The sequence below is a fragment of the Lolium rigidum genome, chromosome 6 (genome assembly GCF_022539505.1).
Source record: "Lolium rigidum isolate FL_2022 chromosome 6, APGP_CSIRO_Lrig_0.1, whole genome shotgun sequence".
Taxonomy (NCBI): Eukaryota; Viridiplantae; Streptophyta; class Magnoliopsida; order Poales; family Poaceae; genus Lolium; species Lolium rigidum.
In genome coordinates this window covers 346,651,142-346,721,511 of record NC_061513.1, presented here as the reverse complement: position 1 = coordinate 346,721,511, position 70,370 = coordinate 346,651,142, and the positions used below count along the sequence as shown (strand labels likewise).

Below are 70,370 nucleotides of genomic sequence, written 5' to 3'. Positions count from 1 at the left end.
GAGGAAGCCACGATACGCGAAACCTTCCGAGCCGCCACCATCGCGAAGCCAAGATCCGGGGGACAGGAGTCTCTGTTCCGGCACCCTGCCGGACGGGGAAGTGCCCCGGAAGGCTCCTCCATCGACACCGCTGCCATCTCCACCGCCATCTTCATCAACGCCGTCTGCTCCCATGAGGAGGGAGTAGTTCTCCATCGAGGCTCGGGGCTGTACCGGTAGCTATGTGGTTAATCTCTCTCCTATGTACTTCAATACAATGATCTCATGAGCTGCTTTACATGATTGAGATTCATATGAGTTTTGTATCACTACTATCTATGTGCTACTCTAGCAAAGCTATTAAAGTAGTTCTATTCCTCCTGCACGTGTGTAAAGGTGACGAGTGTGTGCACCGTGTTAGTACTTGGTTTATGCTATGATCATGATCTCTTGTAGATTGCGAAGTTAACTATTGCTATGATAATATTGATGTGATCTATTCCTCCTACATATGCATGAAGGTGACGAGTGTGCATGCTATGCTAGTACTTGGTTTAGTCTTTTGATCTATCTTACACTAAAGGTTACTAAAATATGAGCATTATTGTGGAGCTTGTTAACTCCGGCATTGAGGGTTCGTGTAATCCTACGCAATGTGTTCATCATCCAACAAAAGTGTAGAGTATGCATTTATCTATTCTGTTATGTGATCAATGTTGAGAGTGTCCACTAGTGAAAGTCTAATCCCTAGGCCTTGTTCTTAAATACTGCTATCGCTGCTTGTTACTGTTTTACTGAGTTACTACTGCATGTTTACTTCCCGCAATATTACTACCATCAACTGCCTGGCAACTAAGCACTTTTCCTCCCTCGTCAACTACGCGCCAAGCACTTTTCCGGCGCCATACTACTGCTCATATTCATTCATACCACTTGTATTTCACTATCTCTTCGCCGAACTAGTGCACCTATTAGGTGTGTTGGGGACACAAGAGACTTCTTGCTTTGTGGTTGCGGGGTTGCATGAGAGGGATATCTTTGACCTCTTCCTCCCCGAGTTCGATAAACCTTGGGTAATCCACTTAAGGGAAACTTGCTGCTGTTCTACAAACCTCTCGCTCTTGGAGGCCCAACACTGTCTACAAGAATAGAAGCACCCGTAGACATCAAGCACTTTTACGGCGCCGTTGCCGGGGAGGAAAGGTAAAAGGCACTCATACTTCGGTTCCAGGTAACAGTACTTTTCCGGCGCCATTGTGTGTGTGCTCGAAGCTATTTCCTTTAGACTCTGCAATTACGACATTTGGTTTCTTGTTTACACTAGTTAGGCATAATGGAAAACAACAAAAATATGAGAGATTTTTATGAACTTTATCTTGAATTAGGACATGATGTGTTTGAAGAAAGAATTAAGAAACCCATGGAACTTTATATGCATGCTAATGGGAATGTTATTACTATGAATGCTTTGAACACCATTGTTTCTAATGCTATGGAAAATTCTAAGCTTGGGGAAGCTGGCTTTGATGAGCATGATATTTTTAGTCCCCCAAGCATTGAGGAGAAAATTTACTTTGATGATACTTTGCCTCCCATTTATGATGATTATAATGATAGTAGTCTTTTGTTACCACCTGTTATGGAGGATAAATTTGATTATGATTACAATATACCTCCTATATTTGATAGCTACTTTGTTGAATTTGCTCCCACTACAATTAATAAGAATGACTATGCTTTTGTTGGGAGTAGTAATAATTTTATGCATGAGACTCATGATAAGAATGCTTTATGTGATAGTTATATTGTTGAGTTTGCTCATGTTGCTACTGAAAGTTATTATGAGAGAGGAAAATATGGTTGTAAAAATTTTCATGTTACTAAAACACCTCTCTATGTGCTGAAATTTTTGAAGCTACACTTGTTTTATCTTTCTATGCTTGTCACTTTGTTCTTCATGAATTTATTTGTGTACAAGATTTCTTTTCATAGGAAGCATGTTAGACTTAAATGTGTTTTGAATTTGCCTCTTGATGCTCTCTTTTGCTTCAACCACTATTTCTTGCGAGTGCATCATTAAAACTGCTGAGCCCATCTTAATGGCTATAAAGAAAGAACTTCTTGGGAGATAACCCATGTGTTTATTTTACTACAGAAATTTTTGTTTTGTTGAGTCTTGGAAGTTGTTTACTACTGTAGCAACCTCTCCTTATCATGTTTTTGTGCCAAGTAAAGTTTCTATGTTAAAGTTGAAGTTATATTTGGGATCGCTGCGCAGAAACAGCATTGCTGTCTGTCACGAATCTGGGCACAGGCATCTGTAGAAAATTCGAAAAAATCTGCCAATTTACGAGCGTGATCCTCAGATATGTACGCAACTTTCATTAGTTTTGAGTTTTTCCGTTTGAGCAAGTCTGGTGCCATCTTTAAATTCGTCTTTACGGACTGTTCTGTTTTTGACAGATTCTGCCTTTTATTTCGCATTGCCGCTTTTGTTAAGTTGAATGAGTTTCTTTGTTCCATTAACTTTCAGAAGTTTTGTGCAATGTCCAGAAGTGTTAAGAATGATTGTGTCACCTCTGAACATGTGAATTTTGATTATGCACTAACCCTCTAATGAGTTTGCTTGAAGTTTGGTGTGGCAGAAGTTTTCAAGGGTCAATAGAAGAGGGTGATATAATGTGATCGAGAAGAGTGAAAGGTCTAAGCTTGGGGATGCCCCGGTGGTTCATCCCTGCATATTTTAAGAAGACTCAAGCATCTAAGCTTGGGGATGCCCAAGGCATCCCCTTCTTCATCGACAACTTATCGGGTTTCTTCTAGTGAAACTATATTTTTATTCGATCACATCCTATGTATTTTACTTGGAGCGTCTGTGTGCTTTTATTTTTGTTTTTGTTTTGTTATCTTAGTTCTCTGAATAAGTTTATCCTTGTGTGGGAGAGAGACACGCTCCGCTGGTTCGTATGAACACATGTGTTCTTAGCTCATAATATTCATGGCGAAGTTTCCACTTCGTTAAATTGTTATATGGTTGGAATTGAAAAATGCTACATGTAGTAATTGGTAAAATGTCTTGGATAATGTGATACTTGGCAATTGTTGTGCTCATGTTTAAACTCTTGCATCATATACTTTGCACCCACTAATGAAGAAATACATAGAGCTTGCTAAAATTTGGTTTGCATATTTGGTCTCTCTAAGGTCTAGATAATATCTAGTATTGAGTTTGAACAACAAGGAAGACGGTGTAAAGTCTTATAATGTTTACAATATGTCTTTTATGTGAGTTTTGCTGCACCGGTTCATCCTTGTGTTTGTTTCAAATAAACCTTGCTAGCCTAAACCTTGTATCGAGAGGGAATACTTCTCATGCATCCAAATCCTTGAGCCAACCACTATGCCATTTGTGTCCACCATACCTACCTACTACATGGTATTTCTCCGCCATTCCAAAGTAAATTGCTTGAGTGCTACCTTTAAACAATTCAAAATTTATCACCTCTTATTTGTGTCAATGTTTTATAGCTCATGAGGAAGTATGTGGTGTTTATCTTTCAATCTTGTTGGGCAACTTTCACCAATGGACTAGTGGCTTCATCCGCTTATCCAATAACTTTGCAAAAAGAGCTGGCAATGGGATTCCCAGTCCCAAATTAATTAACAAAAATAGACACTCCTCCATGGTATGTGATTGTTGGACGGCACCCGAAGGATTCGGTTAGCCATGGCTTGAGAAAGCAAAGGTGGGGAGGAGTGTCATCTAAATAAAACTAAAATAAAAAGGCACTCCTTCATGGTATGAGATTGTTGGCGGGCACCCGAGGATTCGGTTAGCCATGGTTTGTGAAAGAAAGGTTGGAAGGAGTGCCACCCAAAAATAAAATAAAATGGGAGCCGCTCTTTGAAGGTTTGTCCGGCAAGGTAGTTAGAGTACCCATTACCATTCGTTGACAACAACAAACACCTCTCAAAACTTTATTTTTATGCTCTCTATATGTTTTCAAATCAAAGCTCTAGCACAAATATAGCAATCGATGCTTTCCTCTTTGAAGGACCATTCTTTTACTTTTATTGTTGAGTCAGTTTACCTATCTCCCTCCACCTAAGAAGCAAACACTTGTGTGAACTGTGCATTGATTCCTACATACTTGCATATTGCACTTGTTATATTACTTTATGTTGACAATATCCATGAGATATACATGTTATAAGTTGAAAGCAACCGCTGAAACTTAATCTTCCTATGTGTTGCTTCAATACCTTTACTTTGATTTATTGCTTTATGAGTTAACTCTTATGCAAGACTTATTGATGCTTGTCTTGAAGTACTATTCATGAAAAGTCTTTGCTTTATGATTCATTTGTTTACTCATGTCATTACCATTGTTTTGATCGCTGCATTCATTACATATGTTTACAATAGTATGATCAAGATTATGATGGCATGTCACTTCAGAAATTATCTTTGTTATCGTTTTACCTGCTCGGGACGAGCGAGAACTAAGCTTGGGGATGCTGATACGTCTCCAACGTATCGATAATTTCTTATGTTCCATGCTACTTTATTGATGATACCTACATGTTTTATACACATTATATGTCGTATTTACGCATTTTCTGGAACTAACCTATTAACAAGATGCCGAAGTGCCGGTTCTCGTTTTCTCGCTGTTTTTGGTTTCGAAATCCTAGTAACGAAATATTCTCGGAATTGGACGAAATCAACGCCCGGGTTCCTATTTTGCCCGGAAGCATCCAGAACACCCGAGAGCCGCCGGAGGGGGCCCCGTGGCCCCAGATGATAGGGTGGCGCGGCCAGGGCTGGGCCCGCGCCACCCTATGGTGTGGTCGCCCCTTTGACCCTCCTGCGCCGCCTCTTCGCCTATATAAAGCCCCTGCATCGAAAACCCTTAGAGAGGAAGCCACGATACGCGAAACCTTCCAGAGCCGCCACCATCGCGAAGCCAAGATCTGGGGGACAGGAGTCTCTGTTCCGGCACCCTGCCGGACGGGGAAGTGCCCCCGGAAGGCTCCTCCATCGACACCGCTGCCATCTCCACCGCCATCTTCATCAACGCTGTCTGCTCCCATGAGGAGGGAGTAGTTCTCCATCGAGGCTCGGGGCTGTACCGGTAGCTATGTGGTTAATCTCTCTCCTATGTACTTCAATACAATGATCTCATGAGTCTGCTTTACATGATTGAGATTCATATGAGTTTTGTATCACTACTATCTATGTGCTACTCTAGCAAAGCTATTAAAGTAGTTCTATTCCTCCCGCACGTGTGTAAAGGTGACGAGTGTGTGCACCGTGTTAGTACTTGGTTTATGCTATGATCATGATCTCTTGTAGATTGCGAAGTTAACTATTGCTATGATAATATTGATGTGATCTATTCCTCCTACATATGCATGAAGGTGACGAGTGTGCATGCTATGCTAGTACTTGGTTTAGTCTTTTGATCTATCTTACACTAAAGGTTACTAAAATATGAGCATTATTGTGGAGCTTGTTAACTCCGGCATTGAGGGTTCGTGTAATCCTACGCAATGTGTTCATCATCCAACAAAAGTGTAGAGTATGCATTTATCTATTCTGTTATGTGATCAATGTTGAGAGTGTCCACTAGTGAAAGTCTAATCCCTAGGCCTTGTTCTTAAATACTGCTATCGCTGCTTGTTACTGTTTTACTGAGTTACTACTGCATGTTTACTTCCCGCAATATTACTACCATCAACTGCCTGGCAACTAAGCACTTTTCCTCCCTCGTCAACTACGCGCCAAGCACTTTTCTGGCGCCATACTACTGCTCATATTCATTCATACCACTTGTATTTCACTATCTCTTCGCCGAACTAGTGCACCTATTAGGTGTGTTGGGGACACAAGAGACTTCTTGCTTTGTGGTTGCAGGGTTGCATGAGAGGGATATCTTTGACCTCTTCCTCCCTGAGTTCGATAAACCTTGGGTAATCCACTTAAGGGAAACTTGCTGCTGTTCTACAAACCTCTGCTCTTGGAGGCCCAACACTGTCTACAAGAATAGAAGCACCCGTAGACATCATTGCGCCGCACTATACTTCGCCGCCATCAACCTTCGACGTGCTTCTTGACTCTTACTGGTTCGATAAACCTTGGTTTCTTACTGAGGGAAACTTGCTGTTGTACGCATCACACCTTCCACTTGGGGTTCCCAACGAGCGTGTGCTTTACGCATCATCATTACGTTGGGGCAAAGTTCTGTGATTGTGTTGTGCAGGTTCCACGTTGGCGCCGGAATCCCTGGTGTTGCGCCGCATTACACTCCTCCGCCATCAACCTTCAACGTGCTTCTTGACTCCTACTGGTTCGATTAAACCTTGGTTTCTTACTGAGGGAAACTTGCTACTGTGCGCATCACACCTTCCTCTTGGGGTTCCCAACGGACGTGTCAACTACACGCATCAAGAAAATTTCTGGCGCCGTTGCCGGGGAGATCAAGACACGCTGCAAGGGGAGTCGCCACTTCCAATCTCTTTACTTTGTTTTTGTCTTGCTTTATTTTATTTACTACTTTGTTTGCTGCACTAAAACAAAACACAAAAAAATTAGTTGCTAGCTTTACTTTATTTACTGTTTTGTTCTCTATATCAAAAACACACAAAAATTAGTTACTTGCATTTACTTTATTTACCTCTTGTTTATTTCATCATGTTTCCTCCCAAGTACACTCTAAAAGACATACCGGTAGGCCGAGGGTCTATAATTGGAAGAGATAATATAGAAGATTTTTTCACTCATGTTAGTACCGCTGAAGATTTTGAAGATAGACACTTGGTAGAACTTGCTCCTACTTATGAAATTGCTCGTTGCTTCTTTAGTTCGCATGTTGGAAACTAAATTTGTTAATCTCAATCCTATAATCCAACACATGTTTCTCACACTCGGTGATATGGAAGAAGGGGAAAAGAAAGATTTTGTTTTAGAAACCCTTCTTAAAGAATTTGGTGGTGTAGCAAGAGAGGCTAGAAAGGTCTTTATTAAATACAATATGCTTGGCTCTTATACCAATTTTGTTAGTATCCTTGAAAAGATGGACATGGAGAGAGTAAGGTACACTAATGATATTAATGATGGTGGGGAGATTAAGACAACAATACCTTGTAAGCTCCTAGGAATGAGCGACGCTCTAGAAACTAATTATGGTTGGCTTGTCCTCGAAAATTTGTTTGACGAGGATAGCAAACCTAAGAATAATGAAAAGGGAGCCTCTGAAACTCACATAGATAAGATAAAATGCATAGTTGAGAAAACTCCCAACACCCCTGGTAATGATGTTGATGCTTCGTCTCTTGATAATACTTGATTCACACTTTCTGCGCCTAGCTGAAAGGCGTTAAAGAAAAGCGCTTATGGGAGACAACCCATTATTTTACTTCTGCACTTTGTTTTATATTTGAGTCTTGGAAGTTGTTTACTACTATAGCAACCTCTCCTTATCTTTATTTTATTGCATTGTTGTGCCAAGTAAAGTCTTTGATAGTAAAGTCAATACTAGATTTGGATTACTGCGCAGGAACAGATTTCTTGCTGTCACGAATCTGGGCAGAATTCTCTGTAGGTAACTCAGAATAATCTGCAAATTTACGTGCGTGATCCTCAGATATGTACTCAACTTTCATTCAATTTGGGCATTTTCATCTGAGCAAGTCTGGTGCCACTTTAAAATTCTTCTTTACGGACTGTTCTGTTTTGACAGATTCTGCCTTTTATTTCGCATTGCCTGTTTTGCTATGTTCGATAGATTTCTTTGTTCCATTAACTTTCAGTAGCTTTGTGCAATGTCCAGAAGTATTAAGAATGATTATGTCACCTCTGAATATATGAATTATGCACTCGACCCTCTAATGAGTTTGTTTCGAGTTTGGTGTGGAGGAAGTTTTCAAGGGTCAAGAGAGGAGGATGATACAATATGATCAAGAAGAGTGAAAAGCCAAAGCTTGGGGATGCCCCGTGGTTCATCCCTGCATATTTTAAGAAGACTCAAGCGTCTAAGCTTGGGGATGCCCAAGGCATCCCCTTCTTCATCGACAACATTATCAGGTTCCTCTAGTGAAACTATATTTTTATTCAGTCACATCTTATGTGCTTTACTTGGAGCGTCTGTTTGTTTTTGTTTTTGTTTTGTTTGAATAAATCGGATCCTAGCATTCTTTGTTTGGGAGAGAGACACGCTCCGCTGTTGCGTATGAACACATGTGTTCTTAGCTTTATCTTTAATGTTCATTGCGAAATTTGAACTATTTCATTCATTGATATATGGTTGGAAACGGAAAATGCCGCATGTGGTAAATGGTATAATGTCTTGAATAATGTGATACTTGGCAATTGTTGTGCTCATATAGATCTTGTTTAAGCTCTTGCATCATGTACCTTGTACCCATTAATGAATAACTACATAGAGCATGTTAAAATTTGGTTTGCATGATTGGTCTCTCTAAGTCTAGATATTTTCTGGTTGAGGTGTTTGAACAACAAGGAGACGATGTAAAGTCTTATAATGCTTACAATATGTTTATATGTGAGTCTTGCTGCACCATTTCATACTTGAGTTTGCTTCATACAACCTTGCTAGCCTAGCCTTGTATCGAGAGGAATTCTTCTCATGCATCCAAATCCTTGAGCCAATAACCATGTCATTTGTGTCCACCATACCTACCTACCACATGGTATTTCTCCGCCATTCCAAAGTACATTACTTGAGTGCTACCTTTAAAATTTCTATTCTTTACTTTTACAATATATAGCTCATGGGACAAAATAGCTTAAAAACTATCGTGGTGAAGAATATGTACTTATGTGTCTTATTTCTTAGTAAGTTGCTTGTTGAGCGGTAACCATGTTTTACGGGGACGCCATCAACTCTTTTACCTTTGTTGAATATCATGTGAGTTGCTATGCATGTTCGTCTTGTCTGAAGTAAGGGCGGTTTTCACTGTCAAATGGTTTGAGTATGCATACTGTTAGAGAAGAACATTGGGCCGCTAACTAAAGCCATGATTCATGGTGGAAGTTTCAGTGTGGATAGCTAATCCTCAATCTCTTATGAGAATATTATCTGTTGTTAAATGCTTAAGCATTAAAAGAGGAGTCCATTATCTCGTTGTCTATGTTGTCCCGGTATGGGTGTCTAAGTTGAGAATGATCAAAAGCGAGAAATCCAATGCGAACCTTCTCCTTAGACCCTTGTACGAGCGGCATAGAGGTACCCCTTTGTGACACTTGGTTGAAACATATGTTATGCAATGATAATCCGTGTTAACCCAAGCTAATTAGGACAAGGTGTGAGCACTATTAGTATACTATGCATGAGGCTTGCAACTTATAGGATATCTTATACATAACACATATGCTTTATTACTACCGTTGACAAAATTGTTTCTTGTTTTCAAAATGAAAAGCTCTAGCACAAATATAGTAATCAATGCTTCTGCGAAGGGCCTATCTTTTACTTTATTGTTGAGTCAGTTTACCTATTCTTTCTATCCCAGAAGCAAACACTTGTGTAAACTGTGTGCATTGATTCTTACATGTTTACCTATTGCACTTGTTATATTACTTTGTGTTGACAATTATCCATGAGATATACATGTTAAAGTTGAAAGCAACCGCTGAAACTTATATCTTCCTTTGTGTTGCTTCAACGCCTTTACTAAGAATTTATTGCTTTATGAGTTAACTGTTATGCAAGTCTTATTGATGCTTGTCTTGAAAGAATTATTCATGAAAAGTCTTTGCTATATGATTCATTTGTTTACTCATTATCTTCATCATTGCTTAGAATCGCTGCATTCATCTCATATGCTTTACAATATTATGATCAAGATTATGATAGCATGTCACTTCAGAAATTATCTTTGTTATCGTTTACCTACTCGAGGGCGAGTAGGAACTAAGCTTGGGGATGCTTGATACGTCCCAAACGTATCTATAATTTCTTATGTTCCATGCTACTTTTATGATGATACTCACATGTTTTATACACATTATATGTCATATTTATGCATTTTCCGGCACTAACCTATTGACGAGATGCCGAAGAGCCGCTTGTTGTTTTCTGCTGTTTTTGGTTTCAGAAATCCTAGTAAGGAAATATTCTCGGAATTGGACGAAATCAACGCCCAGGGGCCTATTTTTCCACGAAGCTTCCAGAAGACCGGAGGGGAGACGAAGTGGGGCCATGGGGCGCCGCCACACTAGGGCGGCGTGGCCTAGAGGGGGCCCGCGCGGCCCTAGCGTGTGGGGCCCCCGTGACTCTCCCGACTCCGCCCTTCCGCCTACTTAAAGCCTCCATCGCGAAACCCCCAATACCGAGAGCCACGATACGGAAAACCTTCCAGAGACGCCGCCGCCGCCAATCCCATCTCGGGGGATTCAGGAGATCGCCCCCGGCACCCTGCCGGAGAGGGGAATCATCTCCCGGAGGTCTCTTCATCGCCATGATCGCCTCCGGATCGATGTGTGAGTAGTTCACCCCTGGACTATGGGTCCATAGCAGTAGCTAGATGGTCGTCTTCTCCTCATTTTGCTATCATGTTCGATCTTGTGAGCTGCCTATCATGATCAAGATCGTCTATTTGTAATCCTTCATGTTGTGTTTGTTGGGATCCGATGAATATTGAATACTATGTCAAGTTGATTATCAATCTATCATATATGTTATTTATGTTCTTGCATGCTCTCCGTTGCTAGTAGAGGCTCCGGCCAAGTTGATACTTGTGACTCCAAGAGGGAGTATTTATGCTCGATAGTGGGTTCATGCCTCCATTAAATCCGGGACGAGTGACGTAAAGTTCTAAGGTTGTGGATGTGCTTGTTGCCACTATGGATAAAACATCGATGCTTTGTCTAAGGATATTTGTGTTGATTACATTACACACCATACTTAATGCAATTGTCCGTTGTTTACAACTTAATACTGGAGGGGGTTCGGATGATAACCTGAAGGTGGACTTTTTAGGCATAGATGCATGCTGGATGGCGGTCTATGTACTTTGTCGTAATGCCCTGATTAAATCTCATAGTACTCATCATGATATATGTTCTTCGCAAACAAACATCATCATCCACACTATACATCTAATCCTTTGTTTACAGCAAGCCGGTGAGATTGATAACCTCGCTGTTACGTTGGGGCAAAGTTCTGTGATTGTGTTGTGCAGGTTCCACGTTGGCGCCGGAATCCCTGGTGTTGCGCCGCACTACACTCCTCCGCCATCAACCTTCAACGTGCTTCTTGACTCCTACTGGTTCGATTAAACCTTGGTTTCTTACTGAGGGAAACTTGCTACTGTGCGCATCACACCTTCCTCTTGGGGTTCCCAATTACGGACGTGTCAACTACACGCATCACGTATCTATAATTTCTTATGTTCCATGCTACTTTTATGATGATACTCACATGTTTTATACACATTATATGTCATTATTATGCATTTTCCGGCACTAACCTCTTGACGAGATGCCGAAGAGCCAGTTGCTGTTTTCTGCTGTTTTTGGTTTCAGAAATCCTAGTAAGGAAATATTCTCGGAATTGGACGAAATCAACGCCCAGGGGCTTATTTTTCCACGAAGCTTCCAGAAGACCGAGGGAGAAACGAAGTGGGGCCACGGGGCGCCGCCACACTAGGGCGGCGCGGCCTAAGGTGGGCCCGCGCGGCCCTAGCGTGTGGGGCCCCCGTGACTCCTCCGACTCCGCCCTTCCGCCTACTTAAAGCCTTCGTCGCAAAACCCTCTGTACCGAGAGCCATGATACGGAAAACCTTCCAGAGACGCCGCCGCCGCCAATCCCATCTCGGGGGATTCAGGAGATCACCTCCGGCACCTTGCCGGAGAGGGGAATCATCTCCCGGAGGGCTCTTCATCGCCATGATCACCTCCGGATCGATGTGTGAGTAGTTCACCCCTGGACTATGGGTCCATAGCAGTAGCTAGATGGTCGTCTTCTCCTCATTGTGCTATCATGTTAGATCTTGTGAGCTGCCTATCATGATCAAGATCATCTATTTGTAATGCTACATGTTGTGTTTGTTGGGATCCGATGAATATTGAATACTATGTCGAGTTGATTATCAATCTATCATATATGTTGTTTATGTTCTTGCATGCTCTCCGTTGCTAGTAGAGGCTCGGCCAAGTTGATACTTGTAACTCCAAGAGGGAGTATTTATGCTCGATAGTAGGTTCATGCCTCCATTGAATCTGGGACGAGTGACGAGAAAGTTCTAAGGTTGTGGATGTGTCGTTGCTACTAGGGATAAAACATCGATGCTTTGTCTAAGGATATTTGTGTTGATTACATTACGCACCATACTTAATGCAATTGTCCGTTGTTTACAACTTAATACCGGAAGGGGTTCGGATGATAACCTGAAAGTGGACTTTTTAGGCATAGATGCATGCTGGATAGCGGTCTATGTACTTTGTCGTAATGCCCTGATTAAATCTCATAGTACTCAGCATGATATATGTATGTGCATTGTTATGCCTTCTTTATTTGTCAATTGCCCAACTGTAATTTGTTCACCCAACATGCTATTTATCTTATGGGAGAGACACCGCTAGTGAACTGTGGACCCCGGTCCATTCTTTACATCTGAAATACAATCTACTGCAATTGTTCTTTACTGTTCTTCGCAAACAAACATCATCTTCCACACTATACGATTAATCCTTTGTTACAGCAAGCCGGTGAGATTGACAACCTCACTGTTACGTTGGGGCAAAGTACTTTGATTGTGTTGTGCAGGTTCCACGTTGGCGCCGGAATCCCTAGTGTTGCGCCGCACTACACTTCGCCGCCATCAACCTTCAACGTGCTTCTTGGCTCCTACTGGTTCGATAAACCTTGGTTTCTTTCTGAGGGAAAACTTGCTACTGTACGCATCACACCTTCCTCTTGGGGTTCCCAACGGACGTGTGTTAACTACACGCATCAATAGCTCATGGGAAAATAGCCTTAAAAACTATTGTGGTATTGAATATGTTGCTATGTATCTTATTTCTTATAAGTTGCTTGTTGACGGTAACCATGTTTCTGGGGACGCCATCAACTTTTACACCTTTGTTGAATATCATGTGAGTTGCTATGCATGTTCGTCTTGTCTGAAGTAAGGGCGATTTTCATGATCAAATGGTTTGAGTATGCATATTGTTAGAGAAGAACATTGGGCCGCTAACTAAAGCCATGAATCATGGTGGAAGTTTCGGCTTGGACACTAATTCGCAATCTCTTATGAGAATATTATCTCGTTGTTGAATGCTTAAGCATTAAAAGAGGAGTCCATTATCCGTTGTCTATGTTGTCCCGGTATGGATGTCTAAGTTGAGAATAATCAAAAGCGAGAAATCCAATGCGAACTTTCTCCTTAGACCTTTGTACAGGCGGCATAGAGGTACCCCTTTGTGACACTTGGTTGAAACATATGTTATGCAATGATAATCCATGTTAATCCAAACTAATTAGGACAAGGTGCGGGCACTATTAGTATTCTATGCATGAGGCTTGCAAATTATAGGATGTCTTATACATAACGCATATGCTTTATTACTACCGTTGACAAAATTGCTTCTATGTTTTCAAAATAAAAGATCTAGCACAAAAATAGTAATCCATGCTTCCCTCTGCGAAGGGCCATTCTTTTACTTTATGTTGAGTCAGTTTACCTACTTCTTTCCATCTTAGAAGCAAACACTTGTGTCAACTGTGTGCATTGATTCTTACATGTTTACTTATTGCAGTTGTTATATTGCTTTATGTTGACAACTATCCATGAGATATACATGTTACAAGTTGAAAGCAATTGCTGAAACTTAATCATCCTTTGTGTTGCTTCAATGCTTTTTACTTTGAATTTATTGCTTTATGAGTTAACTCCTATGCAAGTCTTATTGATGCTTGTCTTGAAAGTACTATTCATGAAAAGTCTTTGCTATATGATTCAGTTGTTTAGTCATTGTTTTTACCATTGCTTTGAATCACTTCATTCATCTCATATGCTTTACAATAGTATTGATCAAGATCATGTTGGTAGCATGTCACTTAAGAAATTATCCTTGTTATCGTTTACCTACTCGAGGGCGAGTAGGAACTAAGCTTGGGGATGCTTGATACGTCTCCAACGTATCTATAATTTATTATGTTCCATGCTAGTTTTATGACATTACCTACATGTTTTATTCATACTTTATATCATTTTGATGCATTTTCCGGAACTAACCTATTAACGAGATGCCGAAGTGCCGCTGTCGTTGTTCTCGCTGTTTTTGGTTTTAGAAATCCTACAAAGGAAATATTCTCGAATCGGACGAAATCAACGCCCGTAACCTTATTTTCCCTGGAAGCTTCCGGAGAGCCGAGAGGGACCGGAGGGGAGCCCTGGGGCCCCACACGTGGTGGCGGCGCGGCCCGTGGGCGCCCCTAGTGTGTGGGACCCCCGTGGCCCCTCCGACTCCACCTCTTCGCCTATTTAAGCCGTCCCGACCTAAATCTTCGACACGGATTGACGAAACACCGGAAAACCTTCCGCAGCCGCCGCCATCGCGAAACTCCAATTCGGGGGACAAAAGTCTCTGTTCCGGCACCCTGCCGGGACGAGGAAGTGCCCCCGGAAGGCATCTCCACCGCCATCTTCACCGCCATCGCTGTCTCCATGATGAGGAGGGAGTAATTCTCCCTCGAGGCTGAGGGCTCTACCGGTAGCTATGTGGTTAATCTCTCTCTCATGTACCTCAATACAATGATCTCATGAATTTCCTTGCACGATTGAGATCCATATGATGAGCTTTGTATTACTATTAATCTATGTGCTACTCTAGTGATGTTATTAAAGTAGTCTATTCCTCCTTCATGATGTAATGTGGACAGTGTGTGCATCATGTAGTACTTGGCGTAGGTTATGATCGTGATCTCTTGTAGATTGTGAAGTTAACTATTACTATGCACTCTAGAGTTACTTTATATGAACTCCGGAATTACTCTCTATGGTGTGACAAGTGACAGTTGTTTGCATCTTGTGTGATTCCTTTATGACGTTGTGGAGCTTGTTTACTCCGGCTTGAGGGTGCTCTCGTAGCCCTACACAATGAATGGTGTTTGTTATCCAACAATAGAGTCTTTGAAAGTAGTACAAAGGAAGAGAACTTATTTATTATGTGATCAATGTTGAGAGTGTCCACTAGTGAAAGTAGGATCCCTAGGCCTTGTTTCCAATACTGCAAACACCGCTTATTTACTGTTCTGTTGCATGTTTACTCGCTGCCATCTTTATTCCAGATTGCTATTACCACTCATATTCATCCATATCACTTGCATCTTACTATCTCTTCGCCGAACTAGTGCACCTATACATCTGACAAGTGTATTAGGTGTGTTGGGGACACAAGAGACTTCTTGTATCGTAATTGCAGGGTTGCTTGAGAGGGATATCTTTGACCTCTACCTCCCTGAGTTCGATAAACCTTGGGTGATTCACTTAAGGGAAACTTGCTGTTGTTCTACAAACCTCTGCTCTTGGAGGCCCAACACTGTCTACAGGAATAGAAGCGTGCGTAGACATCAGATGCCCATATGAATGATTATCTTATACATGTTAAAGTTATTTTCCTCATGTCTCATTGATGAATTGTTATTGTCCACTACAATTTAAAAGAGAGAATAGTAAAGTCAACTCATGAACTGCGGTCCAATTTTAATCAAATTAAACACCTTTCCATTACTTTTATCTTATTTTTTATTTACAGTACTATTTAAATCCGAAAATACAAAATATTTATCTTTCTTATTTGCATACAAAAACTCAAAACAAACAAACCTTTACCGTTTTTACTTAGTTTACTTTACTTGTTTAGTTTCCTTTACTTTAGTTGCTACTTTATTTACTTTTACTTACACGAAAATTTATGCTTGACAACCACATAGTGGAGTTGGGGATACAAGGCTTTATTTTATTTTGCAGAATTGCTAGAATAAGAGAGGGAGAGATAACTCTTTACTCCATTTCCGAGAGTAACCCTCGAGTCATCCTTGAGGGTAAAACACTCTACACTTGGAGTCCCAACGTCATCACATGAGCATTTCATAAACCAAATGGCATTATTCTATAAGCAAAAGTACCAAAGGGACAAGTAAAAATAGTCTTTTATTGATCATCTTTGTGCACAGGAATTTGATAGAAACCAGAATAACCATCAAGATAGCAAAAATGTGAATGCTTAGATAATCTTTCTAGCATTTGATCAATCAATGGAAAAAGATAATGATATTTACGAGTAGCTTTAATTAACTTTCTAAAATCAATGCGCATTCTATAACCAGTAACAGTACGTCGAGCTACAAGTTCATTTTCCTCATTTGGAACCACAATGATTTCTCCTTTCTTAGGAATAAAATGAACATGACTTACTCATTTACTATCAGCTATACGATAAATAATACCGGCTACAATGAGTTTAATTACCTCATTTATTACCACTTCTTTCATTTTTGGATGAAGGCGATGTTGGTAATCAACAACGGGCTTTGCATCTTCTTCCAAATTAATCTTATGTATGTATAAAGTGGACTTATACCTTTTAGATCATCAAGAGAATAGCCAATAGATGTCATATGAGCATGCATCACTTCAAGTAATTTTTTCTTCATATCCTGAAATGTTAGCACTAATAATAACAGGATATATATTCTTCTCATCAAGGAACGCATATTTCATATCTTCAGGCAAAGGTTTTAATTCAAAGCTAGGATCTTCTTTAGGTGGTGGTAAAACTCCTAGATTATCAGGTGCAATATGCAATTGCAATTGTGGTGGTTGTTGAGATAATATTTGTTCTAGTGCTTCTCTTTCTTCATTATTAAATGGCTCCTCTTGATTAAGTACATAACGTTCCACCACGTCCGATGAAGAAATTGCCACAGAAGTAAGAGTTTCTACTATATCTTTTTGAATTTTTTATTTTTCTAAATGCTTATCAATAAACTTTGAAAAAATAAATTCTAACCTTTCTCCATCATATTTAATAAACACTTTCTCTTTCGGTAAACTAATTTCAATACCAACAATATGTAAGAAAGGTTTACCAAATATAATAGGACAAAATGCATCTTGGGAGCAACCAAGTACAATAAAATCAACAGGTTAATTAATTAATCTTTTCTATTAATACTTCAACATCTTTTACCATACCAAGAGGACAAATATACTCTTTATTAGCAAGTTGAATAGTTGTACATGTTTCTTCCATGTGTATGGGATCAATGTCAGGCTTGATTTCAAGATATAGAGAATATGGTATCACACTTATACTTGCTCCAATATCACATAGACCATGATAGCATGAAGTTCCAATACCACAGATATAATAGGTTTACCAACTTTAGTAGTATTACCTTGAATTACCTTAGTGGAATCTTCACGTAAATAAACATCAGAAGGAGTTTCTTCATTTAATTTTTTTGCTCATGTCATTTTTTTCATATGGTTCATGACATCTTCTAGCACTCTAATTTGCAATAGTGGTGAGTAAATTTTCCTTCATTCTATTTGGATATGGAGGAGATTCCACATATTCTTCTATGATGACAGAGGATGCTTGTTGAACTTGTTTCTCAACTTTAGCAATATATGGAGAAGTCTTAAGAGGTTTAGCAGAAACTTTGAATCCCTTCTTAGGAACATTAAAATGGTTAGGAAAATATTTAGAAACTTCTACGAATATATGAGGATCAACACCAAACATATTCTTTAATTCTTAAAAAATATAGTAGTAGAGAAATTCTCAACACATGCATATTCATATTCAAAACGAGCTAGGTTGGTTAACTTTATCAAGATCCCATGCAGCAGTATTATTAGAAATAGTATCCAATAAATTCCTTGCTTCTTGTTGAGTTGTATTAGTAAAACTCCCTTCAGATGAATTATCCATAAAGTCCCTATGATGCTGGGGCAGCCTCACATTGAAATTTATAAATATAAGACTATCAGGAATACCGTGATAAGAATTCTTATGAATGAGATCATTAAGCCTACCCCAAACTTGAGCAATACTTTCTCCAACATGAGACCAAAAATTATAAATATGACATCGATCATCATAAGATTATGTAGGAGTATAGTATTTGAGATAGAAGGCTTTCCTCACACATTCCCAGTCAAGACGACATTCAACATCCAGAGATCGAAACCATATGCGAGCACTACCAACAAGACATAGATATAATAATTTCCTCTTCACATCATCATGAGGAATACGAGCCAATTTAAATAAAGAGCATAGATCTTCAATAGCATGTAAATGTCCCACAGCAGTTTGACTTTTATCCCCTATAAAAGTTAGTTTCATTGCTTTCTTGGCAATAACAATAGGAATTTGATACGCCACCTTAGGTTCAGGTGGTTTATCTTCATTCTCTTAACATAGTGAACATATTCATATAAAGCCAAGCGCATCTCTTCGCGGCTACACATACCCATGATGAGACAAATAGTAAATAGCAAAAACAGTAAAAGCTTCCTTACCAAACCACTTACCAATAGAGCTACGCTCCCCGCCAACGATGCCATAATAGTGTCTTGATGCCTCCCAAGTGTAGGAGATCAATTGTAGTACCTTTCAATAAGAAAGGTTGTCGAACCCACGAGGAGCTGAATGTATTGGTTAGCGGATTTGACAAGCAAACAATAATAATAAAGCAGTAGTTTTGGTGTTTTGAGTGTATAGTTTGCAATAAAGTAAAGTGCAAAAAGTAAATAACAATATGCAAATGCTCTCAATGAGAGAAAGCCCAATTCTCAAGAGGACAATCTCAAGTGTGTGTTCGCTTATATGAGACAAATGTTCCCGAGGTCGCCATGGATTTACTAGCATCAGAGTTCTACACAACATGGTAAATATTTTGTCAAGTTTCATATAATTCGGGGCGAAGCCTAAATTAGGTGCAGCCATAGATATGAGCAGATGCACCCCTTATGATGGGTCATAGAGCCATTTTCATGTGCAAATGCAAGTATAGGAATCATTAAGACATAAATGTTCCACCATAACAATAAGATTATTGGTCCCTGACTCTAATGCAACTCATAGTATTGGAAAACGGTTTCTATCATTCCATCTCTTCCAACACACATTCATTACATTAAAGTGTAGCCCTATGAGCCCATATATGTGAAGTAATATCCAGTCTACGTTCTCATAAAACCATCATAGAACAACATAAAAGATACAAAACTTAACCAAACACTCATTGAACATCATATAGAATCATAGCCAGATCATCCTATGCCCTCAGGAACGTGGGGAACTACTCACAAGTGTCAAACATGATATGGACCAGAGGCATAATGGTTACAACACATAATATATAATCTCTCCACCAAATAAAGATAAAGTACCTATCACAAACGTGAAACTTGCCTCAAAACAATATCTAGGGTTCAATTCAACACAAATTAACTATGAGGGGGATGAAGTCGATCTCATAGATGGAGATGGTGGTCATGATGGAGATGCATCCCCCCAAGTCAAGGAGGAGTAGTGATGACGATGGCGTTGATTTCCCCTCCACCAGAGGCACCAGTGCAGCAGGATCTGCCCTCTCTCGGAGTAGGAGAGGAATTTTGCCTCCGCCTCCGTCTCAATAAATCTCGGGAAACATATGATTTAGGTTTTTGGGTGAAACGGAGGCGTCGGTTAAAAGGGGAGCCTGAGATGATGCCCGAGGCTCAAACGAGCATGTGTGGCGCGCCTAGCCAGGTAGGGCGCGCCACATGTACTCTTTTGGCCTCTGTGGCTCCTCTCGCGTGTTTCTTTCGCCCACGGTGCTTCTTCGGGTGAAAAACTGATCAGCTATTTTTGCCTCAATTTTTAGGTGTCCAGAAGGTCCCTACAACAATAAAAAACGAAAAAGGAGGTTTTCTTCCCCCCATGAATTAAATACAAATGAAGGGGACTTTGTAGGAAAGTCCCGAAAATCAACAAAAAATGCATAAATAATGGTGTATGATAGCACATATCAATGAAAACTAAACATATATGTGGAAATATTTATGATGTAAAATGCATGCATCACTTATATGCAACAATCAACAAATTATCTCACGATTGCCCAGAATAAGTCACTACTCAAACAAAGACATAAATGTACGATACATCATGGAAAAACGATAGATTGCATCACACATCATGTTTGCCAAAATATTACAACAGGTATATGAAGATGGTGCAGAGGGTGTTGATGAAGAAGGTGATGATGACCATGTTGGAGGGGTGTGGAGTCCACCGGAGGCTATTCCGGCAACGTTTCCCCCCTCCGATCTCCGTCGGCAGCGGTCTGCTGACTCTCTGTTTATGTGTTTTGATTTCCGCCGCCGTAGCCTCGAGGAAAGCATGGGGGTCATATATAGGTTTTTTTATAGATCAAACGAAGTCCATGGATGCAAGATTGGGACTGATCGGACGATCGAGGGAGAAACGAGCCTAGGTGGCTGATACGTCTCCGACGTATCGATAATTTCTTATGTTCCATGCCACGTTATTGATGATATCTACATGTTTTATGCATACTTTATGTCATATTTATGCATTTTCCGGCACTAACCTATTAACGAGATGCCGAAGAGCCAGTTGCTGTTTTCTGCTGTTTTTGGTTTCAGAAATCCTACAAAGGAAATATTCTCGGAATTGGACGAAATCAACGCCCGTGGGCCTATTTTTACACGAAGCTTCCAGAAGACCGGAGGGGAGACGAAGTGGGGCCACGGGGCGCCGCCACACTAGGGCGGCGCGGCCCTAGCGTGTGGGGCCCCCGTGACTCTCCCGACTCTGCCCTTCCGCCTACTTAAAGCCTCCGTCGCGAAACCCCCAGTACCGAGAGCCACGATACGGAAAACCTTATTGAAACGCCGCCGCCGCCAATCCCATCTCGGGGGATTCAGGAGATCACCTCCGGCACCCTGCCGGAGAGGGGAATCATCTCCCGGAGGACTCTTCACCGCCATGGTCGCCTCCGGAGTGATGAGTGAGTAGTTCACCCCTGGACTATGGGTCCATAGCAGTAGCTAGATGGTCGTCTTCTCCTTATGTGCTTCATTGTTGGATCTTGTGAGCTGCCTAACATGATCAAGATCATCTATCTGTAATGCTATATGTTGTTTTTGTCGGGATCCGATGGATAGAGAATACTATGTTATGTTGATTATCAATCTATTACCTATGTGTTGTTTATGATCTTGCATGCTCTCCGTTATTAGTAGAGGCTCGGCCAAGTTTTTGCTCTTAACTCCAAGAGGGAGTATTTATGCTCGATAGTGGGTTCATGCCTCCATTAAATCTGGGACAAGTGACGAGAAAGTTCTAAGGTTGTGGATGTGTTGTTGCCACTAGGGATAAAACATTGATGCTATGTCCGAGGATGTAGTTATTGATTACATTACGCACCATACTTAATGCAATTGTCTCGTTGTTTGCAACTTAATACCGGAAGGGGTTCGGATGATAACTCTGAAGGTGGACTTTTTAGGCATAGATGCATGCTCGGATAGCGGTCTATGTACTTTGTCGTAATGCCCAATTAAATCTCACTATACTTATCATATCATGTATGTGCATTGTCATGCCCTCTCTATTTGTCAATTGCCCGACCGTAATTTGTTCACCCAACATGCTATTTATCTTATGGGAGAGACACCTCTAGTGAACTGTGGACCCCGGTCCATTCTTTTACATTAAATACAATCTACTCGCAATACTTGTTCTACTCGTTTTCTCGCAAACAATCATCATCCACACTATACATCTAATCCTTTGTTACAAGCAAGCCGGTGAGATTGACAACCTCACCGTTTCGTTGGGGCAAAGTACTTTGGTTGTGTTGTGCAGGTTCCACGTTGGCGCCGGAATCCCCGGTGTTGCGCCGCACTACATCCAGCTCGCCATCAACCTTCGACGTGCTTCTTGACTCCTACTCGGTTCGATAAACCTTGGTTTCTATCGAGGGAAACTTGCTGTTGTACGCATCACACCTTCCACTTGGGGTTCCCAACGAGCGTGTGCTTTACGCGTCATCAAGCTAAATTTCTGGCGCCGTTGCCGGGGAACGAAGAAAAGTTACACCACAAAGATTTCTAACTCCCACGTCAACTACACGCCAACAAGTAAATTTCTGGCGCCGTTGCCGGGGAGATCAAGACACGCTGCAAGGGGAGTCTCCACAATCCAATCTCTTTACTTTGTTTTTGTCTTGCTTTACTTTATTTACTACTTTGTTTGCTGCATTATATCAAAACACAAAAAAATTAGTTGCTAGTTTTACTTTATTTACTGTCTTGTTCTCCATATCAAAAACACAAAAAAAAATTTAGTTACTTGCATTTTACTTTTGCTACCATGTCTAGTTCTGCACTGGTTACTTCTTCACCTGAGGAACTAGTCTTCACTTTTAAACAAGGGGATGAGGAGAGTTTTAAAGATGCTTGGTCCAGAATTTTTACTTCTTATCGTAAAGCTGAACCTCAAATGACTCTAAGTTTGCTCCTTAGTAATTTTTATTTTGGTCTTATGATTCGCTATAGATATGCCTTGGATGTCTGTAGTGGGAGGAGATTTCCTTCATTGCAATGGGGATCAAGCTTTTAATGCCATAAAGAAGTTGGTTGCATCACATGATTCAGCTAATAACTTTGATTCAACCCTTATTAGCATTTATAATAGATTAAACACTCTTGAGACAAGTGCATCTCGCTTGAATGAAAATTATAGATATGTTCGTAACCGTCTTGATCAAGTTTTAGTGAACTCGAACCTTCATTATGGGATCCTACTATTAAAATTGTTATCGGTGACCAAACTCTTCATGCCAATTGTGATATTATGTCTGAATTTTGCTTAATGCCTAAGAGTATTCATGAATCTTTGAAACTCGTGGGGATTCGTTGAAGGGGAGAAGGAATAACTCTTATTGATAACTCGTTATAATTCCTAAAGGAATAGCTGCGGGTGTGCATACAACCGTTCTTGGGAGAACAATATCCATTGATTATCTTGTTATTGAATGTGCAGGAACAGGACAAATCACACTCGGAAGATCCCTGCTGAAACTATTGGGAGCCGTCATAGATATGGGAGAAGGCACCCTAAAATTCACCTCTACACCCGGGGGTAGACATATATTCCCTAAATCAAAGAGTAAGAAAAATAACAAGAAAGGTAAGGGTAAAGCCCAAGGTAATGTTGATACTGCATCTCTTGATAACACTTGATATACACTTTCTGCGCCTAGCTGAAAGGCGTTAAAGAAAAGCGCTTATGGGAGACAACCCATGTTTTTACTACAGTACCTTTATTTTATATTTGAGTCTTGGAAGTTGTTTACTACTGTAGCAACATCTCCTTATATTAGTTTTGTGTATTGTTGTGCCAAGTAAAGTCGTTGATAGTAAGGTTCATACTAGATTTGGATTACTGCGCAGAAACAGATTTCTTTGCTGTCACGCATCTGGGCCTAATTCTCTGTAGGTAACTCAGAAAATTATGCCAATTTACGTGAGTGATCCTCAGATATGTACGCAACTTTCATTAAATTTGGGCATTTTCATCTGAGCAAGTCTGGTGCCACTTTAAAATTCGTCTTTACGAACTGTTCTGTTTTGACAGATTCTGCCTTTTATTTCGCATTGCCTCTTTTGCTATGTTGGATGAATTTCTTTGATCCATTAATGTCCAAGTAGCTTTGTGCAATGTCCAGAAGTGTTAAGAATGATTATGTCACCTCTGAACATGTAAATTTTTATTGTGCACTAACCCTCTAATGAGTTGTTTTGAGTTTGGTGTGGAGGAAGTTTTCAAGGATCAAGAGAGGGAAATGATGCAATATGATCAAGAAGAGTGAAAGCTCTAAGCTTGGGGATGCCCCGGTGGTTCACCCCTGCATATTTTAAGAAGACTCAAGCGTCTAAGCTTGGGGATGCCCAAGGCATCCCCATCTTCATCGACAACATTATCAGGTTCCTCCCCTGAAACTATATTTTTATTCCATCACATCTTATGTGCTTTGCTTGGAGCGTCGGTTTGTTTTTGTTTTTGTTTTTGTTTGAATAAAATGGATCCTAGCATTCATTGTGTGGGAGAGAGACACGCTCCGCTGTTTCATATGGACAATATGTCCTTAGGCTTTACTCATAGTATTCATGGCGAAGGTTGAATCTTCTTCGTTAAATTGTTATATGGTTGGAATCGGGAAATGCTACATGTAGTAATTCTAAAATGTCTTGAATAATTTGATACTTGGCAATTGTTGTGCTCATGTTTAAGCTCTTGCATCATATACTTTGCACCCATTAATGAAGAAATACATAGAGCTTGCTAAAATTTGGTTTGCATATTTGGTCTCTCTAAAGTCTAGATAATTTCTAGTATTGAGTTTTGAACAACAAGGAAGACGGTGTAGAGTCTTATAATGTTTACAATATGTCTTTTATGTGAGTTTTGCTGCACCGGTTCATCCTTGTGTTTGTTTCAAATAACCTTGCTAGCCTAAACCTTGTATCGAGAGGGAATACTTCTCATGCATCCAAAATCCTTGAGCCAACCACTATGCCATTTGTGTCCACCATACCTACCTACTACATGGTATTTCTCCGCCATTCCAAAGTAAATTGTTTGAGTGCTACCTTTAAATTTCCATCATTCGCCTTTGCAATATATAGCTCATGGGACAAAATAGCCTTAAAAACTATTGTGGTATTGAATATGTACTTATGTGTCTTATTTCTTAATAAGTTGCTTGTTGTGCGATAACCATGTTCCTGGGGACGCCATCAACACTTTGTTGAATATCATGTGAGTTGCTATGCATGTCCGTCTTATTTGAAGTAAGGGCGGTTTTCACAATCAAATGGTTTGAGTATGCATACTGTTAGAGAAGAACATTGGGCCGCTAACTAAAGCCATGAATCATGGTGGAAGTTTCAGCTTGGACATAAAACCTCAATCTCTTATGAGAATATTATCCGTTGTTGAATGCTTAAGCATTAAAAGAGGAGTCCATTATCTCGTTGTCTATGTTGTCCCGGTATGGGTGTCTAAGTTGAAGAATGATCAAAAGCGAGAAATCCAAATGCGAACTTTCTCCTTAGACCCTTGTACGAGCGGCATAGAGGTACCCCTTTGTGACACTTGGTTGAAACATATGTCATGCAATGATAATCCGTGTTAATCCAAGCTAATTAGGACAAGGTGCGGGCACTACTAGTATACTATGCATGAGGCTTGCAACTTGTAAGATATAATTTACATGATACATATGCTTTATTACTACCGTTGACAAAATTGTTTCATGTTTTCAAAACCAAAGCTCTAGCACAAATATAGCAATCAATGCTTCCCTCTGCGAAGGGCCTTTCTTTTACTTTTATGTTGAGTCAGTTCACCTATTTCTCTCCACCTCAAGAAGCAAACACTTGTGTGAACTGTGCATTGATTCCTACATACTTGCATATTGCACTTGTTATATTACTTTACATTGACACTATCCATGAGATATACATGTTATAAGTTGAAAGCAACCGCTGAAACTTAATCTTCCTTTGTGTTGCTTCAATACCTTTACTTTGATTTATTGCTTTATGAGTTAACTCTTATGCAAGACTTATTGATGCTTGTCTTGAAGTACTATTCATGAAAAGTCTTTGCTTTATGATTCATTTGTTTACCCATGTCATTACCATTGTTTTGATCGCTGCATTCATTACATATGCTTACAATAGTATGATCAAGGTTATGATGGCATGTCACTCCGTAAATTATCTTTGTTATCGTTTACTCGCCGGGACGAGCAGGAACTAAGCTTGGGGATGCTGATACGTCTCCGACGTATCGATAATTTCTTATGTTCCATGCCACGTTATTGATGATATCTACATGTTTTATGCATACTTTATGTCATATTTATGCATTTTCCGGCACTAACCTATTAACGAGATGCCGAAGAGCCAGCTTGTTGTTTTTGGTTTCGGAAATCCTACAAAGGAAATACTCTCGGAATTGGACGAAATCAACGCCCGTGGGCCTATTTTTACACGAAGCTTCCGAAGACCGGAGGGGAGACGAAGTGGGGCCACGGGCGCCGCCACACTAGGGCGGCGCGGCCCAAGGGGGGCCCGCGCGGCCCTAGCGTGTGGGGCCCCCGTGACTCTCCCGACTCTGCCCTTCCGCCTACTTAAAGCCTCCGTCGCGAAACCCCCAGTACCGAGAGCCACGATACGGAAAACCTTACTGAGACGCCGCCGCCGCCAATCCCATCTCGGGGGATTCAGGAGATCGCCTCCGGCACCTGCCGGAGAAGGGAATCATCTCCCGGAGGACTCTTCACCGCCATGGTCGCCTCCGGAGTGATGAGTGAGTAGTTCACCCCTGGACTATGGGTCCATAGCAGTAGCTAGATGGTCGTCTTCTCCTTATGTGCTTCATTGTTGGATCTTGTGAGCTGCCTAACATGATCAAGATCATCTATCCGTAATGCTATATGTTGTGTTTGTCGGGATCCGATGGATAGAGAATACTATGTTATGTTGATTATCAATCTATTACCTATGTGTTGTTTATGATCTTGCATGCTCTCCGTTATTAGTAGAGGCTCTGGCCAAGTTTTTGCTCTTAACTCCAAGAGGGAGTATTTATGCTCGATAGTGGGTTCATGCCTCCATTAAATCTGGGACAAGTGACGTAAAGTTCTAAGGTTGTGGATGTGCTCGTTGCCACTAGGGATAAAACATTGATGCTATGTCCGAGGATGTAGTTATTGATTACATTACGCACCATACTTAATGCAATTCTCTCGTTGTTTGCAACTTAATACCGGAAGGGGTTCGGATGATAACCCGAAGGTGGACTTTTTAGGCATAGATGCATGCTGGATAGCGGTCTATGTACTTTGTCGTAATGCCCAATTAAATCTCACTATACTTATCATATCATGTATGTGCATTGTCATGCCCTCTCTATTTGTCAATTGCCCGACCGTAATTTGTTCACCCAACATGCTATTTATCTTATGGGAGAGACACCTCTAGTGAACTATGGACCCCGGTCCATTCTTTTACATTAAATACAATCTATCGCAATACTTGTTCTACTCGTTTTCCGCAAACAATCATCATCCACACTATACATCTAATCCTTTGTTACAGCAAGCCGGTGAGATTGACAACCTCACTCGTTTCGTTGGGGCAAAGTACTTTGGTTGTGTTGTGCAGGTTCCACGTTGGCGCCGGAATCCCCGGTGTTGCGCCGCACTACATCCAGCCGCCATCAACCTTCGACGTGCTTCTTGACTCCTACCGGTTCGATAAACCTTGGTTTCTTATCGAGGGAAACTTTCTGCTGTACGCATCACACCTTCCACTTGGGGTTCCCAACGAGCGTGTGCTTTACGCGTCATCAAGCTAAATTTCTGGCGCCGTTGCCGGGGAACGAAGAAAAGTTACACCACAAAGATTTCTAACTCCCACGTCAACTACACGCCAGCAGTGGCGCGCTGATAACCCACAAGTATAGGGGATCGCAACAGCCTTCGAGGGAAGTAAAACCCAAATTTATTGATTCGACACAAGGGGAGGTAAATACTTATAAGCCTTAACAACTGAGTTGTCAAATCAGCCGCACTCGGAAAAGCACTAGTAACAGGGGTGATGTGAAAGCAAGCAGTAATATGAGAGCAGTAGTAATACAGTAACACAACAGCAAGAGCAGTAATATGAGAGCAATGGCACCGTAAAATAGTTGATACTACTTCCAATGTCATGTAGAACGAGTATATGATGATGAGAGATGGACCGGGGCTCCCAGCCTATCTACACTAGTGGTAACTCTCCAATAACAAGTGTTGGGTGAACAAATTACAGTTGGACAATTGATAGGATTGAAATAGCATTAAGACAGAACATCAAGATTATTAATCATGTAGGCATGTTTCCCATATATATTCATACGTGCTCGCAATGAGAAACTTGTACAACATCTTTTGTCCTACCAGCCGGTGGCAGCCGGGCCTCTAGGGAATCTACTGGAAATTAAGGTACTCCTTTTAATAGAGCACCGGAGGAAAGCATTAACACTCCGTGAAAACATGTGATCCTCATATCTAAGCCTTCCCCTCCAGCTTGTCCCAATTTCGTCACTTTGGGGCCTTTGGTTCCGTACATAGACATGTGCATACAACTTGTAGATACAATCTAAGCAATAAGTACAGAGCTTAAATCTAAGATCATGCCACTCGGGCCCTAGTGACAAGCATTAAACACAACAAGATTGTAGCAACAATAACTTCACAAACTTTATAGATAGACTAATCATAATGTAACAATCCATCGGATCCCAACAAACACAACACCGATTACATCGGATGAATCTCAATCATGTAAGGCAGCTCATGAGATCATTGTATTGAAGTACATGGGGGAGAGAGTACCAACTAGCTACAGCTAGAACCCGTAGTCCATGGGGGAACTACTCACGGAGCATGATGGAGGCGGTGGCGTCGATGGAGATGGCTTCCGGGGCACTTCCCCATCCCGGCAGGTGCCGGAACGAGACTTCGTCCCCCGAATTGGAGTTTCGCGATGGTGGCGGCGCCCCGGAGTCTTTCTGGAGTTTCGTCAATCGGTATCGATGTTTTAGGTCAGGACGGCTTAAATAGGCGAAGAGTCGGAGTCGGAGGGGCCACGGGGCCTCCTCACACTAGGGTGGCGCGTCCCCCTCCTGGGCCGCGCCGCCACCACGTGTGGGCCCCCCAGGGCACCCCTCTGGTCCCCCTCCGACTTTCCGGAAGGTTCCGGGAAAAATAAGGTTCGGGGCGTTGATTTCGTCGAATTCCGAGAATATTGCCCGAACAGCCTTTCCGGAACCAAAAACAACGAAAACAAAGAACTGGCCCTTCGGCATCTCGTTAATAGGTTAGTTCCGGAAAATGCATAAAAACATTATAAAGTGTGAGCAAAACATGTAGGTATTGTCATAAAACAAGCATGGAACATCAGAAATTATAGGTACGTTGGAGACGTATCAGCATCCCCAAGCTTAGTTCATGCTCGTCCTCGAGTAGGTAAACGATAAAAAGAGTAATTTCTGTAGTGACATGCTACTTACATAACCTTGATCATACTATTATGAAGCATATGAGATGAATGCAGTGACTCAAGGCAATGATCTATAGTTGCTAACAAATAGATAACATATAGCAAAACTTTTCATGAATAATACTTTCAAGACAAGCATCAAAAGTCTTGCATAAGAGTTAACTCATAAAGCAATAAATTTAAAGTAAAGGCATTGAAGCAACACAGATCGAGGAAGATTTAAGTTTCAGCAGTTGCTTTCAACTTTCAACATGCATATCTCATGGATAATTTTCAACACAAAGTAATATGATGAATGCAAATATGCAAGTATGTAAGAATCAATGCACAGTTAACACAAGTGTTTGCTTCTAAGATGGAAGGAAGTAGGTAAACTGACTCAACATAAAGTAAAAGAATGGCCCTTTGCAGAGGGAAGCAGGGATTAAATCATGTGCTAGAGCTTTTTAAGTTTTGAAATCATATAGAGAGTATAAAAGTAAAGTTTTGAGAGGTGTTTGTTGTTGTCAACGAATGGTAGTGGGCACTCTAACTACCTCATCAACCAGACTTTCAAGAGCGGCTCCCATGAAGGACGTTATCTCTACCAGCAAGGTAGATCATCCCTCTTCTCTTTTGTTTACACATGTATTTTAGTTTTATTTATGGTTGACACTCCTCCCAACCTTTTGCTTTCACATGCCATGGCTAACCGAATCCTCGGGTGCCTTCCAACATTCACATACCATGAAGGAGTGTCTATTTGCAAAATTAAGTTGCTTACCGATGAATCAGAGCAAAACATGTGAAGAGAATTATTAATGAAAGTTGATTAATTGGGGGCTGGGAACCCCGCGCCAGCTCTTTTTGCAAAATTATTGGATAAGCGGATGAAGCCACTAGTCCATTGGTGAAAGTCTGTCCGAAGTAAATGACAAGATCGAAAGATAAACACCACATACTTCCTCATGAGCTATAAAACATCAACACAAATTGAGAAGCATTTTGAAGGTTTAAAGGTAGCATATGAAGTATTTACTTGGAATGGCAGGAAATACCACATAGTAGGTAGATATGGTGGACACAAATGGCATAGGTTTTGGCTCAAGGTTTTGGATGCACGAGAAGCATTTCCTCTCAGTACAAGGCTTGGGCTAGCAAGGTTGTTTGAAGCAAACACAAGTATGAACCGGTACAAGCAAAACTTACATAAGAACATATTGCAAGCATTATAAAACTCTACACCGTCTTCCTTGTTGCTCAAACACTTTTACCGTAAAATATCTAGACCTTAGAGAGACCAATCATGCAAACCAATTTCAACAAGCTCTACGGTAGTTCTCCACTAATAGGTTTAAACTACATGATGCAAGAGCTTAATCATGACCTACTTGAGAGCTCAAAACAATTGCCAATTATCAAATTATTCAAGACAATATGAGGCATTTTCTGTTTCCAACCAAATAGCAATAAATGAAATAGCTTCCAACTTTTGTCATTGAACATTAAAAGTAAGAGCGAAGAACACGAGTGTTCATATGAAAAAGCGGAGCGTGTCTCTCTCCCAAACAAGGATTGCTAGGATCCAAATTTATTCAAACATAAACAAAAAATAAAAACACACAGACGCTCCAAGTAAAGCACATAAGATGTGACCGAATAAAAATATAGTTTCAATAGAAGAAACCTGATAAGTTGATGAAGAAGGGGATGCCTTGGGCATCCCCAAGCTTAGAAGCTTGAGTCTTCTTGAAATATGCAGGGATGAACCACGGGGGCATCCCCAAGCTTAGACTTTTCACTCTTCTTGATCATATATCATCCTCCTCTCTTGACCCTTGAAAACTTCCTTCACACCAAACTTCTCATAAACTTCATTAGAGGGGTTAGTACTCAAAAAAAACTTTAATCCACTTTAGCCCTGTAGTGACACATTGCAAGAACTCAATAAAACATTAGCTACAGCTCTCCACGTCTAGAAAGCCTTGCTTAAAGTCCACAAGAGACAATGCAAAAAACAGAGACAGAATCCGTCAAAACAGAACAGCCAGTAAACACGAATTTTTAAGTGGTACTTCCGTTGCTCAAATAAAAAAACTCAAAACTAATGAAAGTTGCGTACATATCTCGATGATCACTCACGTAAATTGGCAGATTTTTCCGAGTTACCTACAGAGAATCATACCCAGATTCGTGACAGCAAGAAATCTGTTTCTGCGCAGTAATCCAAATCTAGTATCAATCTTCTATTAGAGACTTCACTTGGCACAACATTGCAATAAAATAAAGATAAGGAGAGGTTTCTACAGTAGTAACAACTTCCAAGACACAACAAAACAGTAGTAAAATAAAGACATGGGTTATCTCCCAAGAAGTGCTTTCTTTATAGCCATTAAGATGGGCTCAGCAATTTTAATGATGCACTCGCAAGAAATAAGAGTTGAAGCAAAAGAGAGCATCAAGAAGCAAATTCAAAACACATTTAAGTCTAACCCACTTCCTATGCATAGGAGTCTTGTACACAAATAAATTCATGAAGAACAAAGTGACAAGCATAAGAAGGTAAAACAAGAGTAACTTCAAAATTTTAAGCATATAGAGAGGTGTTTTAGTACCATGCAAATTTCTACAACCATATTTTCCTCTCTCATAATAATTTTCAGTAGCTTCATGAACAAACTCAACAACATAACTATCACATACAACATGCTTTTCATGATTCACAAACACATAATTTTTATCAAGCTCAGAAATAATAGGATTAAAACTTTCAAACCCACTTTTATCAATAATGTAACAAGATGATTGATCAATCTCAAAAGATATGAGACTCATAGATAAAGTCAAGACCTTTCCAATCCCATTTTCATTAGTAGTACAATTAAATTTATCAAGTAGCATAGGACCATCATCTAGAGATTTATCATAAACATTTGCTAAGCAAAACTCTTTAGTACCATGCATTTCGACATCGTGCACAAACAAAGCATTATCATAAGATTTATCAAAATAGCATGGATTATCATAGATAACATGAGCATAATTATTCTCACAAGTTTTACTCATAGGGAATATTTCAAGAGAATCCACAGGAACATAACATTCATCCTCCTTTGGTAAGCATGGAGGACAATCAAATAGTGTAAGAGATAAAGAGTTACTCTCATTAGAAGGTTGGCATGGGTAGCTAATCCATTCTTCCTCCTTTTGTTCATCAATCTCCTCTTCTTTTTCATCCAATGAGCTTTCAGGTTCATCAATTTCCTCCTCTTTTTCATCCAATGAGCTTTCAGGTTCATCAATTTCCTCCTCTTTTTCATCCAATGAGCTTTCAGGTTCATCAATTTCTTCTTCCACTGGTTCCTGCAAATTGTGAGTGTATTCTTGTGCATTAATGAGTCTCTCTTTATAATCAATGATATAAGGATTATCACTGTAGCTTTCTATGAAAAAATTAAGGATAGAAGAGACATAATCTTTAAGGTCCTTACAAACAACACAAGTTTCATAATTTTTAGCAATGAAGGATTCTATCTCAGAGGCTCCCATAAATATGACAAATTGTTCTACCTCTTCGAACCCAAGATGAATATAGCTATTCCAATTATAGTTCTTAATTAAAACTTCCTCACTAAAGCCACATTGAAATTTAAGATGTTTAGTATCCTGTTTAGAGCAACAGCTTATATCATGGCGTTTAAGCAAGATTTTAGCAATTGTATTCAATTTTTCTATCACAAACACTCATAACTTTACCCGTTCTTGATTCTCTATAATTATTATATAATTCAGTAAGCTCCAAATAGGTTGTGGGTTCTCCCATAACAACAGTTTTTAATTTTTCGGTTTTTTAAATTTTTATGGATTTTTGGGTATATAGGGAAAATAAAACAAAACAAAAAGAAACTAGACAAAAGTAAACTAAGCAAAATAATACTAGACAGAAATAAACTAAGCACAAATAAACTAGGCAAAAGTAAACTAAGCAAAACAAAACAAAATAAAACAGAGAGAGAGGTGGAGTGTACTCCCCAGGTGAACTTATGAGTAAAGCTATGCCTCCCCGGCAACGGCGCCAGAAAACAGTCTTGATAACCCACAAGTATAGGGGATCGCAACAGTCTTCGAGGGAAGTAAAACCCAAATTTATTGATTCGACACAAGGGGAGGTAAAGAATACTTATAAGCCTTAACAACCGAGTTGTCAATTCAGCTGCACCTGGAAAAGCACTAGTAACAGTGGGTGATGTGAAAGCAAGCAGTAATATGAGAGCAAGTAGTAACAAGAATACAGCAGCAGAAGCAGTAATATGAGAGCAATGGCACCGTAAAATAGTTGATACTACTTCCAATGTCATGTAGAACGAGTATATGATGATGAGAGATGGACCGGGGCTCCCAGCCTATCTACACTAGTGGTAACTCTCCAATAACAAGTGTTGGGTGAACAAATTACAGTTGGGCAATTGATAGGATTGAAATAGCATTAAGACAGTAACATCAAGATTATTAATCATGTAGGCATGTTTCCCATATATAGTCATACGTGCTCGCAATGAGAAACTTGTACAACATCTTTTGTCCTACCAGCCGGTGGCAGCCGGGCCTCTAGGGAATCTACCGGAAATTAAGGTACTCCTTTTAATAGAGCACCGGAGCAAAGCATTAACACTCCGTGAAAACACGTGATCCTCATATCTAAGCCTTCCCCTCCAGTTGTCCCAATTTCTGTCACTTTGGGGCCTTTGGTTCCAGACATAGACATGTGCATACAACTTGTAGATACAATCTAAGCAATAAGTATAGAGCTTAAATCTAAGATCATGCCACTCGGGCCCTAGTGACAAGCATTAAACACAACAAGATTGCAAAAAACAATAACTTCACAAACTTTATAGATATACTAATCATAATGTAACAATCCATCGGAACCCAACAAACACAACACCGATTACATCGATGAATCTCAATCATGTAAGGCAGCTCATGAGATCATTGTATTGAAGTACATGGGGGAGAGAGTACCAACTAGCTACAGCCTAGAACCCGTAGTCCATGGGGGAACTACTCACGGAGCATGATGGAGGCGGTGGCGTCGATGGAGATGGCTTCCGGGGCACTTCCCCGTCCCGGCAGTGGTGCCGGAACGAGACTTCGTCCCCCGAATTGGAGTTTCGCGATGGTGGCGGCGCCCCGGAGTCTTTCTCGGAGTTTCGTCAATCGGTATCGATGTTTTAGGTCAGGACGGCTTAAATAGGCGAAGAGTCGGAGTCGGAGGGGCCACGGGGCCTCCTCACACTAGGGTGGCGCGCCCCCCTCCTAGGCCGCGCCGCCACCACGTGTGGGCCCCCATGGCACCCCTCTGGTCCCCCTCTGACTTTCTGGAAGGTTCCGGGAAAAATAAGGTTCTGGGCGTTGATTTCGTCGAATTCCGAGAATATTGCCCGAACAGCCTTTTTGGAACCAAAAACAACAGAAAACAGCAACTGGCCCTTCGGCATCTCGTTAATAGGTTAGTTCCGGAAAATGCATAAAAACATTATAAAGTGTGAGCAAAACATGTAGATATTGTCATAAAACAAGCATGGAACATCAGAACTTATAGGTACGTTGGAGACGTATCACGCGCCCAAAGGGGGAGGGCATGCTACTGGCCCTATCTCCCAGCCCATTGACCTCCTCTTGTTTCCCACTTTAGCTTATTTTGTTTGTATCGAAAATTCCTAAGCGTGGCCTCTAACCTTGCCCTTTTTAAGTCTTGTAGCTTCTGAAAAGTCAAAAATACTAACATAAGATGTTTTCTGCCAGAGAGTTAAAACCCAAGGAGATGGGATTGTTTAGAAAATCCCCAAAAACAATATAAAACATGGAAATAATATTATATAAGATGCAAATATATGGAAATATGTGTCAATAAATTATAAAGTTCATGTATGCATTTTACATTCATCAGGTGCGGGGGACGTGGTACAAGGAGGTCCTCATGTCGTTGGCGCACACTTTTTTAGGACGCCGACAATGCAACCTAGGCTAGAACCTCCAATATCATTGGCGCACACTTTTTTTAGGATGCCGACAGTGCAGCCTGGCGTATCAACCTGGGCAGAACGTCCAATATCAATGGCGCACAAAAATGCACGTATGCTGGCGAAGTTAGAGTATCACCGGTGCACCAAATAAGTGGTACGTCAGCGGTAAATAGCACCGGTGTACAATATATTTGGCGTGCTGGCGGTAACTCTGGGTCTATAAGCTATTCCTAGTAGTGCAAGATACACTTCTCTTCTATTATGATCATCATTTGTTTGGTTTTCATAATACTGCTGTGATCTTCCATGAGCCACATAATTGGACTCAGGTGAAGGAACTTCAATGCCATGTTTGTTGCAAATGAATGTCACCTTTGCGAATTTCCCATCCAACTGATGACCTCATATCCTTAATTTTATCCTTTGCCAATCCAACAAGCTTCATTGCATTGACAATATCTTGATCCTCTTTTGCAAAGATATAGACAAATCATTTGTGTAGCCAAGAACAAGAACCATAAAGTTGAGATTGAAAACAAACAAACTAAAGTTCCGGTTTTTACCCTTCTTTTGTTGTTGTTGGGAAAGCATGCTCATATGGTTGGCATGGACCTTTTAGAATATATCCTCTCCGAACATCATCTTGAATATTAACATCATAACTTCAAATAGGAATCTTTTCCCCCGATCATGTGTAAGAAAGTGAGCATCATATGATCTTGTATTTGGTTGTTTGGGTGAAAGTGGATGTGGTGTTGTATCTTCAATTTCAAGCTCACTATCGATATTGGTTTCTTCATCATCTACGACCAACGGTGTTGAAGAAGATGCAATCTTATTCGATTATTGTTTCTCAAAAAGTAACGGTGAAACTCCTGTGTATATACTCAAACACATCCATCCTCTTGGCCCGCACAAAGCTAGCCCAAGAACTCTGAAAGAGGTGTACATGGACATAGGGCTTTAACTGGGGGCTCATATTTGACGCGTTCAGCGTCGGCAAGCACCACTACGCACGCAACAACGCCTCATGGGCCCCATCTTCTTCTCCTTCCTCCCGCTTCTTCTCCGATCCAGTCCCCACGCTGCCACCGTCGGCCAGGTTGCCAGCTTCCGGCACCATCGGCGGGCACCGCTGACGCGTTGCCTCGCCGCTCCGCCCTCCTCCACCACAACCCACCACCCCGACCTCCCTCTAACCCCCTGCCACACACACACACATCTCCAGCCGGCTCCTTAGACCCCGCACCTAAACCCTAAGATCCTACCGCCGGCGAGCTCCCCGCACCTGCACCCCACCCTAAGCCCGCTAAGTTCTCTTCCTCGCCTCTTTGGCGACACCGCGGCGAGCCGCATCCTCCCCGTCTCCGGTGAGGTCCATCCCTCGCCTAGTCGGCGACGCCGTGCCAGCCGCGTTGTCCCCGTCGGTGGCGAGGTTGATTTCGGCGCGTCTTCCTGCTCTCCAGCGACTTCTTCCCTGATGTCTATGGCCCCGTCCGCTACTAACAAGCCTCGGCCCAACCACTCATTCACATGGGCATATCGACACTAACCGGTGAAGGAGGCGTCAAATAGGAATTGCCGCTTTAATCATGCCTTTGGTGTGAAATTTCGGTTGTTTTCGACTTCAGCCGCGAGTGAAATTTGAATTAGACCACTGAAGCTGCGAGAGGCGATTTCGTCCGCAGGCCCGAAAAGAGGAGCGAAAACCCTCACCCCGCAGGCCGCAGCCCGTCGCCGACGTTCGCCCCGGACAACCAACAGTCGAGCCTCTTCTCTGCTGCCCGAGTCCCCTCCGCCGCCTCGTACCACCGCGAATCACCATCGTTTAGAACTTGTCGATTCAGTGTATATATGTGAGCGTCTATGTGTGTATTGTGTTTCACAGAAAAAAGAGGGTTGAGGGAGTGGGGTGTCATCCGTTGGATCAGTGAGTCAGCGGCCATGAACCATACCGACGGAGCCCGGATCACAATAAAATCTCTTTCTGTTCGGAATCTAATCGGTCGGCACCTGGCAACCAAAATAAAATCTCTTCCCCCGTCTTCCCCGGTCCAAACGAAAAGAAAGTGTCCAACACCGTTCGCCGGCACCGGCGAACGCCCAAATCTTTGCCGCTGCCTGAGTCCACTCCGCCACCTCGTACCACCGCCAATCACCATCGTTTAGAACTTGTCGATTCAGTGTAGCGTACTTCCCAAATCCCCACTGCCCAGCTTGCGCCGCCAGATCCAATGGTGCTTCCCCCCGCCTCCTTCCGCTTCTCCGCCCCGATGGACCCTCGCGTCGCCGGCGGCACCACACGGCGCTCCAGCCGACCAGACTGGGTCTTACTCCACAACTCGGCGCGCATCTTCGGACACCGGAACGCGACCACCGCCGAGTGCCGCACCACGGAGGGCCAGCCCATCCAGGTCTCCTTCTGGCTCGTCGACCCGCCGGGAGTCTCCTACTTCTCCGTCCACTGCCCCGGCCTCGACGCCAAGGACTTCGCCCTAGAGCCCTACGTCACCTGCGCCGACGCCGCCCTCGTCCTCTTCTCCGTCGACTTTACCCCCCTTCCTGGCCGGACATCCAGAGACCCTGGCCGGAGATGCACCCACCGCTTCGTCTACAGAGCCGGCCCCGGGAAGCCGTCTCTGCACCCCGTTCCGGACCCAGACATCGCCAGACCAAACGGTCTATCTGCCCTCTTGCCCTGTGGCAGCGAGCGCTATGCCGTCGTCTTCCTGCATAGGAGATCGAACCACCGTGACAAGGCTAGGTACTACGACCTACACCTCTTCTCGTCCCTGACGCGGGCATGGAGCAGCAAGGTCGACTTGCCGGGCTTGTCAGAAGATGATCAGAAACTGCTAGCTAAAGCTAGCCATGCCACCTCCAAGGTGATCAAGGTCGGAGCAAGCTCCCTGGGCTTTGTCGACCTCTCCTGGGGTATTCTTCTTGTTCGCGACGTCTTCAGCGACTGCCCTGGCATCAAGTACATCCCCTTGCCCGCGTCAAGGGTTTGCAACATGGATCACAAAGGATACCCTTACATTGCCCCGGAATACTGTTGTGATGTCTCTGCTGGCTGCAGCAACTTTATCAAGTTCGTCGAGGTCGAGTTTGACGACCGTGGTCGCAGGAGCTTGGGCAATCAAGGTTGGAAAGCCACCGTATGGAATAGAGACGTAGATGGGGACGATTGGCATGTGCGCTCGTCGCTTCATGTTGCCAACATCTCTGTTCACCCAAGCTATTCTGATTTATTGCCCGAGCTGTGGAATGACAGGACCAAAGAACTAGAACTCAAGAAACTGGTTTTCTATACCCCCACGCTGACCAAGGAGGACGACGATTTCCTTTACGTGCTGTGTAAGTTGAACTGTGAAGACGTCAAGGCCTGGGTCCTCAGTGTTGACATGAAACATATGGCTGTGGAAGCAATCGCGCCGTGTTCTATCGAGGGCAACAACACTCTTGCTGCATGGCACTATCCATGTACCTTCCCTAAGTACCTGGAGCTGATCCCAGGTGATTCTCTCTTCTTTATCCTCATGCAATCTACACAAAAAATCTCCATTTGGGACTCTTCGATGTGTGTTGGTTAACTGTGCATGTTTCAGTATGGGCACTATTGACAGTGAACTCTTCGCGTTTATTGCCTTTAGCTTCTTAATTATGAACCTTCAAAGTCAACTAGGGCACTGCATTTCTATTTATTCGTACCTATTATGCACTATAAACGGGCATGATGCTACATCCCATGCTCAAAAAGTCTGCTACTAGTTGAAAATAAACAAACAACAAGTGCCTTAAGGGCCATGTTTTAGTTGGGCACAAGCATGCAAGGTGAAACAACTTCTGATACTCTAAACAGAGGTTTAAGGTTAATCGTTAGGCCATTTCATTCATGATATTTGTTGAGTTATCCTATGCCCAAATCTTTCGCTAGCTAAGTGCTTAAGTAGCTCACCACTGTAACTGTGGTTGTGCACTTGCATATGTTGCCTATGAGACAGTGGTGAAAGTTGAAAGAAGAGTAGAGAGCAACTTATATGACAACTAGGTTCTTGTCCCAAATTTTGGTTCACGATCTTTTTGTGACTCGATCCAATAGTAGCGAGAGGACTCTGATCGAGGTCCTACCACATAAAAATTGCCCCCTTGTGAAGTTATATGCATTTTTCTCTGATGTTTTTGTATGTAACTTTTTGGTCCAATTTTTGCAGAGGATGACGTGACCCAGAACTTTAAGAGGTAATTCAGATATTGCTGCCTTTAGCTGTTCGAGTATTTGATGTTTGCTTTGTATGACATCTTGCTGATTTTGTCTGCTGCTGCTGCTACTTCTGTTGGATTTTTTTGACAGTATTAGTATGGCGGATTGTGTTCTGCAAGTGATGTTGACTCAAGACTGGTTTATGGAACTTGGTAAGTGACGAGTTCAAATATTTCTATACTGGCCTTTTATTTTTTTTGGTTCAGTATACATCTGCAAGCAGGGCGGAGCTAGGATCTGACCAGGTCCAGGGCCAAAGAGTGCAAAATAGTGCAAACAATGTCAAACTGTACTAAATATGCTGCTTGGTGCTAAAGTAAAGGAGGGAATTCAGCCTCACACCCCGGGCCATGGCCCCTGTTGCCAGGGGTGTGGCTCCGCCCCTGTCTGCAAGTATAGATATGCAACCAACATTTACCAAGTGAATTCTTAGAGTTTCGATCTAGAATAATTTCCCAATCACTCTCTGGAAATGTCTTGTCAATTTAATGTGTAGCATTACTCTAATTGCTTGTTCTAGTCATGTTAATCATTCAAACTTTCATGTAATTTCATCCTTTTTTGTATTGTGTAATTAGTGAAATGTTATGCAAGTAAGTTGTTTTGAATTGACTGTCATGACAAAAAGATTCACATCTGTCTGATACCTTTGTAGATAAATGCTTGGAATCTGAGGGGGCAACTTACGATGAGTGCAGATCTTTACTCCACTCTCGGCCAGTATCATCTCTGCTTTTAGATATCCAAGAAGTAAGTTACATTCTCGTGGCTCATGGACTTGGTCCATGGTTTCACGTTATGAGTGCATCATGCTTTTTATCGTCATATACTTTCATCTTTTTCGTTTCTTCAAATTATGCATGCATCATTGCTTCACAAGCTTGAAATTCTGTATCCCCTCTTCAGAGTGCAAACTAAATGGAAAGCCATCCGTAGCGCGTGCAATTATTATATTCAAATTGTGCCATTGATTGATTCCAAATCTGAAGTCACCTGAATGAATCCTTGAGAAAAAAAATCTTGATGCAGGTGGTAAAAGATGCATCTGGTTATGGTGAAAGTGAAACCACCTCAAAAGCTGCCGATATTTGCTCACGGTACGTGCGTGAGGAACCATTTTTCAAATGCACTCGTTTTGGAATCGACTTAGCCTCTTATATCTGATTAATATACTTTCTGTTCTTCCCTAGAGCCTTAGAAGATTTTGACGTGCAACTGAAGTCTCCAAGTGACCCATTGTCATGTACCGAAGCACTGAGGAGCAGAATAAGTGTTGCCCTTGGAGCATTAGACAGGTTAGAAAATGAAAAGACCTTTCTCTACTTCATTATTATCAAGAAAATCATTTACTGATGGTACATTTTCTCATCTCTTTTCAGTTTTCTGCGCACTGTGCCGGCAACCGTGAGGGTGCTTGCAGATGCCTGCCACGAGGAAAGACGGAGAGCTAAATCTGAACTTTGTCATAAGCCAGGTCAGATGATGCCAGGCCATACCACGGACATGTCTTATGGTTGGTTTAATGAGAGGACCAAGCAAAATAACAATGAGGGGAATAAGCGGAACCAGTTGTCATGTTGCCTTGTCGAACAAGCGGCGGTTCCAGATGGCCACCAACTCAGACAGTCGAAAAACCCTTCGTATTTTCTTATGATATTTTGGCTCCTCTCGGCTTACTTACTGACGCCAGTCGTTCTGAAATTGCTAGGTCATCACCCTGCTGTGCAATAGATTCCGTGTCTTTTCAGGTTTCTTTGATTTCTGTGCATGATAGAGGTGGCCCGGCCGTGCTCTGGACTTTGGTCTTCACATCTGATGAACAAGATGGCATGTGGTGATGCTTGCCTTTCGAAGCTCCCAAATGTATAATTATTAGTTGAGAGACCGAACATTAAGCATGTGACTGTTGTACTGTATATAAGATACAGTTGATACTTTGTTGTATATATAGGATGCAGTTGATACTTTGCAGTATCCAGTCGCAATGTGGTACAACGAGTATACTCCTCCCCATGGCGATTTAGCTATAAAGAAATACAGTATGTTTTTCCTAACACAGTAATGCAGATTATTGCTGCAACTTCTAGGTCAAACTCGTGCGAGATTATTGAGGAAATGTCCTATACCACTGACAAAATTAACACATAAACTCGTCTTTACGAATCCCCGCGACCAGCCTTTTTATGGAGGGGCCGAGTTGCGAGAACCAGGAAGTGGAGACGGAGTCGACCCCGGAGACGAGCCCCGATCGAGAACGAGAAGAATCCCCGCCGGAGAGATGACGGTCAGAGCATAAACCCTAGATCGCCAGAGGGGCGGCTAGGTCTGGCACCGAATTTGTTTTACGGTGCCGTGTCACACTAGTGTGCGGAAATTCTTGCAAATCCTGAAGGGCATTGGAACATCAGATGAACCGTCTCCTGGCTGCTTGATGAGAATCTGCCCTTGTGCATCGACATCTTCATGTTCGCCAAGCCGTATCAGGAATTCTGAGCTGTCTCACAACAGGGAGAACGATGTGGCTTCTTCGATAACAATTTATCTTAAGTATGGGTACGGTGTTGAGGGCATGTCCGAGTGGTTAAAACAGATACATGAGGGGTGGGGCATTGCAGAAAATATAGATTATCTAGAAAACTATCACTGGCTGAGTCTTACTTCCCCAGGCCGTTGGCGATATTTTATTCATTGTGACAGTACCATTTGTCACGGTTTGATCAATTTATTCATGTCCCTGATCTTGTTTTGAGCTTGTGCGTCCTGTTCCTCGTCCTTGGATTGATGATTTTTCTTTTCTTCGGAGACGAACATTTATCTGAAGTTTTGAACTACTCCCTCAGGTCCATATTATTTCATGCTAAAATCGATGTATATACAACTAAATATGTCTAGATACATCTATATTAGCATCAAGTAATATGGATCGAAGAGAGTATAAGAGATAGACAATAACACAATGAAAAATGAGGAATAAATATATAAAAGAATGAGAAGAAGGGTAAAAAGTAACAAGATTCGAAAATGTGGATTGGAGAGAACAAGGATAATAAGCAGAAAGAAGCCACGGCGGGCAGCAAAAATGACATGGCAAAAAGTATGCAAACAGGTATATAACATGAATATTGCAGTTAATTTTATCATCCACTTTGCTATATATCCAGGAGCAATTGATAACATAGTTTTTTCTTCAGGGAGATTACAATGCGTTACTACTTATGAGATAGAATGAGAAGGCCTAGACCTAAAACGTGTAAAATAGACACATAATGGCGCATGCCCCTGGTTAAGTAAAAAAGCACCTGAAACCTGGGGGACACCGAACACAGACTTAATTAGGGACATGACCAAAAATCAGAACCATCGACACTAAGCAATAAGCTTGGCCGACATGGTGAACCACATTTCCCTCAATCTAGTGCAACTTTGATCTAGTGAGAAGTATCATCAGGAAGCACCGCCGCAGTTGACAACCCCTGGAACAACGGTGTTTCATCCACACCACCATTACTTTCCTCCGGGAGGAAGAAGTCATGCCGGATAAGGCTTTCTTTGAGCCTATGCCTCGTCAGGTTGAGAGGCATGCTCCATTTATGCCGTGTCTCCACACTGCCAGACAAGTGTTTCAGGCACTGATGCCAACCAATGCCCCCACTTTCCATAGAAATAACGAACACATCTCCTTGCGCATCCGGCACCAGGAAAAGAATTGGCCTCTCCAACTTGATGCGGTGCTTGAACGACCACAGGTTGTTCTCGTGGTCCTCCAGCACCCATAGATCAACCATTTGGCCGTGGCGGTTGTACAATCCAAGCTCCCCCTTCATCTCAAAGGGATCGGCGCAGGGGCCCTCGACGGGTGTCCGGACACTCCGGAAGGACTCAGCCATGGTGTCGAAAACCAGCATGTTGTCGCACTTGGTGCCGAGCAACGCCACGGGACGCCAGTGGAGCCTGCCCTGTACGAGGATTGGCGGGTAACAGTACCCAGACATGAGCGAGATGTCACGGGTCGCCCATTGCTCGGGAGGCTCGCCGACGCACCTGAGCTCAGTGGATCCCACGGTGTGCACGTAGTAGACGGCGCGTCCCTTGCAGCACAACACCCGGTAGGACCTGGACGGGCGGTGTGGGTAGAGGCCGCATACGAAGGCACCGCGGAGGAGCGGAAGGGGAGCGCGCTGCCGAGTGGCCGGGTTGCAGATGTGGTAGGCCCCGTAGGCGAAGACGACGAGAAGGCCGTCGCAGGCGGCGAGCAGACAGAGGTCGTCATCGATGCCCCTGAGCAGGTCCGTCCGGACGACGGGGCGCCGCTCGCCGGCCCGGTGGTTGAGAACGTCTACCCTGCGCTCCTGGGCTTCCCCGATGGTGACGAGCTGGAGCGCGGGCTGCCGGCGGTGGTGGGCGAGGAGGAAGGCCTCGTCGGAGGTGAGGAGCCGGCGCCAGGAGCGGCAGACAGCGCGACACCGGAGGAGGGGCTTGGATGGAAGGCGCGTCAGGATCTCCCAGAGAACGATCTCCTCGGGGAGCCGGGGCTTGCTGCCGGCCACTTCTGCCATCCTTGATCTGGGAGCCACGGTGGCGGCAACCGGCTAGTTCTATTTCTATGTCGACAAGGCACGGCCGCACGGGAGTCAGTTTGGACTTCGGGAAGAGGAGGCGATCCGAGATAGAGTCGATCAGGCCCGTCCACCTAAGCCCAATTTAGATCGGATTCGAAAAAAAAGGCCAATTTACATCGCAGCACCACTCGGCTCAGCTAACATCTGTGATCCCCTCAAAAAAAAAAAAAGCTAACATCTGTGAAGTTTGAGATGTACCGCCCACAACCACAGGGAACAATTTCCCTCAAAAAAATCCCGCTGAAAATTTAGTTTTGGACATTTGCAAGAATCTAGAAAAATTGTAATACCTTGCAGTGACAGCTACTCCTCCCAATGTTGACACGCCTTTGTAATGTCCTCTGTAAAGATTATTTCTGTTTTCTAAATTAGAAGAATAATACATTGGAATGGCCTTCTTCTAGTAGCGCCTTGTGCCCTGATATAATGATACCAACTGCAGGGTGTTGTTTTCATCATCTGGTATCTTCAAACACAGTGATATTTTATGCCCGGAGCCACCGAGATCTCTGCCACGACAGGCGGGAGATGCTCATCTTCATCGCACCGTGACACCGGCGACACTCTCCCCTCGTAAAAGCTAGCGCCTTGCATGGCGTGTGGTTGGCCACCAGCATCCTGCGTGCCTTGGCGCACGGTCTTGTTGTATTGGCACCAATTAATTTACAGGTTCTATAACAAATATGAAAATCATGCGGTTAAATGATTTTCAAATCAAAGTTAATAAGATGAAATTAGGATAAATAAAATACACCAAATCATTAACGGAATAGAAAACGCTTATATACGACCACGGAAATAGAGGAATATATTACAATAGCTAACACTATTGTTGTTTTTTCAGACCCCGTCGTCCAAAATGCGTCAAACATTTATTTGTTTGATAGTATCGGAAGAAGATTTGGTATATTTAAACCATGGTTTTTGCTCAATTTGGCAGTTCTCTAGGCAAAAGATCTGGTATCTATTTGTGTTGATGTGCTACCGTAGTTTCGAGAATCTTTCTCCCTGGGTGGGACATAGTCTTCGCATGAGTACGAGATCATGGTGTTACAATTGGGTGACGTCAGCCTGTTGACGTCAGAAACCCACCGGCGGGCAGCGACTGGCCAACACCGTAGAGCCGGGAACAACTAGGGCTGCGGCTGGCCCCAGTCCCTCAGAGCGACGGCCCGCAAAGCCTCCCCGGTCGCGCGCCGATGCAAATTGCAAGGGCGTGCCACCCGACCTATACCCGGTCGTGAATGTGTGGATGATGCCTCGCTTAGTTTCCTGCAGGGCACACACGTACACGTTAAATACGAGCCTCGATCGGCTCTCAGGTTATCCCGTGAATCGGCTCATGGAGCCGATCCACCCATGATTCGTCCAAGGTGGCCGAATATATGGTGGTCCCGCTTGATCAAGATAAAGCACATGAGATCCACGACGATCTAGGGTTTTCACCGCATAATCGGATCATCCTACTCACGATTGGGCCTCGCGTCACGCGCACGGTGATCGTAAGCCAACCCTAGACAAGGCCTAAAAACCAACACGAGGTTGATCCTCGGAACATCCCGTCTAGGGCCAGCAAACTACACCCTACACGCCGCCGGATCCTCTAACCCTTTGTAAGGCCTAACTATTGCAGATATTAAACTAATCCCCGATGAATCAAGGAGCGATCGTAACGGATCAGATCTACTAAATAACGATCAAGCGGGTGCCGCCCCCGCACCCATGATGAGGTGCAAGGACGGCTAGATGCGCAAGGGTTGCACTACGACAAGATATGATACTAAGAACAATGCTAACCCTAACGCATCTATGATAACTACGTTGCTCGCCATCAAAAAGGCTTCGAGACGAGCAACGCATAAACAACGTGGGCAGGCTCGTGCTGCCTAGATCGCAAGATGCGATCTAGGCAGCATGGTGCTTACCGGAAAAACCCTTGAGACGAAGGGGTTGGCGATGCGCCGAGATTGGTTTGTGTTGAACGTTGGTTGTTGTTTATTCCATAAACCCTAGGTACATATTTATAGTCCCGGGGACTTTCTAATGTGAGCGTGCACCCAACCGTGCACGAGATAAACTCTAACTTCTACGTAGCCTACTATATTAAGGTACACGGGCTAACTAGCCCAAACTTGATACACAAGGCCGATTCACATATCCCTTCTATATGTATATCTTCAAATCCGTCTTGATCGCGGCCCACCTCTGGCTTGGTCAAATTCCGGTGATAACACATGCCCCCCTGGTTTTGATAATGATAATTGCAAAACCATATGCATTCTTCAAAGGGTCATGTCGTGGCAGAGCAGAACCGTCGCAGTACTGTCTATTACTACTTCTTCCGCATGACTTGACAATTTCGGCAGTCTTTGAGCAATCGGCTCTTTTCTTCCCCGTGATCGGCTTCTAGTTATCTTAGCCGATAGTCAAAGTCAAACAAACCCCAAAAGAGCCGATGGCGACGCACCGGTCCCTACCATATAACAAACAAGGGCAAACCTGGTTACCCCTCCAAACGGTCACCTGCAACCTCCGTCTCGAGAAAGCAAACTCAGATCCCCAAAATCTGCCACCTACACGATCTCGCGAGCTTCAGATCTCAAACCGCACCGCCCCAACTCCGCAGCGCATCAAATGGCGGAATCGTCCAACGCCGACACCATGGTCTCCGGCTTGAAGGTAATACTCCACCGCTTCTCCGCCATTAGGGCCAATATCAGGGTTGAACAGAAGAACACCTGACTTAATGTTCTACTCCGTCATTGATTTTAGGTCTCCGACATCCTATTGCCGCATCCCTCTCTCCCCAATTCCATGTGTCTTGGCCCCCGCTCTTCCGAGAGTCCTGCTCATTTAATCTCCTGTGAAGCTACCGTAATCCCCTTCGTGAATCAGCACTTAGATCTCGACCTCCCGGGCCGACCGCCTACGAGCCCGGCCTAATCCCCCGAAGGTTGGGTGCCATGGTACAATAGAGTATCCAAAACCCATTACGCCACCTCGGGAATCTATAGGGATAGCCGATGCCTTATCATTATCACCGTCTCCCCTTGAGAAGAATGAAAATATTCTGAAAACCATCGGCTACTTCTGGTCTGACGCGCTGAACTGCTTCATTTTCGGCCATGGCCCGATGACACCAACCCTGCTGGACGTGGTCATGATCACAGGCCTGGACATTGTGTCTCCAAGCCCTTCTGCTTTCAAACTGCCGAAAGTCCCTTTCACCCTTTCTTCTAAAAAAGAGTGCACCAGCTGGGGCGCCTATCTCGATCGTTATATGAAAACCAAAGGCCCCGTGACAGAGCGAGAACACACAGCCTTCCTAAACTTTTGGTTGGAACACTTCATATTCTCGCGGCCCATCACTTGCCCCTACCAAGAACTACCTTTCCCTAGCCTATGAACTCGGCCAAAGGTACCCATCTCGGCATCGGCAAACCTGTTCCTTGGAGAGGTATATCGATCTCTTCAACCGATGACCGTCAAGCTGTTCTCTCGAAGACAGCTTAAAACCGGCGGCCCCCGGTGGTTTATTCAGCTATGGGCGCAGCTTATACTTTCGGGATCAGATCCCGTACTTCCCACCTTTGACCTCCCGCACCTTCCCGCATGTTAACGGGAAGGATATTCGATGCACCGGCTATGGTCAAGCCCCGTACGGTCTCCCGTGCAGCAAGGCTGATCCCTAAGGAAGCAGCAGGGTGGTTCAAGATCTTCTTCCAAGGTTTGGACAACCCCCTGTTCTTTCCTTATACTGAAACGGAAGATTTTGAAAATCCAGTCTCCTTCCGATTGGGTAGCTTTGCCGATGACGATAGCACTCGGCATATGTATTCCGTCATGATCCGTCCTTGCTTTCTCCCTGTTGGAATGAGCACCTCAAACCGGATCATCAAACCTGGTTATGAGTGTTATCAACCGGTAGTGGTAGCCCGCCAGCTCGGTCTCGGGCAAGTGCCTCCGCATTTATTCTTACACCACCTGACCGCAAGCAGAGCCGAACTTCCTGACACCCTTACTAGTCATAGGTGCTACACCTTCTTTGATGCTTTGGCCCTTCCAATTCCTCACAACCTCCGTTTCTCCTCCACTACTGATGGCTTCGAGACTTGGTGGTCCATGTGGAAGACCCATGCTTTTAGGAGGGCGTTAGGACCGCAATTGAAACAACTTGACACCGCGCATGACATCTCCGCTGACCAGGTACTATTCCTTAAAATATTTCCCGTAACCACTTAACGGTGATTTGCCTGTGAACTGACTTCACCTCTTGGCAGGAACAAGACGGCCCAGCTCCCATGCGAGCTGATGGTTCTCCCTTTGTATTCCTTCCCCCGGCCCCAGTGGTCCTCTTCTATCAGAGTTCGCCACCTCTGAAGAAAGTTATAATGGAAGGCCAACCGATCTCACCGAAATCGGCTCCCAAAAGCAAAGCATCCTTGGGGCCAGTTGCCCCCGAGCCTCGACCCGGCGAGGACGGCGGTGAGGAAGGTGGCTGCCCGGAAAACCCCGACGCGCGTAACTCCTGCCCAAGCGAGTTCACAGGTAAGTTGTACCATATTCCGATCGATCGCACTTGCCTTCCCAACCTTTGTAAGATGGTCGTACCCCTTCTTTCAGACTTCCACCGAAGAGAACTCCAGTGAGGGAGAACAGTCCAGTCCCAGGGACTCCTACCCACGCGGTACGGACAGATCCACCACACAGAGCCAGACGGACTCGCCAACCCCGGCTTCTAGAAAAAGGTCGACTCCCGAGCCTGCCGCTCTTCGCCTTCGGCTCAAACGAGGTCGCGCATAAAGCGCCGATGTGTCCAAAGGGCTCGCACGGGCCCACAAACCTCTTCTCCTAGCCGTGAAGTTTCAAAGGTAACCCTCTTGACAGCTCGTGTTCCCCGTTGTCTTGTCACTAACCGGACCACTTTACCATTCCCCTTGCAGATTAATGAGACCTCCAGCGGGGTCGTTGAAGAGGTGCCGATGCCATCTACCGCCCCCGGTCCCTCCAACTCGCCACGCGTGACGCGACCGGCCGTCCGACCAAGATATCGCAAAGCCGATTGTTACCACCTCGGCTTCCTTTCTTTCTTGGGAGAGGTACACTCTCCTTTCTCTCTCGAGCCTACTTTTCATCCGCCGCATGCCCATACCGTTCTTGTTCTTTTGCCGTGGGTGCGATCCTTCGAGCTTGCCGACATTCGACCCCGATTCCATCGAGCCGCCCGCCCCTAAAGTAGGTGAAGAGCCAAATCTTGGTGCGAGCCGACGGTCCGCTCCAGACGTCTCAAAGTCCTCGCTCTCCTCCCCGCCTGACACTCCGGTTGAGGACCCCGAGACGATCGTGGGCATCCTCGAGGACATCCAGCCTCGTCTCCCGCTGGTGCCGGTAGCTAAACTCCGGCCGACAGCCGACTTTGTCGGGCTCAAGTCAAGGGTGCGGCCGGCTCGTCAAAGGATTACTCTCCGCCGCGCCCAACTCCCGCCGAGAGCCGATATTGCGTAAAAATGCCAGCGGCTCAACGAGAAGAAGGCTGCTTTAGACGCAAAGACCGCCGCTTCCACTCATAGTGTCGACTTGAGACCTTACGCACGGAGCCGGAGGACCTCGAAAGGAGGGCCAGTGGAGACCAAACAACTCATCCAAGACGAGGAATCCTCATTGCTCGCTCCCAAGAGGAAGCACAAGGTCTCACCGCTGATCTGAAGACCGACCTAGCTGAAATCCGTGCCCTAAGCAGCCAGCTGGTGATGGGGAGAGACGAGGATGACGAGGTCGAGATCGCTGATGTGGATCGAATCCGTGCCGATGCTCTTCACGCTCTTAATGCATTTCTTCAGTAGGGCCTCTTTGCTTCTGTGTGTGACCTGACACTTGTAAACTTGCTTTCTGTTTTTTGTCAAGTCAACTGCCACGCATCGGCTCCGGTTGCATCCGAATTTTTTTTTTATATTCGGCTACCAAATTTTCTCCGCACATGCCCAACGGCGTCGCGCGCGCTCCCTGATTAGGTGCTCTCCCCGAGCCGATTCTCGCCGTGTGACCGCTGAAATCGGCTCTATGTTTAGCCAAGGTATTGTGGTGCGAACGTCGGCTTCATTAGGAACAACGTGGATTCCCTCCGCAGTGGTTAAGATCCACCATGTTGACACCAGGATGCGGGTGCGTGTCTCCATTGCTTGATGCCGCGCAAACGGGTTTCCCTACAGGAGCCGACGAGTTTGGTTCCGAGGACCGCCTTGACCTTGTCATGCTTCTTCTGGAGCTTGTAGGCCAGGTCCTCGTACTTGACCGGAGTGCTTTCCGCCATCTCTGATGTGGATGGCGAGGTGGTTGACGTCGAAGATGGGTCCCACCGGGCGTGCCAGAATGTGTTGACGTCAGAAACCCACCGGCGGGCAGCGACTGGCCAACACCGTAGAGCCGGGAACAACTAGGGCTGCGGCTGGCCCTGGCCCTCGCAGCGACGGCCCGCAGCCTCCTCGGTCGCGCGCCGATGCAAATTGCAGGGCGTGCCACCCGACCTATACCTGGTCGGAAGGTGTGGATGATGCCTCGCTTAGTTTCCTGCAGGGCACACACGTACACGCTAAATACGAGCCTCGATCGGCTCTCAAGTTATCTCCGTGAATCGGCTCATGGAGCCGATCCACCCATGATTCGTCCAAGGTGGCCGAATATATGGTGGTCCTGCTTGATCAAGATAAAGCACATGAGATCCACGACGATCTAGGGTTTTCACCGCATAATCGGATCATCCTACTCACGATTGGGCCTCGCGCTCGCGCACGGTGATCGTAAGCCAACCCTAGACAAGGCCTAAAACCAACACGAGGTTGATCCTCGGAACATCCTCGTCTAGGGCCAGCAAACTACACCCTACACGCCGCCGGATCCTCCAACCCTTTGTAAGGCCTAACTATTGCGGATATTAAACTAATCCCCGATGAATCAAGGAGCGATCGTAACGGATCGGATCTACTAAATAACGATCAAGCGGGGTGCCGCCCCGCACCCATGATGAGGTGCAAGGACGGCTAGATGCGCAAGGGTTGCACTACGACAAAGATATGATACTAAGAACAATGCTAACCCTAACGCATCTATGATAACTACGTTGCTCGCCATCAAAAACGCTTCAGTACGAGCAACGCATAAACAACGTGGGCAGGCTCGTGCTGCCTAGATCGCAAGATGCGATCTAGGCAGCATGGTGCTTACCGGAGAAACCCTTGAGACGAAGGGGTTGGCGATGCGCCGAGATTGGTTTGTGTTGAACGTTGGTTGTTGTTTATTCCATAAACCCTAGGTACATATTTATAGTCCCGGGGACTTTCTAATGTGAGCGTGCACCCAACCGTGCACGAGATAAACTCTAACTTCTACGTAGCCTACTATATTAAGGTACACGGGCTAACTAGCCCAAACTTGATACACAAGGCCGATTCACATATCCCTTCTATATGTATATCTTCAAATCCGTCTTGATCGCGGCCCACCTCTGGCTTGGTCAAATTCCGGTGATAACACAGCCTTCCCTTATGGTTACCACGTCAGGGCATGTACAATGCGGTGACGTCAGCTCTCCCTTAGAGCTGCCACGTAGGATATTTGCTGAGTTAGAGGAGAGAGAATAGAGAAAAAGAAGGTTGCCTTCATTTAGCTAAGGGATGATCCCTTAGAAAATAAAAGAAAACCATTTGCTCCATTGTACCACCTGTATTCTCTTAGCAACCTAATTTTCTACCAAATTAAATTGATTCCCATTAATTGCAAGGGATACCACTAAGAGACAGTGCATTGTATATGTTATAGTTATTATCTTCTCTACATGAGGTGGAGGGCTAAGAGAAGGCGTGCCTTCTCTACCATTGCACATGATCTCAGATTTTTGCTAAGTTGAAGGATAGAGAAGGAAGAAAGAGAAGATTGCATTTCCTTAGCTAAAGGATGATCTCTTATGAAATAAGAGAAGCTTATTTTCTCCATTGTATTACATGTCTTCCCTTAGCCACACAATTTCCTACTAAATATAACTAATTCTCATTTATTGCAAGAGATGATAATAACAGATGATGATGGCTTGTACAACTTATATTTATCGTCTTCTCTAGATGACGTGGACTATTAAGAGAAAGCATGTCTTCCCTACCATTGTACATGCCCTTAGATCATGGTATTTTGCTTAAGTTGACGGTTCTCTATATAAAAGATCATTTCTTTGAGAATCTTTCTCCTTGGGTGGGACACAGTCTCCGCACGAGTATGAGAATCTCTATCATACTTGGATCAACTTTTTTTAATCTCAAACCATTTATGAGTCTTATGGTGTGATCCATCATGGCTTGATGAAGACCGCAACGTTTCTCCACCGCGACTCCATGACGTGCGACGGATGGTGGTGCGACTGCTTGTACACCCCGAATTTGAAGTAATGTGGGGCGCTGGGCGCTCCTGGTCCACGGTAGCTCAGCCTCTCGTGGCCGTCGACGTACACTGTGACATTGCGCGTAGCCACGTGGTGGATAACATTGAGCCGGATCCAGCGGTTGTAGATATTCTCGGCGAGCACCCTGTGCAGGTCGTGGTAGAAGGTGAGGCTGCCGTCATAGACGTGGAGCATCAGTGTCGTCGCCTGCCGCTCCGGCCGTGCCCCGAAGATCTGCATGATGCTGGCGCCGGATGTGCCCGTCGGCACATACACCTCGCCCTTGAACTGCCACACCCCCGAGCTGTACACCTTCTGCATGAAACGAAAGCGAAGTACTACATGAATATGTTATCGTTTGATTGTGTTACTTAGCTCCCGCACGCGTGCTTACGTTGATCTTGATCTCGGTGCGCGCGCCGCCGGGGTGGGTGGGGCTGCCGGGCTTGTCGGTGGAGTAGACCCACAGCCGGCGGACGCCGCCGGCGAACTTGTACCGCGCGTCCAGCGGCACGTTGTAGGGCTTCTGCACCACGAACTGCGACTCTGTCAGTCTCACCGGGGTGAAGCCGGCGGTGAGGGGCCCGGCACGAGCCGCGCCCATCGCCGCCACCGTGACCACCAACTGCAGCAGGATGAAAGAAGCCATCAAATCGCTCGTACGTGCACACTTCGCCACTCACGCTCACGCAGATCAGGATTCAGGAGAGAGCACTTCGTTCTTGGAACAGGCAGAGCACACGCGCTGTATTTATAAGTGCTTGAGGAATGAGGAGTTCACGTACGGGGAGATAGTAAAGAACGCTCTTGCGTGGTTGTTTCAGACATTCAGTGGCAGAACACTTACTCCTCATCGGACAGTCAGTGGTCTACCTTGTCGTCGTCGATCTGTACGCATACAAACGGATTTACATATGGTTGTGGGTGCACATCATTGTCAGAATCATACACTCAAGGAATTAGAAGAATCATGACAGAATTAATAAAAAAAAATGTTTTCTAGAAGGCCACATATGTTCTTTTTCCTTTCTTTTTTTTTGACAATCTTTTTCCTTTCAAAATTTGGACCTACTTGGTTTGTAGACATAGAATATCTTTTTCTATGGTCTACTATGCACATAATTCTATAGGAAATTTATTCTGGGATGAAGTCTCAAAGGATTTTTTCTATGTTTCTTTTTACAACTACAATGCAGCCGAACACCTTCCCTGACGGAATAATGTGTTTATAATTCCTACAAGAATTAATATGGCATGATATCGCATATCTCAAACCTACATTTTTTGGGGAGCGTTATATCGTGCGCACGTTCCTGGAACCGGGGTGCAACGAGATCTTTGCCACCCAGTGCAATCTCGGCGGCTGGACTTTTTCCAGAAAAACAAGGGAAACATAAAATTTGCTGGGCTCCACCATAAAATTCCACTCACAACTCTAAAATGGCGTCACATCAGGGCAGTAAACTCCTCACGTTCCACGGGTATAATGTTGTTTTTTTGTATTCCTGTATTTTTTTTGAATCCAGTAAACAAAAGAGACACTAGTTTTTTTAGAGTAGATATTTGAGCCCCATGTAGATGCACCCTTTGTTTTCTTTACCAAGAGAATATATATGGGAAAAAATCTGCACAATAATTTATTAAAACCACCAGCGCCTTACATCACTACGAAAAATATAATGCATCGTTGCCTAACTATTTGCTGGGTGTATTTTTCTCGAAACTCGGCATACATGTCGTTTACCGAGTTTTGAATAAAATACACTCGCAAATAGGTTTGCTCTGTTCCAAAATGTAAGGTGCACTTTTATTTTACATTCTTTCATGCACGATTTTGATCATTAATATGTGCCAAAGTATATGGTTGTTTTGTTTGTCTTGCAAAAGAAATTTCCTTCCATATATAATTATACTAATTTCGTGTATATATTATAAATATAAGTTATAGTCCAAATTAGAAGTTGTTGACCATCAAATCATGAGCGCCTTACATGTTAGGATAGAACGAGTACTCCAAAAACCTTACATACTCAGTAAACATTGAGAAATACACTCAAACGAAAGGCATGTGTCCATTCTCCCCAGGCTTAACGGCCCATGACGGCAGCCCATGTTTGCCCATTATGCACTACCGGACACGAGCATACACTTGGGGCGAGTTTGGTTGCTTGCATGGTATTTTTCTGGTTGTAGGTTCTGGCCCGCCAGCTGCTGCGTGAGAAAAAAACTAACGATGGGCCTATTTTTGCACTACGAGTCGTTGCCAATAACGTAACAACCTATATGAAGACCTTTAGCCCACTTTGGTTGGCTGGCAACATATCCGGATTTTGGGTTGTGCCGATGCAACACGCTCATTTAGGAGGTTGCATATGGCCCGTTATGATCACCTTGCACCTACCATCTACCAGTTCAGGGTTTAGGGTCTTACATGCTTAGTACATGGAGTCACAGACGCTTACGAGAAGATGAAACATGATCTAGATCACCAGTCTGACGATGATGAAGTCCTTAAGCCTACTTGCTTTGCCATTACTGTGGTGACCCAGCGTACCACTGCATGGTGTAGTACACAAGTCGTTGACATAACACAAGTGAAACACCGTTCCACTCATATTACATCCCTCAGAGTGGTACAACAGAAACATATGCGAGTCCAAAGTATGTCTATAGAAGGATACACAAGCTGTTTACAAAAGATCAACACAGCCTCCTACTTTACAGTGAGGTAAAACTTCAAATAAAGCTCCAGAAGAACGAATCGTAGTCGAACTTATTGCTAACTTAAACTTCAGAGCTACTAGGCTTGCTATAGAAACCTAGCTACTTAGGTGCTAGGATTAGGGAAAGGCTCCCTTCTATTACTAGTCTAAGTTTCCACTATAGTTGCTGCAGCAGTTGACTTCATTGACTTCTTTGCTTGGATTCTCCATCTTGTTGCAGCTTGACTCCTTTGTCTTCCAGCTCCACGGTAGTTCATCCTCCGGTGCCTCCATAGCTAAGCAGGGATTTAAGAGTGGGATGAGTACGAGCGTACTCAAGCAAGTTCATATTAGGGAATAGGTGTATCATGCACTAGCTACAGCCACGCACCGTAAAGTCATAGGCGAATGCAAGTTTTCATAAACATTTCTTCAAAAGGTTTATTTTATTCCGAAAACTATGCCCGTCGCCTTCACAAAGTTGACTAGAACTTCATGGAGTTCCTTTCCGTCGCGTTCGCAGCTTCCTTCCCTGAACAGGAGTGACAACTACAATTCAATACACTCCAGCAGGTGCGTTACTTTTCCCATAAGAGAACTTAACCTTGTTGCCAACCAAGTCATGAGCTTGTCAACACTTCCTTTGGTGTGAGGTCAGGTATAAGAACCAAGCCAATCACTGCCTTCTCCGCGACCCTGCAAACCCACCCTTTTGTCCATCCGTACACCCCCGGTAGACATCTCCCGATCATACGGCTTTACCCCCGGTGTATTATGGACAATCCCTCATAGACGGTAGAGCCTCTCATCCAAACGTCCGAATGGGGATTTTAAAGGCCATCCCAACCTACGGCAGTGCCTCCAGCACCCTGCCATGCTCTATCAAGTCCGTTGGCGTGCAGGAGGGAAAAGATATAGCTGACTTCCCCAGAGCCATTATAGATCTTATGGTCAACGCGGTATGTACGGCGCTAGAATCACTGGACGGCATTGGTACTTAGTCCTAGATGAATAGTACCCGTGCAATGGAACCTCCACCATATCAACACATACCATGGTTCCATTGCCCACCACATAGTCATATTCATAATTGTAAAATAATACTTTGCTTTTCAATGCAGGAGTGATAAGTATAGTACTTTGCATATAATTTGATAAAAATAATCAAATGACATGAGCAAGCGATGAACTTGCCTTTCTTGACCGCAAGATTATGCAGCAAAAGCTTCGATACGTGAGAACTCCAAATTCTGAAATACCATCATTGTCCTGCAAGGACAATGTTTAAAGAACCGGCAAAGATGCTATAATGCATAGTATGAGATGCAATCGTCCCGAGCGTAACCTAACCTCGATGATTTAGGATGGATGAGTTGTAAAGATTTCTTTAGTGTGTGTTGCACTTTTAGGATGGTTCTCAAACAAGGTTGTTATTAGGGTTTGGTTATAAGACTAGCATATACAAATGATATAATGCATCCTAAACAAATGATATATAAGACATCATAACAAGCACATATATAAAGGATAGTAGTGGAATAATATGTAAAAAACAGTTGTCAGTTTTAAGTTTTACAGGCATGGTTGATGATGTCATATATTATACTTCAAAAGAATAACTTTTGAAGAACAGGTTAATTAAGAAATAATAAGTATAAATAAGAACCAGGGTTCCTATGGTTGGATTGACATATGTACTTCAAAAGAATAACTTTTGAAGAACAGGTCAATAAAGAACAAGAATTATTATAAAGGGATTTCTATTTCGTGCCCTCAAGTCCTTAGTTGTACTCAGTTTTCCCCAGCCCCTTAGTTTTTCCTCAGTTTTCCCCTCCTCTAGTTTGGAAGACGCACAAGTGCTGGAACGGCCGGTAGCCGTCGTGTCGAGGCCTTGACCGTTAGTCTGACTGGGTGGGGCCGCAGAGGGGCAGCTCCTCCCTGATCGTCTCGTGCTGACGGGTAGGGTCAGGAGACACGTGGGAGCAGCCATCCATCTATCGCTGAAGTGTGGGCCGTTTTATTTCATGATTTTATACGCGGTGCTGCCAATGACAATTGGGGCCGCTCTATAGGGTTGCCGCAGCCAATGACCAGTGGGGTCATATATTTTTCAGGAAAAGTCATATATATTGCCGCTCTGTGGGGCTGCCGTAGCCAATGACCAGTGGGGTCGTCTATTTATTTAGAGAAAGGCATATATTGCAGCTCGGTGGGGCCTCCGCAGCCAATGACCAGCGGGGTCGTATATTTTTCAGAAAAGACATATATTGCCGCTCCGTGGGCTGCCGCAGCCAATGACCAATGGGTCGTCTATTTATTTAGAGAAAGCATATATTGCAGCTCGGTGGGGCCTCCGCAGCCCAATGACCAGTGGGGTCGTCTATTTTTCAGAAAAGACATATATTGCCGCTCCGTGGGCTGCCGCAGCCAATGACCAGTGGGGTCGTCTATTTATTTAGAGAAAATCATATATTGCAGCTCGGTGGGGCCTCCGCAGCCAATGACCGATGGGGTCGTCTATTTTTCGAGAAAAGACATATATTGCCGCTCCGTGGGGCTGCCGTAGCCAATGACCAAGTGGGGCCGTCTATTTATTTAGAGAAAATCATATATTGCCGCTCGGTGGGGCCTCCGCAGCCCAATGACCAGCTGGGGTCGTCTATTTTTCAGAAAAGACATATATTGCCGCTTCCGTGGGCTGCCGCAGCCAATGACCAAGTGGGGTCGTCTATTTATTTAGAGAATATCATAGAGAGAAGCAACAAGTTCGCTAATTAATTATTCTTATAAGCTAGACCCATCATTAGTCACCGGAGAACCGCCGCGCGCTCGTTCCCCACCGTCGGACGGAGCAGCCATCGCCGGAGCTCGTTCCCCACCGTCGGACGGAGCAGCCATCGCCGGCGCCTCGTCGCCCCGCCGGCCTCGTCCCCCGGCGGCGTGCCGGACGGACTGCGATGCCGCAAGTCAACCAAGGCTCCAAGCACTTGTTTCTCCCGCACGCATTGTACCCACCGCAGGAAAGTCCGCCGCAAGCGTGATCCGCCGCCCACGACGACCGGGATTTGTTCCGCGCACCAATTGGTAGTATAGCTTGGTAAGACCTCCGCTCTCGCTCTCCCCGCCCCCTAATCGATTCGGTCTCCCATAATTTATTGGAGTTTGCAGTGCGAAATAGTCCTCAATGTCTGGTCGTAGCGGGTACACCGGCGAGGGTGGGGATTCGATCATGTCGTGGCCACGTTCTACTTCTCCTACCTCGTCTGAAGTGTGTATCTAGCTTCAGCTCTCTCGTACTAACATTGATTTTGAAGTGCCGCCATGGCCTCGTTGGAGTGATTTCAGCTTGTTCTTTTTTCCATTATTGTTACAAGCTTAGCCGTGCAAGCAGATGATCCATGGTACATTGCATACCAAGATGAATCAACCCGATGGTGTAGCCGTAGGATGGATTTGAGGAGAAGGTGGCCAATTTAGGTGATGAATTGGCCCGTAAAACCTCGATGATATTCGAGCTGAAGCGTACCGTGGAGGAAGAAAAGAAGAATTCGGAGCTTATTCGCAAGGAGAAGTTGAGAGTTGAGACAGATCTTGCCGTATTAGATCAAGTGGTAGAAAATCTAGAACATGAACTTCAAGTGATGGGAGAGGAGAAAAGTAGATTCATCTCGGGCAGTTTTATTAGGTGTCATCCCCGTCCTAGCAGCTTATGTGGTTCTGGTAGACGATTTAGTATAGAATTGTTATTCAGTAGATGGCTCTAACCACTGTATTTTGTTGTGGCTCTAAGCACTGTATTTTGGCGTACAATTCAAATCATGTAGATGGCTCTAACCACTGTATTTTGTTGTGGCTCTAAGCACTGTATTTTGGCGTACAATTCAAATCATGTAGATGGCTCTAACCACTGTATTTTGGCGTACAATCCCAAAAGTGAAAGCATGTACCAGCCTCTCGAATCAAATACATATCAAAATCTTCCCAATCAAATTGGGATAGAATTCAAATCATACATACTGATGTACATGGACACATCAAGAACGTGGAGAAGCTCTTTTGAGACGGACGTAGTAGTTCGAACAATTTTATCCCAATTGGAAATTGAAAAATACAAATTTATCATAATTTATCCCAATTTGCGGCGTCGAACACGGCCGCGCACCGATGGGCAAGAAAGGCCGGGACGACGGGCGGCTGAGGGGTGGTCATCTGCGCCATCCGCCGTTGAAGCGATGTTGTAGGTGATGGCTTCAATGTTCGTGGCATCGATGACCACCGCCGGAACCGCCGTTGTCTTGGTGTACTTCATCGACGACGGATCTCGCGGAGGGCTGGATCGGCGGCTTTGCAGCGCGCGTTGTAGACGATGGCTTCAATCGTCTTGGCATCGATTCGCACTCTCGAACCGCCGGTGTCTTGGTGTCCTTCATCAAGAACGGATCCGAGGAGGGCAACGGAAGTGAGACATAAACAGGCTCCGACATTGAATGCTGGATCTGCGCCGTCGAAGCGATGTTGTAGGAGATGGCTTCAATGTTCGTGGCATCGATGACCACTGTCGGCACCGCCGCCGTCTTGGTGTCCTTCATCAGCAACGAATCTGAGGAGGGCAATAGAAGTGAGACATCAACAGGCTCCGACATTGAATGCTGGATCTGCGCCGTCGAAGCGATGTTGTAGGAGATGGCTTCAATGATCTGCCGCCGTCTTGGTGCTCTTCATCATTCAACGCATCCGAGAAGAGAAACGAAAGTGAGATAGAGAGAGACATTTCAACTATTTCTGAGGGTTAGATCCTCACCGGCACTCTTAGATCCACGCCGCCGCACGGCTAGATCCGCGCGCCGCACGCCGCCGCACGCACGGTTAGATCCGCGCCGCCGCGACCGCCGGAGTAAGAGAGGAAATAGGAGAGAGGAAGATGCGACCGGAATATGCGACCGCTGTGGTTGGTAGGTATGTGCTCTGCTCTTCTCTCCGTATGCGTCCATCGTGGTAGAGAGAGATATACAGGCCGTCCGATCATAAATGATCGAACGGTGCAACCGTTCGTTGAGCTTTCAACCAACCAAGATTCGTGTGACATACATCTCGACCAATCAGAGATCAGCCAGTGAGTACAAGTGAGGAAAACTGAGTAGAACTAAGAGGGGGGAAAGTGAGGAAATGTTTATCGAAAGGGCAAAACTGAGTAGGACTGAGTAAAACAAGTGGGCCCGGGAGGGGGAAAACCGAGTAACACTAAGTAAAACAGGGGCACCCAAATAATAAAGGGACTAAGGGAAATTGAAGCTTTTGGCATAAAAATTGTAAAATTGTGTTATTTGAACAATATATTACATTTTGGCCGACGTGATATTGTTTGCAATACAAAGATACACAAGTGTGACGAATTTGGACTCATTTGGACGAAGTTTGTAAGCATAGTGGCACTAGTAGGAAAACCCTTATAGGTGGAGCTTAGTTCTGTGGCGCACCATTAAAAATGCGCCACAGAAACTTATTTTGTGGCGCACCAGGCAAGCTGCGCCACAGAAATAGCTTAATTTTGTGGCGCATCGTGGAACCGTGCGCCACAAAAATTTAGTGGGGCCCACACCCTGTCACCACCAATTATTAGTGTAGGTATTTCGTGGCGCACGTGGCGCGCCGCGCCACGTGAAGTCACTGCTTCGTGGCGCACTTGCTTCGGTGCGCCACGTAGGCAGTTGATTCTGTGGCGCACTTGTTCTGGTGCGCCACAGAACTAAGGGAACTTATATCATCCCGTGCCCTCCCCCGCCCACGCCTGTTCACCTCTGATCCGTACCGCCTCTCCCCTCTCCCCTCTCCTCACCGCGCGCCGCCATGGTCGTCGCCGTCGCCGTCACCGCCGCCTTCCTCCGCGAAGGCCGCATGCCGCCACGCTCCTCCCATCCCCGCCACCTGCAGCACAAGCTGCCGCTACGGCGAGGAGGGGCCGCCGCGAGGAGTGGCCGCCGCGGCCGTCGCGTCGTCAAGGTGGAGGAGCCGCCGCGTCCTCCTCCTTCTCCCCTGCCGTCATCTTCAACCTCCTCCTCCACCCCTATCGTCGGTGATCTCTCTACCCTCCCCTCCCCTCCCTCTTAATTCCTCTCCCGCGCGAGCACAAGGTGCTCGAGGAAATGCTCGTGTGCTGCTCTAGTTGTGCTGCTCTAGTTGTGATGCTGTTGTTGTTGCTGTGCCACTGGCTGCTGTTGCTGTTGATGTGCTATTGTTGCTGGCTCTAAATGGTCAAATGATCTCATGTGCTAGTGAACTATTGTTGCTGGCTCCTCCACCCCTGGTGAACTATTGTTGCTATTGCTTGTGTGTGCATGCTCTAAATGGTCAAATGATCTCATGTGATAGTGATTTACTTACTGGCTCATTGCTCATGCCTTTTACTTAATGTCCTATGCTATTGCTATGTCTCTGTAGCATGCTGGAGGGTTTTAGTGATGTGCCTTGATGCTTCCATAGCATCCTGGTATGATTGTTGTTGCCAGATAATTGGATGAACTGCTTATGCAATAATGATTCTTTGTGGAGGTTTACTGCCACTTGTTATTGATGAACCATGTGATGGTAATGATTCAATTTAATTCAATGATGTTAATTTGATTTCCATCCTTTGTTGGAAATAAATCCATGTCTGAACAAAGTAATGAAGGCTTGCTCACTTGGTATTGCTTGCTAGTTGGACATTTGGTTGGTTTTGATGCTACTGGTTCATTTAAATGCATGAAATGCTACTATGGTATGCTACTGTGGTATCCTTGTGAAGAAAATGATGGATTCTTGTGAGCTGATGGTATGCTAAAATGCTACTATGGTATCTGACCATAGTATTTGTGTTGACCAACAATGTATGAGGCACTTATTCCATTTTGTCATTCCATTTGCTTTGGTATTTTCAAAATTCCGATGATTAAAATGTTTGGTCACCGTACACTCTGGGGTGGCGTAAGTGAGCCTGGTAAGATAGCACAAATATCAATCTCTTGTGCATCGGACTTGGTCTCACTTACGCCATCCCGGAATGCTAATATTTGTGTTGACCAACAATGTATGAGGCACTTATTCCATTTTGTCATTCCATTTGCTTTTGTATTTTCAAAATGTCTTGTGCATCGGACTTGTTGGTCTCACTTTCTTCCATTTTAATCATAGTAGGAACTGGAAGAAGACCCCGATGCAAGCGAGCCTGGTGGGTAGAGAGGAGGGAGCGAAGGAGGAACCGGATGAAGACTACTTTGTATCTCGAAATTGTGAATTTTGTATGAATTAAGAGTTGTATGCAAAACATTTGACACTTGCCACTATATATGTATCTCGATCGGGCTCTGAGTACCGTGATGATGATGTCTACATTATATATGTGCAATGTACATGCTATTTATATTATATCTCGCATATTTCTATATGTTGTTGTATATAACCTCGTATATTGCCGTCTATAAACTCGCATGTGTATAGCAGAAAGATAAAATCGTGTATAATACAAGCAAGTTCTGTGGCGCACTGAAAATCAATTCTGTGGCGCATGCTTTTCTGTGGTGCACCCAAGCAGCCGTGCGCCACAAAAACCTTAATTCTGTGGCGCACAGGTCGGTACGCCACAGAAACCTTATTTTTGTGGCGAAGTTTCTGTGGCGCACCTCCCATGCGCCACAAAATCCATTTTTGGTGCGCCACTGATGAGGCTTTTCCTACTAGTGTGGGTATTTGGGAGGTGTATTGAGCAGAAAGCCCTGCATCTTCATAGCTAGTAGCTCATGGACTAGGAAGTGGTTTTGAAGCTTTTGGCATAAAAACTTCATATCTCTATATTTCCTTTTCCATTATTATTTCTCTAGGTTGTAGGTAACATAACAAGACTCCATGGGAAGGTTCCACCATGTTTTGAATTATTTTGAATAAAACCCTAAACTCTAAAACCCTTAAACCCTAAAACCCTAAACCCTAGAGAAAATGATAAATTTGGCTTAAATGTGGCATACAAATTGTTCATACAAATTCAAATTGTTGAACACAAAGGGATCCCCAATACAAAGGGAACCCTTATTCAAATTCAAATTGTTCATACAAATTCAAATTTTTCAACACAAAGGCATCCCCAATACAAAGGGAACCCCAATACAAATTGTTCAACACAAAGGGAACCCCAATACAAAGGGAACCCCAATACAAATTGTTCATACAAATACAAATTAGTTGTTCGGAATAAAATCTTTCTCTTGCTCCCGGTGTGACTCATCGGGCCACCACCTTACTCCGGTAACCCTACCAGGGATATTACCGGTGTCTACCTTCCTTTTGCCCTCTTTCTTGTTCTTCTTCTTCGCGAAGCTTGTGCTTTTTCTTCTTGAATATGCTCTTTCGAAGTTAGTAGCACCGGGCAAAGGTACCGTCAGTAGCAATCTCGATCATACTATTCCTCTCCTCCGGACTCATCGTTCGAGGCCATTCTACATCCATCCGTTTACCTCTCGCTCTCGATCCATCGGTTCAATCTCCTCATGTTCAATTGCCGCTTCAATCTCCTCATGTTGAACTCGCTCGCTTCAATCTCCTCATGTTGAACCGCTCGCTTCAATCTCCTCATGTTGAACTCGCCGCTTTCAATCTCCTCAAGTTGAATTGCTCGCTTCGATTCTCCTCTCGCATTTGCCGCTCCCGCCTAATCTTCCATTCCAAAAGCTGGGTCAACATCATTTTTACAAATCCTAGCTAATGTGTCCAGTGGGATTCCACAAACGTTTGCACTTACGTTTTCAAATCGATGCACCACCCTCTCGCACTAGCTCGATCCTATTCTTCCTCGGCCTACCCGCTCGGTCTAGTCAATACTCGGAGAGTACTAGCTTTGAAGCCCGGATCGACTTTCATCCATTGGTCTTTTTCCCAACAAGGTAGGAACATTCATAGCATATGCAGCCCTAAATTTGGCAACATGAGAAATACCTCGACACATAACGATCAACTTCACCATCTTCATCTCCCTATAACACTCATGAAAACAATGCGTGTATGCAGGGTATCCCACGGATCTGCCATCCCCTACAATGGCATTTCCTATCAACCAAACTCACTGGATACCTCCACTGCATGTTTTTACTGTCAGTGTAGCTTACCTCAGCCTCCATTCCTTTTCTGGCGCATTGCATCCTCAATTGTTTTGCCATGTCATGCAAAGACTTAATCAAAGATGGGAGCATGAGATGGCCAGCATATTTTGTGGATGCAATTCTTTGACGTAGATCGATCTTTATCATGATCATCTGCCTAATCTTATCAAATATTTGCCACAAAGATAAGCCCTTTCAATGACTTGACCTTTGAGTTGAAACTCTCCGCAAGGTTACTTGTTACATAGTCTACCTTGCAAATTTCATTGAATTGGCTTCTTGACCACACCCTACCATGATGTTCATCCAAGTACTCCTTCACCCGAGGTTTTTGTTTATACAACACATCCAAATGAAACATATGCTTCCTAGAGCTGCATGTGTATGAAGCCGGCCATAGGTTGTCAAGAAAACTTTACCCTTGAATTTCTTTGTAAAATTCGCATCAAGTGTCGCATACATTCCCTATGCTCCACCTGTGGAATACTCGCTTCTACCGCACTCTCCAAACCTTGCAAGCGTCTCGTGTGGATAACAAGTCCCGGTGGATGACCTATAAGGTCGCTGCAAATTCTGCAGAAACCAAGTCCAACTTTCCTCTCGACTCAACCTCCAAAACTCCATAAGCAAATAGTGGAACATCCAATTATGTCCATCAATCGTGCAATGAGCAGAAGAACTAGCCGTCCTTTAAACCTGCCATGAAGAGCTGATGCATCCACGGCCAAATAAGGCCTCGCAATCGTCCAAAAGCCTTTCCAAGCAAGCTTTGAAACAAACAAAAGCCCTTCTAAAACATTCCTTGTGCATTACCTTTCCCGCTTTTCAATTTGTAGGGAATCGTATGCTTGTCTATTGCTACAACACCGCCTCGGACTAGCCATCTCCACTTCAGCTTTGAAAGTGTAAAGCAACCGAAAGCTTTCATTCCATGGACCATTGATCTTGTCAAGAGCCATTTCCTCTAGTATAGAACATCCTCATGTAAGGTACTTTCATCCCTTTATACTTCTCACCCACCTTTTTCCGGGAGTGCCGTTGGACCAAGTGAAGGAGTTTCTTCACCAATCTAGGATTATATCCGCCAACCACCTAGTCTTCGCTAGCTTTGTTTTCGCTCCGGCTCTCCCTCAGAGGGACACCTCATGGATCTCCTCATTCTTCTTTATCTGAAACACAATGATAAGGGATGTCAGCAATAGAATAACAAATTTCACACTCGTGATCTAAATACACATAACCGCTTGGCATAGTACCTGAACCAAGCCGCTTCTCGCGCATTGTGGATGCATGCAGCCTAAACCTCACACCTTGGGTATGTGCATTTAATTGTGAACCTACCAATAGCCCACTTTAATAACCTCATAATTATTCTTAGTGAGAATGTGATATGTAGTAATTGCATATACGGCACTCCATCATCGTTTGAAACACGGTGCCTTTTGGCAAGCCGAGGATCCTCCCCGCTCCACTCAATTGCTGGCAAGTCTTCACCTTTCGTAATCGGCTAAAAACGAGGCTATCATCGTTCTCATTCTTCTCTTCATCATCGATCCCATCAAATCCGCATCAAAAGCAATATCTTCCATGTATTGATCCTCCATTGTCCGCTATCGATCGATCTACCAATTCAGGAAACATTAACTCATCCTCATCATCTTCGGAGATCGATCCCCAACCTCTGCATCGTCCTCCACATTGACCACAGGAACGTATCCGGGCTACCACACACACCGGGGACAGATGGTGCCGCTGTGGACCTACAAGGAGGGCCGCGGCGCACACTATTAGCAGAGGCAAGAAGAACAGAGAGAGAGATGATGCCCGACCACCCGATGATGCCCCAACACCGCGATGATGTCCGGCCCCTCGTCCACATGGATACGAATTTTACCGAAACGGCAAGAAGCATTCAAAGCAAAAAAGAATTCCCAGGTCGTCATCGAAATTAGTGGAACAAATCTTCGTCTCCGTGGCCGTTGAAATATTCGGAATGAATCGCTTCGCGAGGGCTCCAGGGGTACTTATCGCAGATGTTAGCTTTCAAATCCTCAACAAGATGGTGGTTGCAACCACCGCAGGAAGTTAAACCCATTGATATTGCTGCTTAGAATCACGCGCGTAAAGCTAGAATCCACTCCTAACCACCAACCTCGAAAAGCCACCGCCGGATCAATCCTATTCGAAGTGCAACGCAGCTAGTTGAGCAACAACGACTACGCGCTCAAAAACTGCCTACCGTTAATTCACAAGGCAGACGATGCTTACCCAGCATGGAATCCATGCGTTAGATCCTCCGATTCCCAATCTTCTCCGCGGCCGACGGAAGAGGCGCACACCGTACGGATATACAAAACTCTACCGCGACATGGGTAGATCTAGATCTCGTGAGGCGAGACCCTCTCCGCTTCCCGGGGGTGGGGCGGGGGGAGGGTGGCTCGGCGGCGACGACGCCATAAGTTAGGTGGGCGGTAGACGGCGTGCCGGGAGAGGGGCGGTGTGAGCCCTCCAGCCCCGGCGAAGGGGCGGTGTGTGAGCTCCTCCACTACTCAAGCAATGACACAGCTCGAAAGCAACGGTAAATTCACGGCTCCCTATCCGTCACCGGTAACTGGCCAAGGCCTCTCGACCAGACGGCAACCCTCCCCGTCCGAGCGCCCGCGAGGGGTTTCAAACTAGAGGGAGGGGAAAACCGAGGAAAAGTTAAGCGGCCAGAAAACTCGAGTACAACTAATCGACTATGGGCAACTAAAATAGAAATCCCTATTATAAATAGGAGCTATGGGATTCTAGGGTTTACTAATGGGTTCATTTAGTTTCCTAATAGGTACTAGTTGGTTCTTAAATAGAATTGATCTATATGCAATAAGTAGTAGTATGTTTATTACTATGGTTTCCCATTTGTTTCATCAGTGATCACCACTGGCTTCTAAACTAGTGGGTTATGATCCCTAAGTAGGGTTTAGTTGGATAGAAGCATTTAATGGGAATATTACATACAATATTGGTACTAGAATTGATCTCCATGGTTCTTCTAGGGTTTGATGGTTTAGGATGATTTCAATGGTGTGGTAGATAGGAGTGGTGATCAATGACACTTCTCAAATTAACGAGATAGGGTTGGCATCTTGGTGGCACTAGTGGATCATATAGGTTTTACTTAAAGATAGAGACATGAAATGATAATCTCTGTGAATTGGTTTTATCCTAGTGGATCATGAGCATGCTTATTTATTTGTTTCTTACTAGGGTTTTATAGCTATAGGTGAATCTTATATAATTATATGGGCTAAACCCTAGGGTTTTAGGATTTCAATTAACTTAGGATGAGTACATAAAATAATGGAATCAAGGTCTTGCTTAAATTAAATCTAGGGTTTCTAAATTATGGTACAACCCTTAAAAATGTTATTTGACAATATAGATGTGGTTATTAATTACTTTGAAACAAAATTAATAATTTTTTTACATTTTATTAATTTCCACAAGAAGTAAGAATTAGGGTAATCTCTAATTAGGTTTAATTAAAAACTAAGGTTTAACAATTGTTATCAAGTTTTAAAATACTTAACTTGTTAACTAAAGATGATTAAGTAAACAAGTTTTGGATTACCCAAAATAATATTAGTGGTTGGTATTTTCTTACTTTATTATTATTTAAAGAAATAGTAGAATGGTAATTTGCAAATTAGGCTTATGAATTCACTACTAATATTTTAATTGATGAAAATATGATCAAGTAAATGAATCTTAACATTTTACTTAGTTAATGAATATTTAAAATTTAATTTCTTTGAAACTTAATTATTTATTGAATTCAATTTGTATTTAAAACAATCGAAAGACATAATTAATAAAGCATAAAAATAAGTGAATTTTTATTTTGACACACATTTTTGTCTTATATTTTATTTGACTAGATTTTATTTTTGTGAGCATTTTGATATATTATTCATATTTTTCTGAGTTGAAATAAATTTTATATGATTTTTCAAAGTTTCAGTTATTTACTGGTTTTTAAATTAAAACTACAACGCTAAACGTACCTGGATTCTGTATCTAGACACAGCATGACCAGACCGGGTGGGGCCTGAGGCACACGCCGACCGGCCACGCAAGCGTATAAGTAGACCTGGCCAAAGTTGACCGTGGCGTTTGACCTCACCGACGTTTAAAATGCCTACGGCCAGAGCACCGGTGCGCGCCGCCGATTGTAGGGCTCCCGAGATGCGCGGCTAGGCTCTACCGAACGAGTGCGTGTCTAGGCGGAACCGAATGGTGGTGATGTTTTAGCGCAGGGGATCACCGGAGTGTCGCCGGCGATGGGCACTCGCGGTGGTGCTACTCCGGCGATGAATCGAATCGGGAGGTTGCTGTGGGAGGTTCTAGGATGCGAGATCTAGCTCTATAGAGTCGTATGCTCACCCCGCGAACATGATGGCGTGGTCGGCTCCGGCGATGGGGTCGATGTTGAGAACGACGACGTATAGGAGACTCCTTTGCCGATGCGTTGCATGTAAGGGGACGAGGAAATTGATCCTCCACACGGCTTCCCGTATGCCGGCTCCTCCCAGCATGCTCCTTGAGTCCAGAGCGCTCCTCCTCGGGACCACGCGCCGGAGGCCGGGCGACCTCCTCCGTCGGCTTCATCTTCGACCTCGGCGACGTAGAGTGGATGCGTGTGAGAAATAGAAGGTGCCCGAGCAGCAATGGAGTGGCGGAGGCGAACAAGGAGTGCGAGACGGCACTGCCCTCCACCTATTTATAGGCCAAGGGAAGCTCTTGTGGCCTCGAGACGGCGTTGGCACATTGTCGGGAGGTGGCGGTCTCCCGGGAAGCTTCCGCTTGGCAAAGATCTTCTCGACTGCTGGATAAGCCTCGATGCGAGAGAGATTGGGCGCGGTTCTGATATGTCCGCGATGTCCGGGCATGCTTATCGACGATGAGGTCGTGGGCCTACCGGGTTCGCACCGCCGAGCTCCTGAGACGACGACGGTGAAGTCATTTCTCCACGCACGATTCTTAAAGCAAGCGAACGAGATTTGGCTTCCAATGGGTTGCCACCGGCTGATCGTTGGGTCATTGCTGTCCGTAAGTTTCCCTCTCTTCCTTTTCAAATTTGCTTATATCTTCTCGTTTTCTATTTTGTTGTTTGAATTCAAATTTGAATTCGTTTAGTTTTGGCAGGTGTTCTAAAATACTTGAGTATCAAGATAATTTGATAATCATGTTTACCGAATGGTTTTATTATTTTAAACAACTAGTTTGGTTTGGATTTAATTGAGATCTTTAGAGATTTTGAATAAAATAAAATGGTTTAGGTATTTATTTTAATTTCTTCAAACTTAGGAACCAGATCTATTTAATTGATTTGAAACTTATAACCAAAGTGTAATGTAAACATATTATTAGTTTCTACATACAACACTATTGATTGTTCTTATATATTTTAATTATGGCTAAAGTTTTAAAATAGATGATATGGAGAATATTTAGTTCATGATTTTATGTGAGAATGTTTTGGCACAGAGAAATAGTTGGAGAAACTATCTTTAATAATCATGCTTAGCAAACTGAAGCTTGGATTACTTAGGTAGAACCTATAATTATCATGGCTTAAATTAACTTTCTAAAATGATGGTCCAAGCTATAACATATTATTTATTTGGACCACTAACCAAAGTACTTGGAAGGCAAAATAGAATTAGGTATTGGTTCAAATTGTAATCACTTAAATATCATTTAAGTTTGGCATGACTCTATCACCGTGATTTGGGGCCAACCGAGATGGGCCATATGAAGATGGGCTTCGCAAGGACGTACACGTGGAGCATCTTCAAAGCGGCCTTGCGCTAAGAGTTTGGGCTAAACCGGCCCGTGTATCTCGGACACAGTAGATCGATACGTGTTTAGGAGTTGGCCAGCATAGAGTCCGGCCCGTGCACGGCTAAGGTGCACGCTCAATTAGAAAGTCCCTTGGACTATAAATATGTATCTAGGGTTATCGAGAAAGGAGGACAATCATCGTTCACACCAAACACAAATCAGCGCACGCCACCCCTTCCTTCGA

General features: G+C 44.0%; 3 protein-coding genes across 3 annotated transcripts; 1 reads left to right on the top strand and 2 right to left on the bottom strand.

The window, feature by feature from the left end:
* Window positions 1-37,266: 37,266 nt before the first annotated feature.
* Window positions 37,267-41,197, top strand: LOC124667481. The gene is made up of 7 exons (XM_047204751.1): window positions 37,267-38,675; window positions 39,374-39,401; window positions 39,514-39,575; window positions 40,079-40,173; window positions 40,453-40,520; window positions 40,614-40,718; window positions 40,803-41,197. The coding sequence occupies exons 1-7, from the start codon at window positions 37,394-37,396 to the stop codon at window positions 41,152-41,154; spliced, it is 1,992 nt and encodes a 663-aa protein (XP_047060707.1). The 5' UTR covers window positions 37,267-37,393; the 3' UTR covers window positions 41,155-41,197.
* Window positions 41,198-42,851: 1,654 nt separating this feature from the next.
* On the bottom strand, window positions 42,852-43,979 carry LOC124664927 (F-box protein At5g49610-like). Its single transcript, XM_047202342.1, has one exon. The coding sequence runs from the start codon at window positions 43,977-43,979 to the stop codon at window positions 42,852-42,854; it is 1,128 nt and encodes a 375-aa protein (XP_047058298.1).
* An 8,401-nt stretch (window positions 43,980-52,380) lies between these two features.
* Window positions 52,381-53,119, bottom strand: LOC124664926 (citrate-binding protein-like). The gene is made up of 2 exons (XM_047202341.1): window positions 52,865-53,119; window positions 52,381-52,782 (listed from the first exon to the last, which is right to left on the bottom strand). Exons 1-2 carry the CDS (start codon window positions 53,117-53,119, stop codon window positions 52,381-52,383), a joined length of 657 nt encoding a protein of 218 aa, XP_047058297.1.
* Between the last annotated feature and the right edge of the window lie 17,251 nt (window positions 53,120-70,370).

What these genes read in the sequence shown, in the direction of transcription:
- LOC124664927 (XM_047202342.1), bottom strand. Translation starts at nt 43,979, where the DNA reads ATGGCAGAAGTGGCCGGCAGCAAGCCCCGGCTCCCCGAGGAGATCGTT.
- LOC124664926 (XM_047202341.1), bottom strand. Translation starts at nt 53,119, where the DNA reads ATGGCTTCTTTCATCCTGCTGCAGTTGGTGGTCACGGTGGCGGCGATG. An exon ending in GCACCGAGATCAAGATCAAC is followed by an intron (nt 52,783 to 52,864) that starts GTAAGCACGCGT and finishes TTCATGCAGAAG; the next exon opens with GTGTACAGCTCGGGGGTGTG.
- LOC124667481 (XM_047204751.1), top strand. Translation starts at nt 37,394, where the DNA reads ATGGTGCTTCCCCCCGCCTCCTTCCGCTTCTCCGCCCCGATGGACCCT. An exon ending in AGACTGGTTTATGGAACTTG is followed by an intron (nt 39,576 to 40,078) that starts GTAAGTGACGAG and finishes ATACCTTTGTAG; the next exon opens with ATAAATGCTTGGAATCTGAG. An exon ending in GCTGCCGATATTTGCTCACG is followed by an intron (nt 40,521 to 40,613) that starts GTACGTGCGTGA and finishes GTTCTTCCCTAG; the next exon opens with AGCCTTAGAAGATTTTGACG.